The sequence below is a fragment of the Lycorma delicatula genome, chromosome 2 (genome assembly GCF_047948215.1).
Source record: "Lycorma delicatula isolate Av1 chromosome 2, ASM4794821v1, whole genome shotgun sequence".
Lineage (NCBI taxonomy): Eukaryota > Metazoa > Arthropoda > Insecta > Hemiptera > Fulgoridae > Lycorma > Lycorma delicatula.
In genome coordinates this window covers 101,412,226-101,484,314 of record NC_134456.1, presented here as the reverse complement: position 1 = coordinate 101,484,314, position 72,089 = coordinate 101,412,226, and the positions used below count along the sequence as shown (strand labels likewise).

The window sequence follows — 72,089 nt, the reverse complement described above, 5'->3', positions numbered from 1 at the left end:
ACTTTTCTGCAGCCATAAGTAGCGCCACATTCTTTTTTGCAATTGCAAAATCATTTGGAGCAGTTCTGGTGCAGGCATTTTCTGCATTTTAATCGGTAGTATGGAACCTTCATTATTCATCCGTCCCCAATGAGCTGCATGAATATTTTTGTTTCAAGCCACATCTGGGTTTGGAAATAGACTTTCTTAAAGTGCTCATTCAGAGCATCGACTGTAGGAACCAGGGAAGATAATTTAACAGCACTGTTTTTAGCAGTAGCTTTAACGAAGGACTCATAGCACATCTGCTCGATAATCGCTGAGAAGTCTTCGACATCGCTCAATTTATTTTATTGTATCTCTTTAGCAGCTTTGTACAGTAATATTTTGCAGTATCTCTCCGGCTTCTAACATTTCTTCCAGCTTTTAAGTACTACTATAAAATATCTCTACCTGATCTCTTAAATCGGGCCGTTTTTCTACAAGAATGTTTTTGCCTTTATTGTAGAACACTGACATTGTATCACACACAGTGAAATAATGCAAAAAAAGGATTAATTCTGCACCGTTTGGATAATCCACTTCAAAACTTTTCAGTGAATGTACTACCGTCATAGGAACATTTTGTTTTCCTAATTTCAGGAATTAAATTTCTTCATTGACCTTTTTCAACAATAACTCCTTCCTTAATTTTTAAGCTATCCAATTGCTCAAAAAACTATTTTGCATGAAATTTGAAGGGCTACAAGGCATGAAAAGTTCAGATTCTTTGAGCCCTTTGTAAAGGGCTTGGGGAAGGTGGGCCTTACACTCAAATGCAAACTTCTAACAGTGATATCTCAATCAAATTTTATTCTACATAAATAAAAAATAAAAGTTTTCAGTAAAAACTAAATTTTTGTACTGTAGCATTATTTACATACTTTCTTTAGTTTTTAAATTATTGTGAAAAAAAAGATATTTTAAGAAATTTCAAAATGTTTTTCGAATTTGAATCAACCTTTTTTCAAATCTAGGCATTCCAAACCGATCAAACTTCTAAAACATATTTTTAGTACTTAAATAAAATAAATTGTAAAAGGATCACGTTTAATTCCAATTCTTGCAGAAAAGCCATTTGTTTCATTGCTGATTTTTTTCTCTGAAAAAGCGAGACAACCATTTTATTTTCATCATAACTCTAATGACTTTTACCACAGCTAATTTTAAAGGTCGTTTCAAGAACTCTGAAACATATCGTATAAGTTTTGCTCAAAAAATTTTCCATTTTTCCATTATTTAACGTTGAAAGGTTCGACTTCAGTTTTCGGTGAGCAAACATTCAGTTTGCTCACTTACTGTTACTTGAAAGTAACGAGGCAATTTATGCGTCGTTACCTTCAACGAGGCATAACTTGGTTCGTATTGCATCTACAGAAAAAAAACCATTCTCTTGTGTTATTTCATAAGCTTCATTTTTGCTAATAATAATTTTTGTGATAAAAAATAAGGTTTTTGAGTTATTTGTGAAAAATTGTTTACGGTTGGATGAAAAAGCAAAATTTTCAATCACGAATAACTCAGAAAATATTGATCTAATAAAAATTTTATAGAATATCTTTTGCTTAGAATTTATTCCTCCATTGATTTCTGCGGTTATTTTGAATTTCCACCCCCAAGAAGGAGTGGCATCCACCTCCAGGGTAAAAGCACACATTGGCACTATCCAACTTTTGTTCCTTGAGCTATTCCTTAATTACTGTCCAAATTTCACGTCAATCGGTTTTGTCTGAAAAAATTCTGAGTGAAAAACTGTCAAACACTGTACCTGATATAATATTTTATAACTGATGATGAAAAATTGGATTAAAAAAGATTTTGTATAAATTGATAGTTTATACTAAGCTTTCTCTTTTGTATTGTTAATAATTGATAACTGCAACATATTAGACGTTATGTTTAATAAAATTATAATTAAAATTATGCATTTTTTTTAAATGCATTTTATTTTCATGTTATCTTTGTATTTGATACTAAATTGAAACAAAAGTCTTATTTCTTCAATTTCTATCCATTATCAAGTTAGTCTAGGATAATTTATATATGTTTTTCTATTTATACGGGGTTACCCATGACCAGCAATAAATAAAAATGATTTAATGCAGCGTTACTCAACCTTTTAGTATTTGTGACCCAACTTTCAGTCATAATTTATGCTGTGTCCCCCCCCTCTTATAAAGTAACAAAATATACAGTAATAATGTATTAGAGTATTTTGATGCTAAAGCTAACCTAGACATTAATTACAAACCTTACAAATTACCAAGAATAAGTAAATCTATTGATATTTGGATATTTGGCAACAATCATCTACTGCATTGGACAAAACCAGAATCAATGCCTCTGTTGCTCTCTGTCTTACGTCTACCATATTGGACATTCTCGCAGCTTCGTAAGAAGTTCCAATTTGTCTCGAACATTCTGGAACATCTGTGCAAACTTATATAAATGCTGCATCTTATTCAATTCAGTCAGTTTCAGTCAAATCGATCCTTCTATCACTATCGAATCTATTGCAAATATGTATGTTGTAATTTGCATGTTAATTGCAATTTACGGTATTAAATATTATGGTAGTAGATTTATAGAGAATCATGGATAAATTTTTAAGCGGGTGTAAGTGAACATTAGATGATAGTGATGCATTAACAAGTGCACAGACATTTCCAAAAATAAAATCAAGAAAATATTCTCAAAAATACTTAAATTTTGGGTTTACCAGTACTGAAAAAAATTAAGAAGAAAGGTTTCCCATGTGTTATCATTTGCTCAAAAATTTTAGCTGCAGACAGCATGAAACCTAATAAACTTAAACAGCATTTGAAAACTCTTCATAGTGAGTATGTTAACAAACCCCAAGAATTCTTCGAATTAAAATTAAGATCATATAAAAAGCAAACATCATTTTTAAAAAAAATTTTACTTGCCTCTTACAATGCCTCATATAAAATAGCCAGATGTAAAATCCTCACACCATTGGTGAAGAGCTTATTTTGCCAGCTGCAGTTGAGATTAATGAAACTATGTTTTAAGAGATAATTTTGCCAAACAATTGCAGTCCATACTCCTGTTGTCCATCGAATCTGTGATATAGCTGATGATTTATAGCATCGGCTTTTCAGGAGGTTGCATGACAGATTTTTTTCAATTCAGCTTGATGAGGCAACAGATAGCAATAAATATTCATATACTATTACCATTTTCAACATCCTACCTTTGCAAAACTGGATTTTCTGCAGTGGCTGCTTTGAAGACAAAATTTAGATCTCAGCTAAACATAGAAAAAGAACTCTATGTCTATTTCTAATATTAAACCACCTTTGAAAAACTTAACTTGTTTTTACTTTAGTATCAGTAAGTTAATTAAATACATTGTGCAGGAGTGATGCAATCCTATTTATAAGTATATTATATCAGTGTAAGTGTAATGCGCATTTTATTATTTATTTTGTCGGAATGTATTTTGTTTTGCTTTCCTTTCAGTAAATTAATAAATTTTTTTAATAACATTTTCTTTTCAATATGGTTGCACCTCCCATTTAGTGTGATCACGCCTCACAAGTTGAGAAACAATGGTTTAATGAATGAATTCTTCCAGACAGAAATTTGTAGATTTCTAATTTTAGCTAACTGCAGTCATTCACCAGAAGCTGCCCCTACTGATAAAAAATTAATTTTTGGCATTAACTTGCTCACAATGAACGTTACTATAAGAAATCTCAGTTTTATAAACGTAAATGAAAATGAAGCTTTGACATAGGAAAAAATATTATTATGTTTTATTATTTTAAACTACTTTTCATTGAACATTTAAAAATAAACTAAATTGTGGTTCCTTCTTCTTACTTAAGAATTTTTTTTTGATTACTTTATAGGAATATGTTTTTGTAAAAGATTTCAGAAAATAAGAATTAAGACAAATAAAATTTAAAATTATATTCGTATAAAAAATGTTTTGAACTTTGAATGAGGATAATAAATAAGGAAGGATTCGTACTAGGAGGGACACTGGGGCTTCAACGTGTTTTCTATGAGTTTATGTGGTTTTACTTATAATTTGACTATTCCAAAAAAAAATCTGAGTAAGATAAAGGAATCGGCAATAAATTACATCGAAAGAAAACCCATTCCATTATTGATAAACAAGTTGTTATTATATGAGTATCATCATATAAGATTATTAATTTATTGTTCTGAAAGTCATTAGGTAAAAGTTGGTAAATAGAAAAATTGCTATTTGTCTCCTGTAACTTTTGAAATTTATTATAAACAATTTCTTTAGTGAAAGAGTAGCTATTGAAATTATTGCAGTACTAGAGTTGGAGTTGTAAATTGAACTGCTACTGATGTTTTTCTGTGATAGAGAAAGTGGATGATAAACTGTCCAAATGATGATGAAGATATTATAGTTTTAGAAATAATGATAGAAATTATTTTCTTTTGCTTTAGGTCGGTCTTACACGAGTTTTGATACGTGCTGATTGTAATCCGTTGATGGTTCTTGGTTATGGATATAAACCATTGCTCATCTCTAATGCTGGTATTACACCTGTCACATTAAAACTGCATTGTGATAATGATTTATTTTCTACTGTTGGAGGACAGATGTTGTCATTAGAACCAGATAGAAATATAATTGGAACCTATCTTTCTAGCCTACTCCGTCTAGGCGGGCTTGCTCTTAGAAGATTAAAATTGCGTTGTCCTGAAGAAGAAACTTATAACTAAGGCACGGCGAGTTCAGTTATGGAGCCTGTAGGACCTTGTTAAATATACTTTTAACTTTCCGAAAAAGCGGTTGAACTCACCGGTTGCCCTTCTTCAAATTAAAATTGCTGAAATGTTTGTCACAGTGCAAGAGACAAAGAAAATATTCTTTGTCTTTGTTTAAATGATGATGGAAAAAAACACGCATAAAATAATTTAATTGAAAAATTTTTTAACAATAAATAAAATAAATAATTTATTGATATATACAAGAAAAACAAGTATTGTTATGTGCATTTTACTTGACAAAAAAAAAACAATTTATTCTAATTGAAGAACAATGATATAATTAATACTATTTATTCAATGAGGAAACAAATTGTTTTTATTGGAAAATAATTTAAAGTAGGTAGGAGGGTGTAACATACGATATTGACGGTCAGTGATCTGTTATTGTGTATGTGACCGGATGCACATAAACGTTGCTACCAGGCTTGTGGCTTAATGGTTTGGATGCAGTAATTTCCGTGCACGCGTACACAAATAACTGCCGTTATTACTATGCTTCTTTTGGCCAAGGCTTTTAACAATAAACCTTTATGTGTTGGTGGGGGGGGGGGAGAAGTTTCTTGTTTAAGCATGTTCAAGGTCGAGCGAGATGTTTCATGAGATGTAATCAAGAAGGTGTAGGATGTGTGAAGGTCACAGTTACAGTTAACTGATGTTCGAGGTCGCACACACGTATGATTAATAATATGATGCATCAAGAAGACGTAAGATGTGTTCGTGAGTTGTTCTTCAGTCGCGCATCAAACCTCATTCGGTAAACATCCCGCCGCTCCGCTGATCACACACCCGCACGTCTGTGCATGCACTGCCTCCTTGGTTTACCTTTTTCACTGGCGTATCGACTCCCGTTGCAACAATCTCAATGACCAGGATCATCCTCGAGGTACGTTCCTAGTTTATTTTTTACATATAAATTTATTAAATAATTAATATTTAAGCTTTCAAAAATAATTGTGTCGGGCACTGTGTAAAATGTATTTTTTTTAATTTGAATGTAATTGCAAAAAAATAATTAAGTTGGAAATCCTATGGAATTTCAAAACTTCCGGTCCACCAGGACTAGGTATAAGGGAAATTCCAAGGTGATGGAAAAAAATTAGGTTAGGTTAGACAGTGGTGATAGGGCGTAAGGAGGTGTGGTGGAACCTATCTGGTTGGTCTAGTGGTAAACGCATCTTCGCAAATCAGTTGATTTCGAAGTCGAGAGTTGCAACGTTCAAATCCTAGTAAAGGCAGTTACCTTTATACGGATTTGAATACTAGATCGTGAATACCGGTGTTCTTTGGCGGTTGGGTTTCAATTAATGACACATCTCAGAAATAGTCGACTTGAGACTGTACAAGACTGAACTTCACTTATACGCATACATATCATCCTCATTCATCCTCTGAAGTAATTCCTGACTGTGATTCCCGGATGCTAAACAGGAAAAAAGGGGGTGTGGAGGGATGATGTGGTGTGTGGGCAGGTTGGAAAAGGTAGTGGGGAAAGGAGCGGAAATTAGTAATTGTTCGGGTGTTTGGGGATGAAAAGCGTCGGAGCCTAGCAGTGTAGGAGATAGACCGGAAATGACGTCATCAAGATGGGGGATTCACTATTTTGGACCGGAAGTGCGGCATACCACTGTTTTCTCACTAGTAATACAATTATTTGTTTAAAAAGGATATTAGAATTAAATCAATCAGAGATTTTATTGGTTTGATAAGAATTTTTTTCTGTCTTCACTAAGCCGATAAAAGATCATAATTTTATATAAATAAAATTATGGATTTATGATGAATTCTGCATAAATTTACCATCTAAGAAAACATAGCGTTTTCATGTTGTATCATGACTAAAAACGGATCATATGTAATTATAAGAAACATTAATGGTGATATCTTAAAAAAATAATATATGAATCTTACAAAGAAAATATTTATTTTATATTTTGTTAAATTAGATCATATTTACGTATATCTTTTTTTTATACCAAATATCTACCACAATTACCACTGTTAGTATCAAATTTAAAAATATTATAGTTCAAAAATATTCTCTGCAAAACACATATGTAATACATTAACAATTATTTTTTGTTCTAATCTTTATAATATTAACAAAAGAGATTACGATTAATATTTTTTAGTAAAGTTAATGAGGTATATGAAAATCCAGTTTTCTTATAAAATAATGGAACACTGCTAGAATCGTAAATGACATTCCTACCGGCACTACTGAAGCCTTCATCCACATTTTTAAACTGCCGCATTAACAAAATTAAAAAAAAAATAAATAGATTAGTGTAAACTTATCCCGTATACAATGTTTATAATACATTATTTAAATTCTTAATTCTAAATCTAGAATTAGTTTTTCAGATAAAGTACAAGTTGTTATTAATTCTTATAAAACTCCATACACTTAAGGATTAAAAATGTTTTTCCATTTAATTATGGTAATGGTTCTTAATATAATGTGAACTCACTACTTCAGCACCTGGCAATCCAGTAAAAGAGAAACAAAATTCCCTATATGACTTCAAGGCACTTCCTCAGTAAATGCTGTATAAAACACAGTGTTAAATAGATGATAAAAAATATGAGAATACATACATTATCTTTTCTTAAATACATTTCTACCATAAAACTTGCATTCTCTATCGCTGTGATGAATCTTTAATTTATACTTTTTTAAAACTTTCCTTATTCTTAATCTCTTTCCTGCGTCTTCTACATATCACTCTTAAGGAAATATCTTTATATCTTATGTACCTTGCATGGTTTTTTACTCTTGTTGATCTTTGAAAGTCTTCTTCACAACGTCAAACAATTTCTAAAACTATTATTTTTTTATATTGTTCGCAGTTGCATTGTCATTTACAGAAGTTATGAATTCTATCCTTGTCATTCTCTTTAGTCTCATTACTTTATATAATTTCTTCTAACTTACCTCTAGGTAAACCTTTTTCCTGTATTTGCATTTTTCTTAATCGTCTTGTTTCTAGATATCTTAATTTCTTTACACTGCTCCTGCCTGCTACCCAATCTTTCGTCATTTGTTTTTCATTTTAAATTTCTCTTTCACAGTCTCGCTTCATCACGGTATTTCCATAAGCAACAACAATTTTGTTAAATCATCCACTCTCTTCTTGCTCGTGTATTTCACTCTTTGGAATATGCTTTTTATTTTGCTCCAGGTAAACTTTCTGTCCCTCCTTATCTTTTAATTTCTACCTTTTTTATTTTCAATTATTTTTCTTCCTCTAGTTTATCTAAACTTTACAACTTCTAATATGATCCTCTTAAAAAGCACCGTCAAATGTGAATGTTACATCCACATACTGTATGTCTCAATTTTTCAGCAAGAAAGTAGTCGATGAACATCTTTTTGCTTGAATGCCAGTATGATTGGTTCTTAAGTTAAAATTTTTCTAATTCAGTTGATTATTTCTACCGTTTTTTGGTTGTAATCTATTGAAAAAATTTGAGTCACAGTTGTGACTGTCAGTTGTTGTTGTGACTGGTGACAGTTGTGATTATCACAGTCATTAGACTGTGACAATACAGATGACAGGCGGGTACTAGCCACACAGTTAAAAAAAATCTTACATTTCTTATTACTTTTCCTTTTGTTAAAATAAAGAAATTAAATGTTAAAATAAAAAAAGTAATAAATAGAATGAAAAAGAGATAAGTAAATCGAATTTAAAAAAAAAAAGGTATAAACAAAAAATAAGTTTTTTTGATGTGAATAATAAAGGAACAGACACGTTCATTTTTTACAGCGCATTCACGTGCATGCGAGTTGCATGTGATTTTTTTATATTCCTTGTGTTTCCCAACCGATCCGACAAACCGTCTCCATTCTCCATGTTAAGTGAGCTTTCTGAACTTTGATGAGTAATACAAGCTGCTCTACCTAAGGACCAACTAAATTCCTTTTCTTATTTAGGAACTACAGAACAAGCCTAACAACTGCAGTATCTATTGATAAAGCCAAGCTCTAATCCTGCCAAAACATTTACGCGGCATTCCATCACACCATACACACTGTTGTATTTTGTATCTCGTGATCAATATTATGTTATTTTGTAATATATACCGTGTCATTAACTCTTGAACTGCGGTGTGCTCGTGCCGTTAAAACCCGTTTACAAAAACGGCAATAGTTTTGCGATTACTCTGTGAGAATTTCAAGTCCGGTTCTCATATATTACAATCACTCTGATCCATCAGCCTGCTTTCAAGACTTGGATTCAAAATTTTGAAGCTACTACATTAAAGAAAGTTTTTGTGCGTTACAGAAGAAAGGTGACTTCGTAGAAACAGTAAGTTTATCCAAAAATATAGTGACTATGAGAAAAACCATAAAACAGAGTTTATGTGCTCTGCATTACTCAAACTGTCTGAAGTCGGTGATTAGTTCATTTTACACAAAGATCCACTCCTAGAAAATTCAATTCGCTAATCCGCTACACGGACAGGGCTATAAAAATCGTACTACTTTTTGCCACAAGTTTATACGGTTTACAAAAACAAACAACTCGCTGATAAATGATGAAGCTAATTGTCATTTATCAGGTTTATTTAAACAAAACTTCAGAAACGGTTTGCCTAAAAAGTAGCGGTAATTCATTTTAGACCGCTTCAGAAGTCCAAAGTTACTGTTAGATGAATCTAGTTTATAAAGTAAAATATTCAAAGTATTGGAATCGACTAGAAATTGAATTGCCGTGGAGATGCTGCAAACAGTGATGAATGAACCGACTATTCAACAGAGATGATAATGCGTACAGCAGAAATCATCTAACAGATGTTATTTTTATGAAATTAGATGGCTAACATAATTTATAGATAATTTTTTTATATGTTTTCAAATTAAACGAAAGCATAAATATATCATTCGTTATTTGTTTGAAATCATTCGATTCATCGACCCGTCAGTGTTATGAATTATAAAATGTTTTAATAATAAAAAAGTCAGCAATTTTGAAAATTTAATTAGCCGGACATTTTTTATTCTTAGTACAAACGATATACAGAGATTAAAAATAAACTCGTTTTCATTATCCGATATTTTATCGAGTAAAGTTTCAGATTTTATATTAGTTAGTAATAAATATTTAAAAAAAACAATCTTCAAGATGGGGGCCTTCCTCCTCGAGTAGTCATGGTCATTCATGAACAACAACAAAAATCCCATCCCAGGATTTTTAAGAAAAATAAAGATTGAAAAATGATTCCTACTAATTTATTTGCTGAAATGAATATTTTGTTGCACACTAGTGTGCTTAGACTATCACAAAAAGAAGATATTCAGCTTTTAACCTTTGTATCTTAACATGTTCAACATAATAATAGAAGTAAACAAAACAACGAACATCCTTGACATTGCTGTAATAAAATGATAGTTCAAATTCATAAATAAATAGTACACCAAACAACACACCGGTGTTATTAAAATTCAGTATAGATAAGTTCATCGTGAATCAGTAAACTTTAAATAATACAATAATGTACATTGTTATTGTTTAATAAATTAAAATATTCGAATAAAAAACTGAAACGCTATTTAAAAATAAAAAGTAATCGTCAAATAAATTTTATACGTATTGATGTAATAATAAAAAAAAAAAAATAATTAAAAAGACTTATCACCATACTCAACAACATACCGACAAAAATACCCCCATCCATACTGACAAAAATGGTACGTGTTTTAGGAGGATAAACATAATAAAAGCATTTATTTAAATAAATGAAAAGTATTTACTACAAAAAAAATAAAAATAAATATAACATATAGTTCAAACAAATGATTATCAAAGCATAATTAATAAAAATCATAAATTTTAAAATAAATTCAAAACGTGCAATAGAATACTATAAAACATTTAATAGTCTACATAATAATATAAAACTTAAAAAAATATATATATTTACATTAACCTTTGTTAACAGTAATTACTAATAAAAAAGTAAGTATTCAAAAATTATTTTTTATTCGGTGTAGAAAAACAATTAATAACAATACGTGTAACAGTAAAAGTAATACATTTGGAAGTAAAAGTACATATAACATTAAATGAGGTAACAAAGACTAATAAAGTTTATATTACAGACAGAAAATTTATTACAAGATACAAAGAATGTAAAAGAATTAGGAGACTACATTTATTTTAATTAAGAAGTTATATAAAACAATGCAAGAAAAAATATGGAAATATGGAAAATTATATATATATAATTCAACTTAATCCATCCAAGTACAAATACAGGGTCATTCACGGGAACCGGATGTTTTTGAAGTGGGTTGTACTCGGGCGTTCGGGGTGGGAGGGGCACGTGGCTGGTGTCTGACGTTTCCTTTGTTCATAGCATTTACATTTTAGTCGTTGAGATGTAGCCGTGGACGCTAGACCAACGCCTGTACGCGTATGACAGTTTTGTGCGAAATGACGAATCCGTAACTGCTGTTCAGCGAGATTTCCGCCGTCAGTTTAATATCCATCGTAATGCAAGTGTCTCTTCTCGTAACACAATATTGCGATGGGTAAACACCCTTGAACAAGCGGTTCAATATTGAAGAAAATACCACCGGGTCCCCGACGAACTGCTAGCACTCCGGAGAACATCGAACGAGTAAGGGAAGCCATTGTCAGAAGCCCACGCCGCTCTATTCAGAGGCATTCAGCAGCGCTTAAAATGAGCACAAGTACGGTAAGACGAATTTTGCTTTTCCATCCTTACAAGATAGCCGTCGTGCAGCAGTTAAACGAGCAAGATTTCACGCAGCGATTACAATTTTGTCGACAAATGCTAACCATTTTCGAAGAAAATGAAAATTTGTTATTGTTAATGAATGACGAAGCCCATTTTCATCTGAATGGCTTCGTCAACAAACAGAATTGCCGGTATTGGGCAGAAAGAAACCCACATCAGCTTCACGAGAGACCACTTCATAGCCCAAAGGTGACTTGCACTGGTGTGCAATAGGAAAGGTCGGTGTTATTGGACCATATTTTTTTGAAGAAAGTGACGCTGCCGTAACTGTAACAGCTGATCGTTACATTGCGATGTTGAATACGTTTTTCATCCCTGAGTTACGAAACCGGGAAATCGATTTTCAAAATGTGTTATTCCAGCAGGATGGAGCTACAGCGCACACAGCGAGGGCAACGATGGCTGTTCTTCGTAACTTGTTTCCGGGACGGATCGTTTCCAGATTCGGCGACATTTATTGGCCCTCTCGGTCCCCCGACTTGAGTAGTTGTGATTTTTTTCTGTGGGGGTTTCTGAAATCGCGTGTGTACGGCAATAAACCGCGTACATTGGAGGACCTAAAGATCGCAATTCGTCATCACGTCACCCAGATTGATGTAGACATGCTGCAAAGAATTGAGGCCAGTTACCGTGAAAGGCTACAACAATGTATTGCCCAAATTGGACATCACCTGCCTGACATAATTTTTCGTTCATGAGTAAGTAACAAATGCTTTGATTTAACAAGTGTTTCATTACCAATAAAACTTTTTTAAAGTAAATATTCAATTTTTTATGATTATTTTAAAAACACCCGGTTCCCGAGAATGACCCTGTATAAGACAACTCTTACCTTATTTGTATATTTATATAAATTTTCACCGAAGTACTTTCGCGGAATCCCGCATCATCAGTCGCGTACGGTATTTATAAAATTACATATTAAACATAAAATTAAAGGATTAAAATTGCGATTACGTATACAAGAGTAAAAATTTATTAAATAAAATAGAATAAAAACAAACATTTGATAACAAATAAATGGCTAGCCAAATACTACAGTTCCGTCAAGTACTGAGTGTACTGGACAGTACTGTAGTATTTGGCTAGCCGTATGCTTGTTATTAAATGTTTGTTTTTATACTTTATTTAATGACTTCATATACTATTGTATACGTAATAGCAATTTTAATTTTAAGTTTAATATGTAATTTTATAAATACCGTACACTGATGATGCGGGATTCCGCGAAAGTACTTCGGTGAAAATGTATATAAATATACAAATAAGGTAAGAGTTGTTTTACATCTGTACTTGGGTGGATTAAGTAGAATTATATAGTTTGAATTTATATTGTCGGTAAAGAGGTGACACGCGTCTTGAAAGGATTGATTTAAAAAAATATATTTTTAGAAAAAAACTATATATAGAGCAAACCAAATTGAAAAATTGTTAACCTTTCATACAGAGATAATATTATAAAAGAAGAGATTCAGTTTAAAAAGCGTGAATTATTAAGATACGTTAGAAAAGTTCTCTATATATAAATATATACTTTTTTCTTTTCTATACCGGATGTTTTGTTAAAATTTTAATTACGACAAGCTCATTCAGAATATTCTATGAACAATTGATATAGGTGTTGGCTGGTTTTGTTAATTCTTGATGTATTCTAAAAAAGCTTTTCGGCTAAAATAAAGTTACAGGCTATCGTGTTAAAGAAATACAACACAGTGTTATTTAAAAATGATTTTATTTAATTAATGTTATTATAAAATTAATAATTCACTTTCAGAGTTCAAATATTTAAAATATTTTCTTTAAAAATGTAATAAAACTTATTTAACTTGAATATTTCATCAATCGTATTGTAAATAATGCAAATGAAGCTAATAAATAATTAAAACTTAAAATTCTTACAATTATCGTTTAAAAGAAATTGTATAACCGTCAAATTCTGTACGGTATTGAGCAATTTATCAACCTCTTTTAACTATATTTTATTATCCAACAAAGCGTTTTCAAAACAACTTAACTTCAATAGGAAATTCTATTGTAATCAATTTATACTTTATTTCTTCTATATGGACGCTAATAATTTAAAAAAATAATAAGATATTTAACAAACCTAAGAAAATTATTTATGCGTGCGTAATTTGCCTAATTTAATATAATTAACCGTGGAATTCTATAAGCCGATTTTAGGATTATCATAATGAAAACAATTTGTTAATTATATCACAATTTTAGTAACGTAATTGTAAAAATAAGAAGTGGCAGATGGATAAACGGTTCCGTACACCGGTCCGAACATTGCTTTCACCAATCCATAATAGGATTGTAAGGACATGTTATCAACACCTGCTAAATACATGGTCATTGAGTTATGGTATTTCTATGTTTTATTGTGTTGTTTGAATCTGTAATGTTCCAACAATTGCGATTATGCTCGACTTCTGATATTCGATAAAGTATTACGTTTCTAAAGTTAAATTACATGTTATTGTTGGACCTGTTAAATTAATTTAAGGAAAAATACCCTCGTAAAAACAATCCAGTAAAATCTTTTCAGAATTGTTATTAATTGATATATACTACAGATTTACCGATTAATAAAACACCACAATCCTTTTCTGCATCGTGGAAAAAGCCATCACCTACATTTTATTATGAATTACAAGATGTTCCCCGTAACTCATCTTGGCAATTAGCATAGTACTAAGACATCTTTTGAAGGAATAATACACGATTTGTAGTTGAATTCATGTGATGGCAATGTGATGCGAGGGATTAAAGTTAATCATATAGCAGATCATTTTTGGGTGGCTTTTAAATAGCAATACAACCGAACGATTTTTCATCTTCTTATCCGACTAAGCACGGTTCCATTATAGAGCATGTGAGTTAATAAAAAACCTAGCTTTGATTGTCAGATGATTTTAGAGTGATATCGTGATGTTAAGATTTGAATCTGGTGCTTGCTTCTGGAGATCTAGATGACTGGGTCTACGTTATTTGAAAAGAACGTGAATGGAATGAGTACAAGCCGTAGCCAGGATTTTCTCCAGGGGGGCCAAAAATAAGTTAATGTTTTTTGTTAAAAAGTGAGTTTTATTTGAAAACGCTAAAAGTAATCGGTCGCAATGCTATTCAGACCTATCTAAATCTTATTTCAGCACTAGCCTACGAGAATTCTGGTTAAATTTTGACAAAATGTTTTTCTCAAATTTATTTTTAGCTACCAGAAACCTCTTTTTATGCACACTCATCATACAAAGACTGACAAACAAATTTTCTGTCGTTGTTTACCGTAACCAAGTTTTTACCCTGCGTAAGGTGTTGAAGGATCTTTCGATAGTGCACACGTGCAAGGCTGTTTAAGTGAGATAAGTAGTGCCCGTTTTATGGATGCGTAGAAAAATTGGGTTTCTTTAACTAGTGCGGCTAGTTTTATCTCCTTCAGTTCGGCAGTTGTCACACATTTTCCTTCCCGTTGGTTGTACCAAAGTTCAGCTTCACCGAGGAATCGTTCAAGTTTTCGTAACTCCTTTAGTAACTTAAAAATTTTTTAAACTCGTATGTCATATCAAGCGTTACGTAAGGGTGTAACATAAATAATGAGAATACGGGCAAGTTCTCCTCAGAAAAACGCTGTTCCAGAGACATTATTAATGAATCTGTGTACGGAATAATTAGTGGTTTTCTCCAAAACTCGCTAGGAGTCTATGCTAGTGGATTCGCACGACGTTTCTGCTGATTTATGACTCACGACATGTTGAAATCTATTCCAAGATGCTCGGCGATTGTTTCAGTCTGTGTTGTAACACTTTCACTTTTAAGAACGCCATTTCCACGGTGTTTTCTCATGTCCGTGATTTTTTTTATGCGATTTGCACATTGAAGTAAGTGCACACTCGTTGATTGAAGAGCATTTACCGACGGTTGCACGAGTGCCGAATGTTTTTGCTGTGAGACAAACACTAATAATGAATTCTGATTTTGTAGCAGAGCAATGCATTTGCAAAGTAGCAATTCTCACTGCACGGTTACCGTCTGTTGATAGTTTTTCAAGTCCCGTAACGATTTGCACATAATGTTTCTTGAATACGGCGATAGTTTTATATTTTTGAGACCAACAGGTTTCACAGAGCATTGGTATATTCGGTATGTATTTTTGACGAAGGGCCGATTTTCGGAAGAATCTTATTATTTCTTTTATTGTGTAGACCGTATTTCGTTTAAATCGTTTACAACTTAGTTCATTTTGCGACTAACACAGTGAAACTATAACGCTCTTGTATACTTTTCTCGAATAATTTTCTGGACACCACCATCCTTTCATGCCATACTAAAACACCCATCGTATTCTTGTCCGATGCTCTTTTCTGGATCAAGGCCTACCTTTTCTACAAAGTTGTTAATTACAGATTCTACAGATTTTGCATCCATGTCAGTCAATTTTGAAAAACCTAGAAATTCTTCGTAAAACATCACCTTTTCTTTATCAAAAATCTAACCCCGATGGACAGTTGCTCTTTCCCTGATATGTCACTGCTCTCGTCTGTCAGGATACTGTAAGTACATGCCTTCTTTATATCAGTAATGATGTCGTCTCTAATGACGTTGCCACATATGCCCGATTATTTCATTTTGAATCCGTGGTAACAATAAGCAGAATTTTTCCCGTCGATTTCTATATGTTCTTTTAAACTATGGTCACCAGTGTCAATTTTGATTTTGATCAAGTCTTCAAAAACACCTTCATGATCTTCTTTGCCCCCTCAAACGTAGGTCATGTGTACCACAAAATATCACAGTCTAAATTATTGATGCAACAATTTTCTTGTTGGCTTCTGACAGAAATCACATTGATTGACAGAAATCAATGTGCAACAACCAATCAGTGTGCAGAAATCAATTAACATTGATTGACAGAAATCAGCTGTACATCAACGGGTATATTTTCAACAAAACATTTTGCTGCTGTGGCCGCCTATTTGTGCGACTGAGATTTCACGAGTTTGTGTATGTCTTTATAGCGAGTAAAGGGGCTCACTATGAAAGGACTCAAAGCACTGTGCACTTTAGTTTGCGGAAACAACACACAGTAAATGCACAACGCGCTCTTTAATTTCTTGGAATACGTCAGCCAAAAAGTATAATCCACCCACCCGCTGTATTTGAATTTTCTTTTTATTTGCACAGCATCATTAGCTAAGTCATAACTTTTGAGTTTGTGACCAACAGTTTTTTAAAACTTTCATTTTTTGAAATGAGGTCATACTAAACAAACGTCCAATCCAGCGAGTCACATTTTTATCAAAATAGTTTGATCCTGTACATCAAAACCAGGTGGTAGCAAAGATCCATTTCATTTTTCACCAACATTCTGCTTTGATTTCTCTTCTCCGCCGCAACCACTCTTGCAACTACTTTTGTCTGGTTGCTTCATGTTCAGTCTTTCTAAAAGAAAATACATAACTAAAATATATATCTACTACCCCAAAAAAATTAAAGCAACTAAGAATTTAAGATTCTGAACAGACTCTCTACTAGAAACTTCAAACTTAAAAATGTTTTTTATCGTCTCCATACAATAATTTTTCACAAAGTTGCAGCGTTTTGAAAATCAATGCAAACTTTTTTTGTTCGTGAAAAATGTTCTTAACCTAAATATGGGTTGATGAGTTTTAAAACCACGTAATTGTCATTGTTTTAAAGTTTACAAAAGTAAATTTTTTTCATTTCTACAAAAGTGTACTAGTGGAATAAGTACGAAAAAACACAAAGAAACTGGTGGAATGCTCAAATCTAACAGGCTGTGGCTGTGTGTAGAGATAAAATTAATATGAATCAACATGATTCAGATTGATTTGAGGTTAGAAATTTTTGTGTCAAGATTGTATTGTGTTTAATATAACAGCTTCTGTAGTAAATGGACTATTATGAATTTTGAACCATTCACTATTTATTAGCTATCAAACTTTTAATGATATTTTATTATTGAATGATGGCTAGCACAAGTAGCTAGTTGCAAAATCAACAATTTCAAAATTCAAACCCAAATGTTTATATTCTTTTCATCTAAACTGCTGTAATTTTTAATTACAATTTTCAATTGTTATTTAAAATTATTGGAGTGTGTTATAGTTATTATTTCCTTATTTATTATTGTATGATTTTTCTTAAAATTTCAATAATAAAGACAATATCAAATCACTATTATTACAAACAAAAAACAGTTTTCGCATTTCCTGAACATTTTAGGTTGCTTTAATTAGATGGTTTTGCAACTCATCGACTCAGATGAGAATAATATAGATACATTCCTTTCATGCTAAAAAGGTTTTTAATATCCATTTTAGATTGCTATTGTTACGGGAATGCGGTCTGAACTAGCTCAAATGCATCAACTCACTCAAATGAGTCACTCATACTGATTGTAGCGCTTAAATAGAGAACAGAAGGTACTAGAACTTTCCCCCTAAATCCAACCTCGAACGTTCTATAATCTTCGAGTTTTATCACAGACCATCCAGACCTTAAACTGCCAATTCCCCACTCATACATCAGAGAGCGCTCCCGTCATGATTCAAACATGCTTTCTTGCCGCGCAATACTATTATAACCTGTTGACATTCACCTATAATTTTTCGTTTGACTAAATGAGTAGGAGGGGGCAAGCACCCCACCCTGCCCTACCGTGGTTACGCCTATGAAAAAAACCTTAAAAGGTTATTCTTATAATTTAAAAAAAACATGTGTACAATTTGCAACACATCCGTGGCAACACACTTGCTTGAGTTCACAGTTGTTTACAATGAGTAGAAGTTTGTGACTGGTCCATTCTCCAAACACAGTGTAATTTTTATCTCTGGAGAGCTCATGTAAGAAAAAGTATTCTAAACAACCCACATACCTTCAAAGAAATTAAAAATTCATGTAAAAATAAAAAACTAGCATCTTAGATAATCGACAAAAGATCGTTTTTCTCAACATGCTATGACATGTTGAACTGTGCACTGCTAATTTTATAAATTTTGGTGATAAGTAAAAGTATTTATTTTCAATAATTTAAAAATTTACATTAAAATTTTTACAATTATATAAAACTGAAACTTTTACAGTGATAAATTTTGTAAGCCCACTGATGGTATTCCACTAAATAGAAGCTTGACAATAACTCTAAAAAGATCTTCTGGATTTTCTGAAAGAACATTTATATGAATAAAAAAATCAGTAGTTTTTAGTTTTCTTCTTATAGTTAAATTACTTTTTTTGATCATGATTGATAAAAAAATTTTACAAAATGAATAAAGAAATTTAAAACTAGAGATTGTTTTTGAAAAAAAAAATACATGATATTTTAAGTGGGATAGATCGTAAAAACTGTAAAAAGTCACAATAATAAAATAATTGGATCTATCATTCAAGTGCCGCTCTGTGCAATGTAACTTCACAATCTATAAAAATCTTACCACTCTATGAAAAATGTTGGTGCGTGGGTCTGTTTCTTTGTTTGTCGTATGTGCTCATATTTTTATTTTAGCAACTACTGGCGCAGAGCGGACCACGTTGTGCCAGTGCTTTCCAGTGGACAGCTGCACGTGTGCACTAACGATTCATTCGTTCGAACGATTTATACTTCTCGAACGATTCATTCGTTTGAACGATTGATACTTCTTTATAAGAATGATTTATCTTAAATTATATTTGTGTTTTGGACATAAAAAAGAAAGACATCGTAGTTAGAGCTATGTTAAAAAATCACTACTCAAGAAATAACTAAATTTATTCAGGATTTTGAAGCTTTTTGTTGTAAAAGTTTTTGTTTTTAGTACGCTAAATTCATGAACGTTATCTAATTACAGCCAGCAAAAACATTTAACAAAAACGTGTAATGAAAAATAAACCGGTTAATTTGCCGCAAAACGTTTTTGTTTAAACTTTTTCTTTAAACGTTTAGTTAAAAGCCTTTTTTCTAGTACTATGTATCAAATGTTATAAAACTGGAATTTGTTGTCTTAAAATATTTTATTACTTTTAACTAGAAATATGAAAAAAACATTTACTTAAAAGGTATAATGATAAATTATTAAGGTATGTGGTATTAAGGTAAATAAGCTACTCTGTCTTTAGTACTGGGCTTCTCAAAAAAAAACAAAAAAAAAACACGTGTGTACATCATGTGAAAAGTTTATTGATTATAATTTATTAAAAAATTACTTATTAAAAACTAGATTTATTTAAAAAAATACTCATATACATGCATACTTAAGTCTTAAGCTCTTCTGAAAATTACATAATAAATATTTGATCTACAGCAGAGGTAATTTCTATCATGGTGTTGAAGCAGTGAATATAAAAAAGAAATAAACAGGAAAATTTTTAGAATTGTAATATGTTATTATTACTCATATGTACTGTCAGTGATACTGAATGGTTCAGGTGTTGGAATACTGCCACTTTCCTTGATTAGAATTGGTTTTACTGGTCGATCATCATTATTTGTCTTGCTTTGTTCTATTTTGTGTACAACATCCTGTCCACTTATAACCTAAACATTAAAAACAAATTTAATAAGTAAATTTTTAAAAATAAAATTATTTCTATATATCATCTTACTGGGCAGTTACTAATTTATTTTTTTGGCATGGATTTTAGGCAAAAAAATTGAATTGAGATTTATATATTCCAGTTGTTTTTTCTTCAATTAAAGAAATTGCTACTTTCAATCAATAAAACATTCAATGAATTGTAGAAATAAAGGTCTCATGACCTCTACTGACACAACAAATTGTTGATGTGATGAAATGCTTTATACCAAGTACAGATCATTCAGTGACACAATTATATTTCAAATAAGAATATATTCAAGAGAAGGGAATTATCTACATTTCTTTATTAAATTTTTAAAAAATGTAATTTTAATTATTCAAGTGCCTATAACTAATTATTTAACATTAATTAAATTATTAACTATAATTAAAATACCTTTAATTATTCAAGCAATAACTTAACTTTTTTGTATATGATTATTAAAGAAGTTTATGTGATTTTCACAATTAACGCTGGTTAACATAAAATTTGGAACTGAAAAGGGAGTAGATGTTCTATATAGTATTTTATATGCTGAATCTGAATATATATTTGAAACAACCCATCACGTAACGTTCTTAAGTTATAACCTCTTAAATTTATTTGTTCCATCATTCGTGAAACAAACAATACAAATAAGTTAACACGTATGTATGTTTGCTTATTAACATCTGATTTATATTGTGATGCATGCTGTAGACCTATATTTGATGTACAACAGGTGAATGATGTCGTTTCACATCAAGCCAGACATGTAGACATGTCAGTGAGTCAAGTAATGAGTAATTCAACGTGATGAAATTTTCTTCAGTATGAGTACAGCTGTTGGTATGACTTGCTGCGTTCTTTAGTTGTGGTAGTGGTTTTATCATACACATATTATAAAGATTGTTTCATGATTAATGCCATAAATTTAGTGAAAGATTTTTATGACTGAACAACTTTTGGTATTTATTTTATTGAACATCAAGATTTTTTAAGTTGTGTGTGTGTGTGTGTGTGTTTTACTCTGTGTTTTATTGCATTCCATGGTGAAACAATTTTGTGAAGTATTTTAAGTAATTAAGTATTTATAAATTACAACTTAATTATTTTTATAATTATGTAAATATTTCTGTAATATTTCAGTTTACTTTCAGTCATTAAAACATTTTGAATTTTACAATAAATAAAAATTGGGCTTGTAAAAATTCTCCCAGTATTTTTTGTTATGTTTGTAGAGAATTCACCATGAAAAGTCAATGAAAACCAGTATAGAGTCTGCTGAAAACTGCTTACAAACATTATTTTTAGACCCTTGGGAGACCAAGATAAATTCTGGGGTGCACATCTGGTATATATCAAGTGCTACGTTTAACCCTCTTGTTAAAAGGAAAAAAGAGCATTTGTCTTTTGGCATACCTATGATTTGCCGAGAGCCTACTAACCATTATGATGACTGCTATTTTTTCTTAATAAATGTTACTGGTTACAGTTTAAACAATAAAAGCAGAATTTCATACCCAAATGTTTGTTCAGCTATAAGACCAGTACTTCATAGTGTTGATTTACCAATTCCAATTGCCCCAATTTCTTGGAAAGAAATTTCTGAATCCCCAGACGCTTCAATCGATGAATCCCTAACTTCAATAGAAATTAATTATATTCTAGAAGAATCAAATACTGAATCTCACCTCATCACACAAGCAGAAATGAGCAAACCTAATTCGTGACTTGTGTTTGTCGAAACAACATGCAGAACTCATAGGTTCACATCTTAAAGAATGGAATTTATTTAACAAGGATTAAAAATTTCAGTATATAGAAATCAAAATTAAAATTTACTGAAATACTTTAGAAGAGATGGTTTAATTTATTCTTGCCATAATGTTAAGGGTCTAATGTCGGAACTGAACATTGGATATGTTTTTCATGATTGGCATTTATTTAGTCTCATCTAATAAAAGCTTAAAGGCAGAGTGAGTGTTATTGCATAACTTGAATAAATTTCCTTCTCTACTGGTAGTACATACTGTAGGAATGAAAGAAACATATGAAAGTACGTCAAAAATTTTAAAAGCTATTAAGTAAGATGATCACTCATGGCGAATCACTGCTGACCTGAAAGCAATATGGCTTCTTTTTGGTCTCTAGAGTAGCTTTACAAAATATATGTGTTTGTGGTATAGTCGGGCTACAAATAAACACTATGCAGTTAAAGACTGGCCAAAAAGAAATCAGTTTATCCCAGGAAAGGAAAATGTTATCAATATTTCCCTTGTCGAAGCAGATTGTATTATTTTACCACCTCTACACATAAAACTAACTCCAATGAAGAATTTTATAAAAGCATTAGATAAAGATGGAGACGGCTTTAGATATTTAGCTGAGGTTTTTTCACAATTAAGTGAAGCCAAATTAAAAGAGGAAATATTCATTGGACTACAAATAAGAAAATTAATTCATAAAAATACCATACATTTGACAGCAAACTGAATCATAAAGAACTAGTAGCATGGAAGTCATTCAAAGATGTTGTTACTGGTTTTCTTGGAAACAAAAAAAGCTGAAAACCATGATCAGCTTATAAATGAACTCTTAGTGAAGTACAAAAATTTAGGCTGCAGAATGTCATTAAAAATTCATTTTTTACATTCTCATTTGGATTTCACCTTCTTTTATCTCAGTTCAAAAATATATATATTTTTTTTGTTGACCTGTGTAATTAGACAACAGTGTCTAGTTTTTGTTGTTGTTGTTGTTGGGTCAGTATTAGTTATTAATTGTGTATAAGTTGGTTACTGACAAGCTGGGTAGCTTCTAAGGTTCTTGACTTTATATGTTTATCCCACAGGTGGTGATGGAAAAAGGTAACTAATAGGGAGGGGTCCAAATAGCCTAAAAATGTATTGTATGCCTGTACAATAAGTAATATTCACCTGATTGACAGATTGCTAAATTAGAAAGTTTTTTTTGTCGTGTTTCAAATTCTTATACTTGAATAGCCTTAGCAACAAAACCATTCTTCATGTGTCAAAACATTTTTAGTCTATTTGATATGATAATATTAAATTTAATAATTTTAGTTCACATAATTTTAATAAATAATAGAACATTTAATTTCAGATAGGGAATTCATATTTCCTCCATTTTTTTTATTAAACTTAATTTTTTTGGTATGGACTTTGAACAGAATTTATAGATTCACTTTCAATGTGCTCAAACATTATTTGGTTCTAACATTGATATTGTGAACCAAAATGTATGTGCTTTGGTGTGTATATGTTGTTTTTTAGTTTTCTTTTATTAACCTGTGTTATTTTTTAAATAGTTAGCTAAATAGTGTATAGTGAATCAGCTTCTGAAAAGTAAGTATATAAGCTTTTAAGTAATCAAACGTTTTATCAACAATAATATTTACTTATTTATAGAACAAAACAAAAAACAAATTATAAGTTAGTTTCTTATCATTTGTTTTAACAAAAATATTCATAATATGCTAAATACAAGTACATAAGTAAGAAATTTATTTTTTTTAAATTATTTTTTAATTTTTGTATCTATGATGTAAGCAGTTTTTAAAAATATTCAGCTCACTATTCTGTGCATTACAGTACTTTCTTTGAAAGTCTCTGGAGAAACATCAGTACTCAAACTTAGACTCAGGTAAACTTGTATAATGTTTACCTTGGATAAAAGTGCACTAGTTATAGACTTAATTCCATTACTTTGAAAAAAAAACCTTGTGGCTGCTGATATTTGTATTTATTGATATAGATTTCCCAATTTCAATGCTATATTTTATTGAAATCAATTTCTGGCAAATCTCCAGAAAAGTGCATTAATTTAAAGCAATTTTGCATTAATTTCCAATTCGCTTCATTCATTCATTTTTTCTGAAAATAAAACCAACCTGGCTTCTTTTGAATATTCTGCTATGAATTTAATTATTACATCTTAAGTATACATGTATAAAATTCAGTTCTTATACATCTCTAAACTGTTTCAATTTGTAAGAAGAATGATATTGTTTTTTTTAATAATATAAAAAGTAATAAAGTAATAATGTATTTTATTAACTTGTTTTTAATAAACTCAAATTTCTTAATATCTTCTTCATATTCAGGTTACATTATTACACAGAATTTCATAATATTAAATTCTCTACTAATTTTGTTTCCAAATTCTCTTTCTTTATCTGCAATTTAATAAAGTTGTATGGTAAACCTAAAAAATTGTGTTTTACGATACCACCAGTTTTTTGTTTTGATTACTTTTTTCTATGATTTACTAGAGATATGGTTCTGAAACCTGTTTTATTCAGTTTTTTAGGCCAAAATGCATAAAATGATCAAATTTAGTCCTTAATTTAAACTCCAAGAATTTTAGTATAACTTCATTTTATCATAGGAGCAGAAGTCAAGGTAAAATTTTTCAAAATCTATGACTCAAATACAAAGTGTTTTTGGATGCATATTTAATACGAACTTTTTTTTAAATTCCATTTGTAGAACATGTCTTAAAATTCTATTTCTTTGTTAATCTGTATTTTTGGATTAATATTTATTATTTTCTGATTTCGCCTATTAACAGCTTAGAAATAATGAATTTTCTTTTTGTTAAAGCAGACTGCAAAAATCAATTGCGTATGCTAATAATATGCAAGGGAAATTGCGCTTATTATTTTTTTTCATTGAATCAGCAAATGGTTCATTAAATATTGATTCTAACTTTATAATTTTTGTATGTGAATCTCCGGTATATTCCTGAACTTCTAGTGTACCTGATGCTAAGTAACAATTCAGCTAGTAAGAATGATCCAGTGCTAATCTTTCATAATCATTCTCATGAAGCCAAGATTCAGGAAATAAATAAAATCAAAGCTCTTTCTTACATAGACCTAACAATTAATTCTATATAATAATTTCAAATAAAACTGTATATTATCAGATTGTATAATGAGTTCATGATAAGTTTCAAGCATGTAATCTCAATTCTGGAATATTTTTTATCAGTCTTTTAATTTTCTCTGTATTCTGGTATTAAATTTTATCAACATTTAGTGTTAATATATTAATTAAACATGGTTTAAGTAAACTGTAAAGTACCTAATGTAATACCTCTTGTTTAATTTAGAGATTTTGTTTAAATTTATTGATAGGGAAAACAATGAATTTATAATATTTATCAATAACAGCTATCAAATGAACTTGGAAAATATTAAAATTAAAAAAGTTAAATGAAATTGTTATGTTATCAGAGAAAAACTACATTTAAAAAAAATATCTGGGTCTCAGGTATATATTCATAACAACTCTTTTGTAACTATTTAATAAAATTAATTAGTAATATTAATATTTTTATGCTGAAATATGAATAAATTATATATTTACTTTTCCAAATACAACATGACGTCCATCCAGCCATGGAGTTGCAATTGTTGTTATGAAAAATTGACATCCGTTTGTATCTTTTCCTGGAAATTAGAAAAGCACAAGATTAACAGAATTACTCTAATAATTTCTAGAGCAGATATCTCTTTAAGTATCAATAGTTGTTGGCTAAGCAACAATGTAATGAAATTTTATGATTAATTTTAATATTTTAACGTAAAGATAAATTACAGTGGAGTTAGATTGTGAACACGTAATTTTTCAGGAAATAAAACTAAATTTTACAGTAAATCTCCTCCAATCATGAATTTATTTAGAATTTAGAATTATTCAGAAAATATAATTGTAAAAAGAGAAAGCAAAAAACATTTTCAATCACATTTCAAATTAAATTGAAATTAAATAAAATGATATAAAAGTGCTTAAAAATGTTCAACTTCTTATTAGATGCAACAAGTAAACAGTTGTACATGTGATAAGAATCATGTTATTCCCAGAAATTGAATAGACATCCTTAAGACTAACTAGCATCCTGTGTAGAATTTGGTGAATGTCATCTGCATTTCCAGATGACCTTTCAACATTTCAAGTGACAGCACTCTATACCATATGAGCTGAATTTATATTGTAAATCATTATTTTAAGAAAAAGCAGTTGTGATTGGTGTCTGTTATACCTCAAATACTTTGAAATAATCATAGGCATAATAAAGTTTAAAAACAGTAACAAATTTTTGTTTTTGGAGTAACAACAAAATATTTGATTTTTGAAAACTTTTTATGATCTTTTTAACAATAATGTGTCTGCTTGTTTTTTGTTTCATAATTAATGGACAGCTATCACAAGAAAAGGATCTAAAAGCATATTTCCAGTATGTAAACTAATTTAACACTGTATTAAAACTGAAATTTGAACGCTGTAAGGAACGAATATTAATATTTTTATTCTTGCTTTTCTCACTGCAGTAATAAGCCCTCATTGAGAGCTTTGCAATGATATATCATAAGTGGTATTTATTGTTGAGACAGCTCCTGACAGTTCACTCGGCTCAGTCTGTACTATATAAGCCACTCCACATTGGTATCATGTAGTCTTGCAGTCTTATCTTGTTATATCACTTGAAAAACTCACATTGTCTTGTTATAACTCATCATTCATCATTGATATATTTGTGAATTACATAAACGAAAACTATAATAGATACAATTTCTATTCATAATTAATTTAAGGCTTTTTATTTAAATAACTGAACCAGCACCTGATCAATTATATGTATAATTCAGCCTAACTGAGATACTTCACCAAGGCAGCAGTTAGTCAACACTTATTTTCATTGGTTCCAGAGTTACAGTCAAATGAAATTTTAATTAATGAAATATTTAGATCTTACTAAGGAAAGGCACATTGGTTCAAATTAGACTTCATCTCCTTTTTTTAACTTTTTTTTAAATTTAAATATACTGCTTTATTAATAAATATTAACCTCTGATTGTAAAAAAAAAATTTGCAATAAATAATGATTCAATAATAAGAATAAAAAAATAACTGATGTGGACACTACATGATTTCCTTTTAAATCTATTAAATTACATATACACATGTTTTTAAAATGAAAAATACATAAAATTTTATTTCATTAATAACTTCTGATATTTTTTCATATTTAAAGAAAAAATTTTTTATTGTTATTATTGAATTATTAATTTTTCAAACACGGTACCACTGATATGTTAAATAAATAGATTAACAATTAATATTATCCACCTAATCAGCAATTTGATATTCTCTAGATCTTTCGGCTTATTTGGAAGCCATCATCAGGAGTTAAAATTAATGCATAAAGTCAAAATTTAAAAAAATCATAGTTAAAATTTAAAAATAGTAATTCCTGTTCGGTCCTAGTAGTAATACTATATTGATACTAATAGGACTGGACAGTCATTACTGCTTTTAAATTTTAACTATGATTTTTTAAACTTTTGACTTTATGCATTAATTTTAACTCCTGATGATGGCTTCCAAGTAAGCCGAAAGATCTAAAGAACATAACACCGTTCTGGTGGGGTGGATTATATTAATTGTTAATCTGTTTATTGAATTATTATTTATCGTAAAACAGTTGTACAATCAGATGTTAATAATTATTAATAAATCAATTTATTTAAATTAAAAAAAGGAGATTAAGTCTGATTCGAACCGATGTGCCTTGCCTTGTAAGATCCTAATATTCCATTAATTAAAATTTTATTTGGCTATAACTCTGGAACCAATAAAAATAAGTACCACTTATGGCATATCGTTGAAAGTCTCTCAATGAGCGGGCTTATTACTGCAGTTTAAAAAAAATCCAAAATACAATTTTTTTTGAATTTTGGGCTTTTTTGGACACTTTTGGTTCAGTCCATTGCAATAAAAAGAGGTGCACAACTAGTTGTTAGAACAGTCTTAAATTCAAAATTTCAACATCCTGCAGCTAATCGTTATTGAGTTATGCAAGGTGCATATGTACGTACAGACGTCATGCTGAAAACTAGTCAGAGATGGTTAAAACGGATACTTCCGTTGAAATCTGCAAATCGGAATTTTCACGATCAAAATACTTGCTTTATTTCATATAAGGAAGTAAAAATATGAAAAAAAATCACAAGTTATTATTGAAATAATATTTTATGTACTTTTAACTGAAATTCAAAACTATTTTAGAGGTTAGTAATAATTATTAATAAATCAATATATTTAAATTAACAAAAAAAAAGTTAAAAAAAAGGATATGTGTATGAAGTTGGATTCGAACCCATGTGTCCATGGTTATGGATCTGACACGTTCTCACTTACACCGCATAACTACTTGACCAATGTGAAACGAAATTAATAAATTAACTAATATAAAATGCTGATATGGACACCAAAAATAAATGTGGTGCAATGTGGTGTCCACCACAATGCAATTGTGTAACTGTCCACTTAATTAAAAAATTGGAAGATTGTATCTCACTTTCAGAAGAAATAAGTTTAAATGAAACGCAGAAAAAAAATGTAATTCAAAATAGGTGTACAAAGAAGTTGTGTTGTGTCCACATCAGATTTTTTCAAAATCAAAATGTACTAAGGTATCAAAATGCATAAGGTACAAAATGTACCTTAAATATCCTTTAACTTGTGTGAGAATGTAGAATGATTAATTTAGTTCAAGTTAATTATTGTAGGTGAAGGTTAACAAAAAGTCTTACAATATGCGCTAAAAAAATGTTTTATATTTTACCAGAGTTGGCCATGCTTAAAAATCCAGGGCTAACATGTTTCAGGTCAAAATTCTCATCTGCAAATGATCCACCGTAAATACTTGCTGAACCAGTACCATCTCCATTAATTATATCACCTCCTAAAATCAAGATAAGTTTTAAAATATAAATAAACATTAAGTTTTGAAACATGTGACTTTTGAAAATTTTTCTTTGTAGTATTACGATTTGCATCACCTTCATATTTCATATTTCAGATTGTTACACCAAAATTTTATATTTTTGTGTAAGTAAATACATATGTGTTTATGAACACATAGACATGCACATGCTTACATGCATGACTTTACGTGTGCACGTATTTCTTTTGTACGAATATTGTGAGCTGTAACAAAATGGTTGTAGCAACCTGACAAGAAACATTATTCGATCTTGAAAATGAATTAGCTATCCTCAGGAATTACAAGCATCCTATGCCAGGGTTACTCAGAAAATAAAGGTATAAAGTGGTTTCAATTTAAAATAAAAATTTTTGTAATGACAAATTGAACCAGATTGTGTAATAAAATGTTTTTAAAAAACCTACTTTAAAATGTTTTCGGTAATATTAGCAACTATTTACAGCGATTGGTGCTGATACTCTTATGCTGGTGTCATCTGATGTAACTGCTAGCAGTTTTATAATCAGGCAGACATATATTATTATGAATGTTGCTGAAATATTGTAATACTATGACATATGATTCATATTATGTCTGTTCGTTTAGTAAATTTTAATGTGTTTTTTATGTTTATACATGTTATAATGTTCGGATGTGTTTTTTTTTTGTATAATGTTGAATATTAAGGTTGATGCCAATTATGGTGTATTTGTGGTTTGTGTTGATTGCATAGTTATCAAATGAGGCTACATGTGGCTGTATCGAGTTTCTAAGTATTCCTTAAATCTTTATTTAAAACTGCATCCTATTCAATGTGCATATTGCGCAATCAAAACAGTATAGTTTACACATTGTATGGACATTGTGTTTATCAGATATTTGGTGTAGTAATTTTGTTTTGTTCTAAAGTCTAAGTTGTTTCTAATTTGGTGTTATTTCCTCTAAGTCTGTATTGTGTGTTCATGTGATGTACAGTTTGTTTTGTGGATCTCTGTTTTTATTTCTATTTATTTATGAAGGATGCTGTTATATTCATTTTGTTTTCCTGTTTATGTCTGTAAAATGGTAACCTCTTTTCCTCTTCATTGAACTGAATATGCTTGTATATGTCAGTATACACAGCCCTCTGAAATGCAGGTGATGTTTAGCACTACAAGTCATACCTTTACTGTGTTTACTGCAGCAGTGACTGGTTGAACAATAATATCATTATTCATGGAAAAAGCAATTCTGACGTGCCACTTTTAATGTATATGCGTAACATGCGCACTACTGTCAAATACTGGGGGAAGTGCATTTACCAAAATGTAGCAAGATTTCGCACACTTTTTGCGGTTACACTATTTTATATGCACTGTATTCTCTCTCAGGGGAAGTTTATTTTTGAATACCTTGCAACTAAGAACTGAAAAATTCTCCTTAAAGTGTACCAGAAATTTTCAAAGAGCATTTTAGATATACCATGATTCTATATTTTAAAGGTAGTGAGCATTAAGAAAAATAAATTACTTTAATTTTTTGACAGTTTAAATACATATTTTACTGTTATTTTTCTTTCTGTAGATTCAGTGCAATGTAAAAGAAGACTCCAGGATAGTACTTTTGAAGTGCCATAACTGCTTTGGTCAATAGCCTTAATAATAAAAGAATATCCTATCCTTATACTAATTTATTCGTTGATTAAAATGTAACCAAGTATAAAAACTTCTAAAATAAGTCTCTGAAGACCACTCTAGTGTTTAAAATTACTGATTTTTTATTTAATTAGTTCATCTAGTTTTTCCACTGTCATATTCATTCTGTTTAAATAATGATCACATATCAATATAGTAAAGCTCTACAGCTTGTAAATGTACCATGTATGTAGATGATCTTGTTATTTTACATTAACCCTAAATCACTAACCTTCACATTTAATCCATTTTCTACTTACGTAAAATCTCACAAATATTTTACGCAAAGTTATTAAATTGTTTATTTATTATTATTTTTTTTATTAGTTTATCTATGATAATCTTTATCGCTTAAATATAAGAGCAACTAAGACAGTTATTGTTTTAAATTAATTTTTTACCTGTATTTTATAAAAATAACTGAAATGTGTTCAGCTAGGCTACAATGTTTACCTTAAATAAATTTCTTTCAATCAGTATGTTGAGATTATAAATAAAGTGGGCATTGAGGTCATTCATCAAAATTGAATTGTCTAATTATGTATTTTACATCGCTTTCTGTAAATATGAGAATATTCATATTTTAGTACTTATACCGTCCGTGATTTCATATTAAAAAAAAATTATTTATATCCAACCAGTTCTTTGTTGTTTTGAACTTTGTCACTCGGTCTAGAATGACTGGAATATCAAGAATGAATGGTGAGATTGGAAGCAAGTGAGCATCATATTTAGCTGATACTCAGTTTTCCATGATTTTTTTTACTACAACCTCAGCAGTATCTGCAAATAAAGTAATCATGCTTTCATTCCAATCACTTTTCTTCTGATTTTTAATGCTTCAGCTTCACCTTTATTTTTTATTTCTTTCAGGTTTTGAAGTTACATTGTTTTTACTTTGTTCCTATGCTCTCAGTTCTACAGTAACATGAGTTTATCATTATTGGTTTCATTGTCTTGCAGTTCTTGCTATTCTAACTAATTTAACTCATTGTCATCATCAGACACATTGGCATCTCCCTTCAAAAACTCTCCTAATATATAAGCTTTTAAGTTTGCTCAATCTCAATTCTAAAAATAGATTAAAAATATTCCTTTTATATAAAAATATAGTAGTGCACTGCAACAGTTAAACACTATAGAAACACTGGCTATGCAAATGTATTATGCACAGAAAGTATTGAAATATGTAGTATTTTCTCACTAAATACTAACATATGTAAATTTTACGTAGTATGGATCAGCAAATCCGTACTACGAGAGTTTAATAAAAATTAAACTTCTCAATGATAATTAAATGCTGAAAGTACAACTTAACCACAAAGTGGTTACAAACTTATTATGAATTAATAGGAAAATACTACAGTACGCAAAAAGTATTAGATTAGTTATTAAAAGATAATTTTTTTTTGTTTTTTAATGATAGAATTGCAGAAGTGAATAGGTTATTTAATTTAACTTGTTTAGTAGGTAGATAACAAATTAATAGTTAAAACAAAATAGAAATGGTTTAAAGTAAGATTAATTTATTTATTTTATTTGTCATACGAACAGATTATAAATTTTTACTAAAAATTATATAAACTGAAAGCTGTATTAAAGAACAGATGAATTTAAATAATTTAAGAGTAAAATAGTTTAGCAAAATATGCTTCCTTGTTATGCTAAAAAAAAAGCTATTATAAAACTAAATTGCCAAAGCTATTACTGGTGAAAGTGTATGAGATATATTATATAACAGGTTACAGAGTAATGTATTGATTAAAAACAGCTATATCATATGCCATGCTGTCTTAGCAATATAACAAAAACCACTAAACAGAGAAGTGTTTAACTAAAAACTCAGTAACATTTTCGCTTTACAAAATAACAGTTTGATCTCCGTTCAAACATAAATCTGTCTGAAATGATTATTTATTTAGTCTGACGTGTAGTATGTTAAATCTATTGTAAATATTTTTGTGTGGCTAATGTTCATATCACAATGCATGTTTCTGAGGGAGGTGAATATTTATATTTTACAAATTATATTTTGATACATTATCTTCTGTACTTACACTTTACCTATTTAATATATCAATTATTATCAAATTATACGTCCTTAGAAGAAAACGAAGAAGCTCTATTCCACATCCTTAGGAGAAAAGAAAAGCTCTATTCCACAAAACTTGATATTTTTCTACAGTTCTGTCAAGGCTTTTAATAAATATTTAATAAAATTGATAAAAATCAACCAGTTTTGGGCAGTGAACATTTGCATATTCAGTAATAAATTGGCAATTCAGTTTTTATTAGATTTTAGATTTAATAGACCAAATGAAACTACAAGAAAAAATTATTCTAAATTATATGCCAAAAATTTTAGTTACCTTGTATCATAAACTTCTTAATGACACGGTGAAATGGAGAGCCAGTATATGTTTTACCATTTACTCCAGTTGTTGCTATTGTATAAAAATTTTTAACAGTTTTTGGTACTTTATCTCCAAAAAGACCTATTACTATTCTTCCTGCATCCTCTCCACCAATTGTAACATCAAAATATACTTGTTGCGTAACTTTATATTCAGCACTCTAAAAAAGAAAAACATTAAATTGTTGAATTACAAACCATCATCTTACAGTTAGTACATGAAGAAAAATTTAAAAGATTAACTTTCTAATTTTAACATGTCTTAAACCGTTTAATATTGTACCTTTAAATATAACAGTACCACTAACTACTATTGATTAATTAATTTTTATCAAAATTTCTAAAAACAATGACTGCTCATTTGTTTAGGATGTGGGTTACTAATCTACATAAGATCTAATTTTTTGGAGCAAATTTTAATAATTTAATTCATTGCATATGGAATTTTCTGTTTGAAAGTGCAAGAATTCTAAAACTGTAGAGATAAATTTTTCTGGAATCAAGATTGGATTTGGAATTCAAAAACAGCATGTATACTGGAATAATCCTTCAGCCTTTATGCTAGTAAAGCCTTGTAAATAATTATGACCTTTAGTAAAATTACTTGTGAAATTGTGTAAACATTACACATTTATTTATGTAGAGTATGCCACCAAGACACAACACCAGTTATGGTAAAAAATTACAAACAATCTAACAAATTAATATAAGCTACTGATTCTGAAGTCGCCATCAGGAAATCTTCAGGAGTCCCTTCATAAGCCATCCTAACAAAATTCTGTGATGTGTTTAACAGTTTGATTTTCACCACACTCACAAAGGGACGTCGGTGTTTTACCCCGTTTATACAGGAAATAGGTGCACCTACTACAGAGTAGCTCATATTCTGTTTAACGTTGACCATATCCTACGTGGCAAGTCAAAATCTGGCAGCTTTTGAGTAATACATGGAATTTGGTTGTTCTGCATTGTGGTCCATTCTTGATGCCAGGCGTCAGTCAGGTTGAATTTTTCCTCTGTGGCAGCAATTGCTGTTTTGATAGGTGGCTTTCTAGTTCAAAGGCGACCACAATTGGCATTCTCAATGTCCTCATGTATTAGTAGGTTTTGATTGTCCATAGTCTTCTTGTACTCTCTTATAAGAGCATTCATACGGTGGAGATTTGGGGGTGGTATGTGGCTCAATACTGGGAGCCATTCCACAGAAGTAGACCTGATAACCCCAGCAATCATTCTCATAGTGTTTAAGTTTAGCATCAGTTCTATGAACATAAGGGCTGTTAAGCCACACTGGCCCACAATATTCCGCAGCCACGAAGACGAGGTTCAGAGTCGACATGTGTAAAGTGGAAGCCGATGCTCCCCATGTTGTTCCACAGAGCTTATATTAATCTTTTTCTCGTTTTCAATTTCTTTGCAGTTTTCATTAGGTGCTCCTTAAATGAAAGCATTCTATCAAATGTCATGCTTAGGTATTTTGTTGTCTTATTGTGAAAGAGCCTTGTATTCTCGAATAGAATTTTAAGCTCCTTATTAGTGAAATTGTTATTTAGATGGAAGCATGACACCTGACCCTCTGTTCTCTTGAAGTATGACCCTCTGTTTTACTAGCATTTGGTTGAAAATGCCATTTTCGGAAGTATCTTCCCAGTTTCTCCAGGTCGGACATCAGGACCTCTTCCGACTCTTCAAATGATCTATATTTTGTTGTTAGCACCCAGTCATCGGCATAGCCATACTTTTTAGATATTGTCTCTGGCATGTCTGCAACATAGAGGCTGAAAATGAGAGGCACAAGTACCGACCCTTGTGGCAGGCCATTCTTGAGTTTCCTTCATGAGCTTATATTGGATCCCATGATAACTTGGAACATTCTGTTGTTCAGCATGTTATTAAGCAGGCAAGCTGTTAATTTACATGGGATTACATGGAGGACCTTACAAATCATGCCTTCTCTCCAGACAGTGTTGTAAGCGGCTGATAAATCAATGAATGCAACAGTGGTTTTAAGATTTCTTTGGAACCTTGCTTCAATGTACATTGTGAGCGAGAAAACTCGGTCGGTGTGACTTTGTTTTGGCCTAAAGCCTGCTTGTTCAGTCGGTATAATATCAAATATTCTCTGACAGATTCTGTTGTAGATAAGCCTTTCTAGTAATTTATATGTCACTGATAGCAATGCTATAGGCCTGTAGCTCCTAGGTAAGTTTGCTAGTTTCCCTGGTTTTAAGATGGCTACTACCTTCAACTGTTTGAACTCTCTGAGTATGCTACCGGTCTGCATTATGTCAGTGAAGAATCTGGCCAGCCAAAGTTTTGCGTATAAAAACATTACGCAGATAAAAAGTAATGCATTGATGTCACAGAGATAAAGAGATGTATTTTTGTGAGTGTTTAGTTGATCCAAGCAGTAATCCTACTGAACCAGTACTATGAATAAATGAATTTAAAATATGAAATTTTAACATTTTTATCAGTGCGATGATCACTAAAGCTGATGGTACTTTGTATATGGCTAATGACCCACACCTGATCAAACATTTTATATTTCCTTCTCTATCCCAGCTTTTGAAAAATCTAAGTTATCCTAGGAAAAATAGGATAATACAAGTGTTTCACAAATATTCTGGTTGTTTCATTAGATTGTTTTGTTAATGATTGATTTGTTCTGATATTTTAATTATTTCTGGGATAAGTTGCATCTGGTCTTATCTGGTTAATTATCTTTGAGATCTATCTTGCATTTTTAATTTTAGAACTACTTTTTTCAAATTGTCTAGTATCATTAATATGATTTTTTTTTTTTGTTCAACTGCTTCCAATTTTAATATAAAGTATGAGTGTGTAACAGTCATTGTGTTATATATTGATAACACAATGAGTGTTTGGTTATGTACATTTGTATACGATAAGTATTTATAGATTTGATTTTTTCAAGAGATCTGCTACATTGTTATGAGCAGTCTATAAACCTTGGTACTAAATTTTGTATATTTAAGTTAGGTTGAATATTGAGAAAATGAAAACCCTTCTGTGACCTAATGGAAAACCCTTCATAATAAAACCATTTTACATGCATTTACATCTAACCAGTTTGTGGGAAGTGGTATATAGATAACAGACTCATTGAAATCATGTAAATATACATTGTAACCTACATATAAAAGAAACGAAAACTTGTGTAAAATTAAAATAAATAAAAGAACTGTAACATCATGTTTCTCAACTCAACAGCTGTATACTTTGACAAAAATCTTTAAATAATATTCTAAGATCAGAAATAATCTCAATTGTTGAAAACTGAGCCAATAACATAACAAAAATACTAGAACATTTATTAAAAAAAAATCATGACATTATTATAGAACAGCACCACAATAATTCTTATACAAATTCAATATTCTTATGGTGTTTATAAAGGGTTCCCTATTTTTGCCATCGTAGCAAAATGTTTTTGACAGTACACCTCACATACTTATACACTTGTAAACAAGTAGTATGAAATAATACTGTCAGAGGTAAATAGATCAGTGTTTCTGAATTTGTTTAAACAAGACTGGAACAGGGTTTTACATCACACTGAGTGATATGAATAAGATAAAGTAAATACTAAGTTTTGAGAGAATAAAATACCTACTCTGAAAATAAAATACTACTCTGAGAATAAAATAGACTTACTCTGCCTAATATTTAGTCAGGTTATCCAGAATTACGAGTAACTACTTGGATTGTGTGAAAATAAAGACGAGTAATTTTGAAAAGCTTAGTAGTTATATATTTTTTTAAGAATATAAGATAGCATGACTGTGTTATATTTACTTATGTAACAAAGGATATTTGTATGCAATTTTCTGAGAGGAATGCTATAAAGAAGACCACAAATAGACAAGTCAAGGAATTATTGTGTTTTGCGAGTGAAAATGTTGATTTCTTAACGGGGGAGTTTTCAGCAGAAAAAATATGAACAAGAGGAGGGCGATTGTTATTAAGCAAAATATGGTTTAATTCTTTTAACCCACGGGTTGGTCTAGTGGTGAACTCTTCATTGCAAATCAGCTGATTTCAAACTCGAGAGTTCTAAGGTTCAAATCCTATTAAAGGCAGTTGTTACTTTTATACAGATTTTAATATTCGATCATGGATACTGGTGTTCTTTGGTGGTTGGGTTTCAATTAACCACACATTTCAGGAACGGTCATCCTGAGACTGTACAAGACTACGCCTCATTTACATTCATATATATCATCTTCATTCATCCACTGAAGTAATACCTTACGGTGGTTCCAGAGGCTAAACAGAAAAAGAGAGAGAGAGATTTAATTCTCTTCTATCTAAAATGTTTACATAAAAGACTTGTTTTCAAAATCAAATGTTTAATGAAGTCTGAGGATATTGAAGTAGTTCAAGAACTACAAAGCTCCCAGCACACAATTCTGGAATTTCATAATTCCATTTTTTGGCATTGCATTGATTATATATTTTAATTATGTTACCTATTTAAATATCATTCAGGTTATCAAAATTTGATTTAAAATCTCAAATATTTCTTGAAGGTTGAACTCAATTTTGAGCCGGCATCATTAATTACATTATAGTAGTAATATGTTATTTATATATAAATAAATGGTATTCAAAGTTACTGATTTAAATAAAAATTATAATTAGAGAAACTTTTCTGTTTTGAATAAAAAATAAAAAAAATTAAATTTCACCATTAATTTACTACATTATCTATTTTTTTCAATTTTTGTTTTTCCCTTTGTAAAAGAAAAGATCTTCTGTCCAATGTCCAACATAAACAGTAAATATTATATGTTTTGTTTTTGTTGTTTTGATTCATTTTTAAATGTAGTCTGAATGACTGAAATTTAAAAAATCCGGTGAATGCGTTCCTATACTTTAAAATCAAAATGTGTATAAACACACACACACACACGCGCGCGCGCGCGCGCACACACATTTAGATTAAGATTAATTTAATTTGTAATTGTAAGTTTAAGTAAAACTGGTTCCACTGTTTTGCATAATGAACAACGTATCAACTGACAATAAAATAAAATCCAAAAAAAAGTAAATGCCGCTAAAAAAAATTAGTAAAAAGTAAAATCAAGTTTTACAATACTGCTTTAAATTATAAATTTTTGAAGTTCGAGCTAAAATACACAAATACGAGTGAGTAGAACTATCTAAAATTTAATAATTTTTTAGGCCCTAAAATAAAAAAAAAAAAAAAACTGAAATTGACAAATTGCGTGGAACAGATACCACCAACAATGTCTTGAAATTATTTGCAGGGACTACGTTAATAATACCGCAGTTTAATATTTAAACTCTAAATGTAAGTTACAAAAATTTACACAGTAAAACCGGTTTTGCGGGAACATAGCTGTTGTTAACCGTTCTCCAAGGATAAACTACAAAACCTAATGTGAGGTCTCTCCCTCTCAATAGTCCCGTTCTTTACATTCAGACAACGGTCGAACGATATCCTTTTTGCATTTTTTGCAATTTTTTACAAAAATAATAATTCAATAATAACAATAAAAAAAAGAATATGAAAAAAATATCAGAAGTTATTAATGAAATAAAATTTTACGCTCTTTTCATTTTAAATAATGTATATATGTAATTAAATAGGCTTACATGGAAGTCATGTGACCACATCAGATTTTTTCTAATAACAGTTGCATAATTTTAGTTCGCAGTATTTTCACATTGGAGCAGCATACTACAAATTCATTTATAGTTATAGAAATATACATGAAGACAACTTTGTTGGTGTATATGTTTATAAGACGATATAATAATTGAATTTATAAATTTGTAAATAATTTTATAGACAATATGTTGGAACGGAGAACTTACAATTTACAGTTTTGTTATCGATAAAAAACTGATTACTTAATATAATTAATCTGAACAAAAATAACACTGATTACTACTTATATGGCAGTAATCACATTATTCTTAGTACAGGGTTAATAATAATATAATTTGAACGAATTGGAAATAAAAAAAATCAAATTAAATAAAGAATATCACATTATCGATCTTCATTTAACATTGTTTACAGACTATGATTATAATAAATATATACAATTTTACTGTGGTTTTATTATCTTATTACCTTACGACGTTTATTTGAAAACGTACCGATAAAAAAGCAATAAGTAAATAATTACATTTTAATCTTTTTTTGCCGTCGTTAAAATTTCAGCTATTTTTCTTGTTTTTTTTTTTTTTTGTAGTAGATGTAAACAGAACAATCTGTTATTTATTTATATATTTTGTTAGCCATACATATTCCTTCCTTGTACGCCTATTAAATTACGTATACACATTTTTTGCTGCACTTCATTTTAACTTATTTCATTTAAAAATGAGATACGATCCTCCACTTCTTTAATATAGTGAACAGTTACACGACTGCTGAAATATTAGTTTTTATTAACGTCAAATATTTATACGATTATTAATTCAATAATCTTACATGAAATATTAGGTTAGAGTAAACGTCCCTTTATTACTTGTATTACTTACTAGATAAGTATTATTCGAATCTTCGAGAGTTGCCGATTAACAAAAGTTTCAGATATCTGGTGCGTCGTATAAATAAAAGTTAATAATAATTAAATTCTTCCGTTTAGTGAACTCCTGCCCGATTACAAATGTTAATATTGACCTTACGGTGTAAAATATTCAGTTTTTATTATCGGGGTTTTCGGTGAATAATCAAAAATGAAAATGAAAAATTATACAAGAAAAAGAAAATTAACGTGAAGATATGCATCTCAAAAAACGACAAGAAGATGAATATGAAAAGGAAGAAAATGCTAAGAACAAAGGAAGAATAAAAAGGTTAAGGGAAGAAGATAAATATAAAGAGGAAGAAAACTAAGACCAAGGAAAAAATAAAAAGATTAAGAGAGGATGATGAATATAAAGAGAGAAAAAATTTGAAAACTAAAGAACGTGTAAACAAATTAAGATCAGAATAATTATACCAAACCAAAAAGCGATTAAATGAATGGTAACAAAAAAACAAACGAAATGATGATCAATTCCATCTTAGGGAGAATATTGTCCGACAATATCAGAAGAGTAATGAATTAAAAGATAAGAATTTTTTGCAATTTATTAAAGATCGGGCATGTATGCCTTAGTGTATATGTTTTTCTTGTGAATGTCTATTTTTCAGTCGTTCTGTAGTTAACTTTAATGTAGATAAAATTAAAAAGAAATTAAACTAGAAAATCCAAAAATTCTAAATTATTAATATTTAGAGATAGATAGAGAATATTCTTCGAGATTCACTACGAAGAACCATCCACCCATCGGCACGGTAGTTTCCGCGTTGGGTTACGGTTGCGTTTCGTAAGTTGTCGAATTTATGTATAAAAAAAAAACAATCTGAGGTGTTGCGTTGTTGTGTAAGGGTGGTGTTGTATGTTGTAATTTGTGTAGTGTTTGTTGTATGATGTTAAAAGGTTCAGCATCTCGGTGTGTAGTGAGGGAAAAAAGCTACATAGTCTAAGGCCGTGAAGATGTGAACCCTCAAAGTCTTTAAGTCTTATTCCCTTACTACCCTGCTAAAGATTAAGAATAAAAGTAATTTTCAATTTTATCACCGAGAGGAGCCAAATTTTAATCCCCTAAAAAACTGCGAGTAAAGTTATTAACATTGTTTAAAGAATGTTTTATTTAGAAAATCACACAGAGTAATTTAGGACAAAAGGGAAATAAATTTGGAAATGACTCTAACGCTTGAAATAAGGAGAAAAAGTAAACTTATGATTTCTTAAGTTTTTTGACCTGGTAATCGAATAAAACAGATTTCTGAAATCTCTCCTGCAGTTTTCATGAAATCCAACGTAAAACAGAAAAATTCGTTAACGAGAAACACGTTTTTTGGGTTTGAAGTATGTTAACTTTGTAAATAACTAATAAACGCGTAAATTTTAATATCAAAACTTGTAGAGAATTTAATTCTGAGAAGTTTTATATAATAAAGTTCTTGAAAAATAAAAAAAATCAACTTTTACTATTAAAAACAAAACTCAGAAAAATTAGAAAAACTTAGAAAAATATTATGAATTTATAAAAAAAAAAACAGCTGTTTTTGGTACAATAAATTTAGAGATTTGAAAAATTAAAATACTCGTACTTTTTATAATTTATTAAAAAGAATTGAAAAAATACTGTTTGTGGTTTACAAAAAATGAATTTACAATAAACGTTCGAAAATTCCACCGTTGATATCAATGCACTTTACAACTTGTTTCCTTATATTTTCTGTTACCAAACTAATAATATTCTGGTGTTCCTTGACCGAGGGCAACAGCATTGAGAATGCGAGCGTTCGGTTCATCACAGGGCCGCCTACTTTTTTTTTGTGGGTACCTCGCATTTCATCCATCACAAAAATAGTAATCTTAAGGGAGTAAGGTCCAGTGATGTGCAGTAAGGTCCAGGCTCTCTAAAGTGCAATACATTTACCGATAAAATTTTCGTTTAGGAATTATCTTATTTCATTTATGAAAAGCGTTTGTGTTCGACCAAGGTGATAGTACATTTCAATTCGTTTCGCCAATGAGAAATTTTCAATAGCTGTAAGAAATTTATCGTTTAAAATTTTCAGATAATTTCTTCTTGTTACACATTATTCTAGTATGAAAGTGCCTATTAATCGGTTGTCGATCATGCCCCCAAATTTTCAACAAAAATCGTTGCTAGAAATTTGATTCGACTACACGGGTTTTCTTCGGACCACAGATGAGAATTCCTTCTGCTGTTTATGCCATTACTGGTAAAAGTAGCTTCGTCCGAAAATAGTTTGAACGGAATTAAGTGGTAATTATTTACCCGTTAGCCATAGGGTACAACATTATTACCTTTTGACAAAAAGTGCAGTCGTCTAGCACAGTCACAAGCTGCAGATGTTGAACATGAACATGATAAGGACGCAGTCCGTGAGTCCGTGAATCTCCTCCTACTGTACTTTGTGGAATGTTGAGTCGTGTAGAAATCTTCTATTCGTTGTAGGACTAAGCTGTACCGGCTGAAGAATGTTTTCCATTTCATCACCAGGTACGGTTGATGTTCAGATGAAACATGAGCGCTGGGAAGTGAAATTCTTACGAAGCTTATTAAATATTCTACAAAATAGTTTACGGTTTGGAATTACTCCTCCAGGATACCTTTGTTTCTTTCTTTTCTGTTTAGCCTCCGTGGAACCACCTTATGGTATTACTTCAGAGGATGAATGAGGATGGTATGTATGAATGTAAATGAAGTGTAGACTTATACAGTCACCGGTCGACAATTCCTGAGATATGTGGTTAATTTCTGTATACCTATACATCGGTATTCCTCCACCGCAGGTGGAGCACTTCTATCAAAGAGCCGTACACAAAAAAATCATATCGGCATATTCTACATGACTGAAGAAACGCGGCATTTTTCAAACCAAAGGATTCAAAACGAAATTTCACTTTTTTAAATTCAGATTCAATTGGAAAAATGTAGGTGCAGTTTAAAATACACCAAACACAAAAACACTGCCCGACTTGATTTTAAAAAAAATATTTAAACAAAATCAAAATTACGTCAAAAACACTAAACCGCTTAAAGTTTATTATTAACACGTAACCACAATTTTGTGTCAAAAATAAGTAATATTTAAATTAATCTTGAAGCATACAGTTGGTGTTGCTAACATAATTTTTCGAAGTCCTAAATTTAAAGTACTAAAAACGGCTGTTTTTAATTTTTACAAATTCGTAACATTTTTGTATTAAGTTTTGATTTTAATAATAAAAGTTGATTTTTTTTTATTACATCAATTTTTTCAAAATTAAATTCTCTACAAATTTAATAATAAAATTTACGCATTTATTAATCATTTAACTAAGTTATTGTACTTTAAATCTAAAAAACGTGTCACCGAATTTTTCTGTTTTACGTTGGATATCATGAACATCACGGGAGAAAAAGTTCTTGATCCTTTTTTACTCGATTTTCAGGTAAAAAACATAAGAAACTACCAAGTTAATCTGGGAACTTATGTTAGCGCGTGAAATAAAAAAAAAATCATACATAACATACGTTCAATAATGCTTTGTTATCGAGTTATGGCTAGCGAAAATTTTACGCCCAGATTTCAGTTCCCCCGGTGAAATGAGGTCATATAAAAATTGTTAAGGCGTTATATAAGTGGTAAACTTGGTAGCCATAAACTTAGGTAAACTTGGTAAATTTTCGCTAGCCATAACTCGATAACAAAGCATTATTGAACGTATGTTATGTATGATTTTTTTTTTATTTCACGCGCTAACATAAGTTCCCAGATTATTTTCCTTTCCTCTTCAATCACTCTGTATTTAATTACTAAGAAAACCCCAAATCCTTCGCTTTCAAAATGGATATAATTATTTTAATTTTAAAAAAAATTTAAGGATTCGTTAGAATGCCTTCAGATGAAGAATCACAGGACGGGGGAAAAATTGGTCAGTCAGTATTAAAATGTATAACTTGAATAACGTTTAAATAAAGAATTATATTTTTAAAAAAACTGCGAGTAGAAAGTAATAATTTGGAGCCGGTATGATACTCCTAGTAGTATGAGAAAAATAGTATGCATTGCTAACTATAAAGAAAATAACAAATGGGTTGACCAGGAGTTTGAAATAAGAATAGTGATTTTACAGGTGCTGCTCATCATCAGTCTTTTGACTCGATAATATATATCTACCTGATTAACAAAGAACAAAATTCGAACTTAATTGTCGTCTCTAAACTTGATTTGTTGACTTTAAAAGGATTTGACTCGATCTTTTATGGAATAACAGTACAACTTTATTCCTTAATCTGCCTTTCTGTATACATGGAATTGCGTTTAAAGTAGATCTAATTGTAGATATTATGCAGCTTCTTCGACTGTAGTGTTGCATATCGCCCTTTATTGATGTTCCCATATTAAAAAGATAAGAAAACAAACTGTTTTAGTACGGAATTAGTCATTTGACTGGTTTGATGCAGCTCTCCAAGATTCCCTATCTAGTGCTAGTCGTTTCATTTCAGTATACCCTCTACGGAATTAGTAAAATAAAACAACTTGCCCCTTGCTGTTATGCTCTCTGTTGTAACTACCTCGAGTCAAATATGCTTTACTCAAAGTAAAAGTCAATTATGGCATTTTTCAAAACCTACGTTTTTTATATTTCTTATTGATAATTTTTCTTTTATGAATGTGGCTTGTGTGCAATCTGCATTTTGTAATAATATTAAGCTTTTACGAAAATAAACTTAATTGCGTTTGGAGAGTGTTTTTTTTAACTGTTTAATATCCAGTAAATTTATTACATTTTCTTATCCCGTGTGAATTTGATTAGTTTTATAATTAATCATTTAATTTCTTCTATTCTCTAAGGAAATACTTTATTTATATTTTTACTTCATTCTTACTACCAGAATTCAGGAAATAATAAAACTCCATTTCCAAAATTTACCTTGGAAAAAAATTATAAAACGTAACAACTTCATTTATTAAATTAAAACTATCAGTATTAAAAAAAAAGCTGACAACACAGTTATAGGACTTTCCTGTCACGCGTTCCGGGAAAGTCCTACAATTGTGTGTTGTTTCTGACACGCAGCTTACACGCGCAACTTAATTAAAAATATTTATCATTTTGTTTAAATATAATATTTTTTTGTTTATTTCATTCAATGATTCTAAGAGAAGCGCTCGCGCATATCGTATTTAATTCACGCGGGTTTGACGGTACTAGCGGCGACGGTCGGCACTAACTAAACTAAGTAATTTCACAACTTACATAGAACAGATTTTGATTGTACGGTTGGCAGACGGGTCGAGCCGCGAGGCTTAACGTACCAGATACCGAGTCAACCGGGCGATCGAGTTAGAGACCCAGCCAGATCGAGTTACGTTTTTACACTTTACATATTATTCATTTATTCAATTCTACCGCTCACCAGTGACGTCAAAAAATAGCAGACGATGAAGAAGGCGTTAGGTGTTAGAGGCCAACACCGAACGTATACGATTACATTCAAATATTAACATCCGGAAAATTTCAGTCAGGTCTTTTGTTTATTTGGGTTCCTTAGCTGTGAAAACGTCAAGATCCGGTGAAAACCGCGTACCCCGAATTAGACCAAATCGGACCCGTGTCCCAAACCGGACCGATTACAATACTTACCTTCTAGAGCTATAGCTCTTCTACAGCGCTATCTAGACGGGAAAATAAAAAAAGTTACGTTATCCGCTTCTTTGTTTCTCTTAAAAACTCGAGAAATGTTAATAGAACGCTAATTTAAGATATCTATTTTAGAAATTAAAATAAATATAGATTTTCATTAAGTTCTTACTAGATATGACCTAGCTTTCAGAATATTTTTTTCCGGTTAGTTTATTAACTAAACGGTTATCACTCTGAAGAACATACTCGTACTGATTATTTTTTTAGGAAAATAAATTATTTCTCAACGGTTAATTAAAAGCCGATTCTAGAATTTTAATCAAATTAAGTGGAATCTTAACTAACAAACTTATTAAATATAAAAATTTTAATAAAAATACTTCCTACGTTTAAAAAATTTTAATTAGAATAGATTTGTTACTACTGGTCTTTAAGAAATATATTTTTATCTTTAATGGATTATAGATTGCGAATAGAATCTTTTAAACGTTTTACGGACATAAAAAAGCGGATATTCCAAAGTTAAAACTGTAATATGCCATCTGTACGTGAAGATTATAAGATACGAGAGGAAAAGTTATTTTTTATTTATTATTCTGTTAAGCGTTTATTAAAAAAAATTAAATCGACCTTTGAACATTAATCTTAACGCTAACCTAAAGAAATGAATATCAGATTTGTCGAAATAAAAATTATTAATATTAAATGTAGGTCATATTAAACCGGTTTGGTTCCTCCCCTTCATTATAACTGATAAACTACGCATTTTGTTAAGATAATACACCGAGTACTAGAACAAAAAGAGGATGTGCAGATAATTGTTGAACTCAAAATAAATTGCAACATGAAAGTAAATAATTATTAATTATTATTACATCTGATGTTGACTTATTAATAGGACCATTACATTAAATATTATAAAAAAATGATTGAAATTAAAGATCTACACACACTTATTATGTGTATACACTAAAATGATCTCCCAGTTAAAACAGGTTGTATTTCAGAAATTTGTGCATTTTATTAAAAAAAAATAGTGTCTTAATTCTGTCTTTAAAAAAAAAAACATTATTTTATTGCAGTGAAATTTCAATTCTGCTCCATAAAAAAAGTAATAAGGTTTTAATAGTAGCAATTGAGATAACGGTGAGATATTATAGCCAAATAAAATTATAAGTTTATATTAAACCACTTGCTTTCAAACATAACATTTTGTGAAAGGAATCGCTGCTACTAATGATGAACTTAACATGGTATTTCAGGTAAGTTTGAAATATATCTTTGCTTTTTGTTAGAACAGATGAAAAAATGATCGATATGAATTTATCGATGGTTTTCCATTATTTAAGCCTTTGTTTGCTATCGTCAAAATTCAAGTAAGCGGGTTTGTCAAGCGACAAAAAGATAATCGCACGAAGATATGTAATAAAGTCTGAAAAACATACACAGAAGAAAGTCTAAGGAACAACATACAAATCGTTGTTTCAATTGTGCAGCTTCTTTTTCTGAAGATGATCAAAGAAAAATATTTGAATCTTTATTTTTTGCAAGCTTGTGAATATCGATGATCAAAGAGATTTAATCTCAAAGTCCATAGTCCCTTTACAGGCTAAAACAAAAGTCATCGGTAATAAAAGGAAAACTATTTTTCATATCGGTTAAAAATCAATTGAAGTACATCAAGGATCTGTTACGTTTATTTATTTAATTACTTATTTAGATAAATATTAGGGATATACGAGTATCTAAACACCTGACTAAATCTGAAGCGTATTAATACATAAGTTGAAATAAAAGGAATGAGTCTGACTTATAGAAAATTATTATTCTGATAACATGGAAGCTACAAAAAAATTGAAAAATTAATCTGATATGACATAAGAAATATAAAGTACGATTGATTTTCATTATTTATTAACTCAAATTGACGAAAAATATTTGACTAACAATTTTTGAGATATACTGATTCTAAGCAACAATGTGTAGGAAAAATGGTGGAAAATTATACTTTTATGAAAAAAAAGTTCAACACTCAATTTAATTTACGATTCTTTATATATATATAAAAAAAACAAAAACAAAAGAAAAGTAAAAAGTGGAAGGATTTAAAACATACAAGATCTGATAACAAAACAAAAGAAGAGAAAATCTTTAGTGTCACTTTTTCATTACAGGAAAAGGTAGCAGATATTAAGAAATCAAATTAATCATACAGTACTGTTAAGGTTTATGTATTTTATTCACAGGATTCTTATCTATTTCTGCTGAAGAGGTATCCAGTTTCTGTTATAAGAAGAAGCTTTCAATGTACAATTCTTAAGCACATATCTTAAGCGTAGGCCGCCCAGATAAGCATGTCAAAAGAACGAGGAGACAGATTATTACACGACTGGGTTACCGTAAAATCTGTTTGCGGCCGGTGTTTCCACGCAAACTCACAGAAAAGAACAACCACGAAAGGAATGTTGAGAACATCTGAATCGTTATCGTAAGGAGGACCTTTCCTTTTCAGCATTGCAATGGGAGACGAAACTGGGGCGCATCGTTACAATACAGAAGAAACTGGGGCAGAACATGAAAAAAAAACACAATAAACAAATACAACAAAGTAATTAAATCACAAAAAAAGCATTAAGATGCAAGACCAATGAAGATGAAACCAATCCCTGCATTCCAACTTAATTTATTAATTTAATAAAAAAGAAATAAATAAAACAGAAAGGAACTTTATGTTCTAAGAAAATTGATATTACTTGCAAAATTTTAAGAAAAATTGGAAATCATATAGAGATTGAGATGATTTATAAAAACTTATTTTATTTAATTACTAAATGTTTCTCTTTTTTCGCGTTTAGCGCTTTTGTAAAGATCCCTGATTCATCGGTATGTATAAAATTATATATATTAGATTAAGAATACATGTTAGATAATATTGGTAAGTATTTATTTTATAAAGTTATCGTTATTAATAAATAATAATGAACGAAAAAATAAATACCTACTTAAAGTAACAAACATAAAGCTTGCTTTTCGTTATATACTAACAACATCAATCTAAATAACAATATGATATTGTAATTTTAAAATTGGGCTTAAACTATAAATTATTATCCCAATAATTACAGAAAAGATCTCAAAATAAACATCGCAGATGTTGACAATTTACAAAATTTCCCCTAAAAGAAACGAAATTTGATAAAACGAAATGTTGCTTCAGAAATAAAAAAAAATATCATGTAAACAAATAAAAAACGATAAAAATAGTTTTTATAAAAAAAAATAAATATTTAAACAAAAAAAATGATATGAATAATACAATCTAAAGTAAATAAACTAGACGTTCAGATGATTATTATATTCAAAGATAAAATATATAGGTTAAATTAATTCATTTTTAAATAATAAGACTTACAGAAAGTTTAAAACTGATTTGACAAATCATATTTTACTTAGAACCTATTAAAACTATAAATAATAATAATGTTAATTTTTATTTATTTGTTTATTCAGTACAACGGAACAGCCACTTGATCCTTTTCATATTGTACATTGAACACAAAAAACTAATAATGTACATATAACGTTTATATATACTTAAGTAATGAATCTATGCGTAATATGATAGTAATAATAATATTCCAAAACATAACAAATATAATTTTCATATTATTATATGATGTTCAAAATATTGATAATAACATGAATTAAACAATTTCTGACAATAATTTGAAAACCAAAAAATATAATCGTTAACTAAACACATTCCATCAGAAAAAAAACAGGACATATATGATACATGATACAAGTATAATGAGTACTGATACAAGTACATAACCTTAGGAATTTTGTTTATTTTTATGATGAACCTCCACTAACCCTCGTGCAACCTCAGCACAAAACAACACAAATCAAATACAAATGTCATGTCATTCAAATAGTTCCTTAAGGCTTTCAACGAATAATCTTCCATTCGACATAAAGAAGACAATCCTCTCATTATAGTCATTAGTAACATCCGTACACCTTGCATTCAGAGACAAATCAGATTTCCGCTCGGTCTTAAAAAGTTTGAAGTCTCTTATTCTCAAACAAGGGACGCGTAGCCCGAAGCCAGAGTAGTTATCAAATTGATAAACGATAAACGATGGAAGTGCAAGTCAAAAATTTTCTTCTGTTACTTAAGCAAGAAAGGCCAAGTTGTTTGCGAACTTCAACCGATGTAAAATCGATAGGAAAACGGAATTTGCGCAGGAGCCATGAGATAAATTTCCCTTGGACATCCTCCATCATTGCAGATGTAAAATCCCTGTCCCGGTTCCACACAACCGTAAGGTACTCTAGCTGACAACGTACCAGGGATGTATACAGAATGAGACAGGTGAACAACACATCTCTAAAATTCCTCGCCAACCATCAAACTACACCAAGATTCCGCCTTGCCTTGCCGACTATCTCCTCAACATGCCTAACCGTAGAAAGTTTTTGGTCAAAAAGTACGCCAAAATCCCTAATTTCCTCAACTCTCTCAACTGGAACTCCATTAATGATTTATCGGAAATATGAGGAAACTGTACGTCGTGAGAACGACAAGACTCTTTCTTGTCTTGTCAGTATTAAGAGGCATCAAGTTGGAGGAGCGTGTCGATACAATCCTTCGTTAGAACCACGATCTACGTTTTGCTGAGGGCTCGAGACAAATATTTGGTCTTTCTGATGTCCAGATAATTCTGCGGCTTGATTGCTTTTAGTGTTTTGGCTTTCGGTCGTGTGTGTACCTTCCGATAATTTCAAGACGAGCTGATTGCATTCTGCGGCTGCTGTGTAGCATCGATAATGTTAGACCCTACATTTTCTCCACGTTTGCAGTGTATAAGGCACAGGTTTATGCGAAACGTATCCGCCTCACCGCGGCGAAGATGTGGCAACGACTTCTGGTCGTAAGTCCCAGTTACAAGTAAGAGAATACTCCCTAGTCCTACTTGCGTTCTTTTCAGAATGAGAGCAGTAATCCGTGGTTGTACTCTTATAACCGATCCAGAAGCGGCTAAGAGATACGAAGAGTGATAGGGGAATATAGAAGGTCCCCGGCTGTCCATGACTCGCTGCGGATAGTAGTTACATTTGTGGGCTTGCCCAAACCTTTGTAGTAGGAGGAAGACAGCGAGTATGTACAAATCTCAAGGTCGTGAGGCTAGGGTAACTCTGGCCATGCTAGAGGACCAGCTGTTAGTTAGGCCTAGGCAGAACAGGAGAGCGGAGATTTCCCCGTTCTCCTCGAGTTCAGAGGGCGAAGGCTCGGATATGGATGTAGGGACAACGGGAAGTTAGAGGCAACCCATTGGTTGAAGAATTCAAGGCAGCGCTGGGCAGACCTGGCAGTTCTGTCGCGATGTTGGCTGCGACGCAGCAAAGCATCGACAATCTTCTAGATTTCATTGAGAGTTCCCGAAGCGTCAGTGCAGGAGCGAGGAGAAGAATTTTGCCACGGCTAACCCATAGTCATTCCGAGCAATCCTCCTAAGTTTGTGTACAACTGAGACGGCGTCCGCTACTACTTGCCTATTGTGGTTGCTAAAGAGTAACTTTTCATAATAAAAAAAAACACCTAGGTACTTATGAGATCTAAGTCGGCTGATTGATTACATAGCCTTTATATTTAGTATACGGGTTATGACTGTACGATAATTTGTCTGCACCCTTGAGAAGCAAAAACTTTGTCTTGGGCACAGAAATCATTAAATTTTAAATGTCCATCCAGCCCTCTGCGGTTGAAAAGGCCGCCTGCGCCCGGTATTCTAGCTGTGGTCGTGAATTACCACGAACTAAAAGGAGACAGTCATCGGCAAAAGCTTGGACCGTGACCCCTTCTGGAAATAAACCCCTTCCCAGAAATCCGTCGAATACCAGGTTCCACAGCAGGGGACCGAGACGGATCACTGCTGGCTTCCAAACCCGCAGGGTTCCGTCAACTGATGGCAGGGAGCCATCAATTCCAGCTCCTCCCTGTGCTTCATGCGCCATTCCAACCCCTACAAGGCAGCTGCCCACTCACGCTGCAGCCTGTCCTGATCCAGGGCCATAGCGACCCAATCTGGAGCTCTTAGACCGCCTCTGTAAACGATCTTATAGGTTATAAGCCTATGATCGCTCACTCTGGCCTCGGGCCAGACAGTTCAACTACTTGTACTTCGTAGCAGGTCGCCCATTACCAAAGTGACGTCGATGTAACTTTCCCCCAGTTCGGAAGAGAAAGTCGGCGGTTGTTCTACGTTGTTAATCAAATAGAGCTTCCTGGCTTCAACGAATATGCCAAGTGAACAGTCAAATGAACACCTGATGTTTGACTGCCCTGCTCTTGGCGGCGGGGGGGGGGGGGGCAGAGACCGGGCAACATTGGAACTTAGAGGTCAAGGGAAAAATTGGCCACTCAAAAGCGGAGAATCAATATGGCAAGAGCCACATTGTCGGACCGTGTGGAAGTTCCTTGATGCGGATCAACCGACATTAGTAGTTTACCTAAAGGAAAAGACTCCTACTGCACTTCTGAGTGAAGCTAACCTACAGATATATATGGCTGACCACCTGCCAATTAAGGCTGCAAGCACTTTAATATGGTTGACAAGTACTTGCCGGCATTCAGCAACCTAGGCTTGGCAGCGAATTGCTCTCTAGACGAAATAAATTTTAATTTATGGATGTCATATATATTTTTAGGAGTTGACGGGGTGCGCCTATCTATTTTAATAAATATATGACAAGTGAGCGGTTGGAATTCGTAAGCCGGTGGTGTATGGCACCGCGCTTAGTCCGCTCACATTGTTAGGTAAGCTATAGGAGCTATTTAGGACACTGGTCGCTAAACTGTTTCGAGGTTCAGTAGCCGTTTGTGGCACTGACATTCGGTCTCATGCTTTAGGGCGACCGAATGGGATGGTGGCGGGAGAAATGCCAAGCAAACCAAGAGTACGTCAAGGCATATTAGGAGTGTTCTTTCTGCTCTGGCAGATATTTTTGAGAAGTTGGCTTCCAAGCCCAAGATCAAGGTAGTTCAGGTTCCGACGCCTGCTCCCAAACAGCCGAAGCGTTACGCTGACGTTGTGCGGGGCAAGCGCAAGGCTAGTCAAACCTCGAAGCAGCCCGAGGTGCTTTTTATTAATAAGACTGAGGGGTCTATTAAGACTAGTAGGCAACCCAAGGAGGATTTTCAGGTTGCCCTTCGCGGCAACCGGAAAACCCATAAAGATCAAGTAAATAAGATAGACCAGCAAGGGTCTAGTAGTGGTTGCAAACGATAAGGAGACAGTCCAAGTCAACCCCTATAATCAGCCAAAATCTGAGTTTATAAATCACTGATGTAAATGTCTAATGAGGCATTTACATCAGTGGCATCCCAACGAAGCCTGGCTTATTACTATGAAATGTAAAAAGTTAGAGGGCGGAAGATGACTCTCGTTAAAGCCCATCAGGGCTAGGAATGGGAGGGAGTGGTGTGGCGACCGGAGGCGTCATAAGGCGGGTGTCTTTCCCTACAGGGTTGGGACGTTAAAGAATCTCTAATAATCAGTGTCGGAGTTTGATAATCATCATTGTAATCTTAGTTTTAGAAGCTGCTGCTTAGAACAGGTCACTTAATGAATATCCAAACCACTTTCCCACATTACTCCTTCTTCTTCTTCTTCATACACTTCTTTTTTTTGATATTTCTCTGCATTATCATTTGTAGAATAGTAATATATTTTACCCCACACAGTAAATGACTAAGATATGATATATTCCTGCTCTTAACTGGTTCCGAAATTTCTGCTCGCTTCTCCAGTCTTCTGAAAATTTCAACGTTCACAAACCGATCTGTCAAACATCTTAAAATTTAAGATATACATTTCAAATGCCTAAATCTTTCTTAGAATTGCTGACTATAGAATCCATGCTTCCGCTCCGTATTGAAGAACAATAATAATATAGCGTTTCACCAGAACAAACTTCCAAATTCAACCTCAAATTCCTGCCAAATATTATCTTCTAATTGAAATTTTACTCGCACTTTATGAATGTTTTTTACTTTCAGTGGTGTAGTTGTTAACAGAATTGTTAACTGTATCAAAAAATTTTAATGTTTTAACATGTTCAGCAATATTTTCATTTCAGCTCCCTGTTGGGGAGCTGCGTCAGTCCAACCTTATTTTCATTCATAACTAATCCATATTCATCACTACTCTGAAAATTACGTATATAAATCTTGAAGTTCCTGAAAACATGCTGCCAAAATCACAGTAAGATCATCAAAGAGAGTTGGCAATAATATACACCCTTGTCTTACTTCTTTACTGATTTCTGTCTTCTTCGATAATTGTTTGTCAAAGCGTACCGTCACATTTTGGTTCAAAGTATTCTAGATATTTCATTTTAAGATCAGCTATTAATTTGTCAAGACGTATGAAATTAATTTGACATTATACAATATTATTTTGTCAAATTATTCTAAGCCCACCGAAACGGTCTAGTTGTTAATTCGTCGTAAATCAGTTGTTTAACAGCGGATTTTTGAAATCGAAAGTTCTTACGTTTAAATCCCAGTAAAATATGTTCTAGTTGCTTTTATATGGATTTGAATGCTAGACAGTGGATAAAAGTGTACTTGGTAGTCGGGGTTCAATTAACCACAGTCTAAAACCAAACTTTATTTACATGTCACATATACCATCGTCATGTGATTGGGCCGTGGGGTGGGCTGCTTATCGCTCACTAGTTGAACAGATTGTAACGTTCATATAGGAAAATAAAAGGTTTATTCCTATTATAATAGGTAAAACATTAGTATAATGTGATTAAAATGTAGTTGAAAGTATGTTACCATAACTTAAAAGTTGATCCAACGTAGATGTCTCAGTTAATGACACCAGCCTTAACGGTATCTAATAATTTATTTGAAGACCTGAGGTGATATAAACATTTAGTATTTCAAAAATGTAAACCGCCTATTATATTTTTTGATTCATACTTTTGAATCAATTTGAAATATTAATAATTGGCAGTTGCAATTCGAATTAATGTTTATTTTTCCTAAAGATGAGGTAGAATTTGATTGCATAAACCAGTTAATTAATGGGTAGAACATTAGGAAAATATTATTTTAAACAAAATTTCTAATTTTATTTCTACATTAGAAAACATAAGTTCAAGCCATGACTTCTTGTTAAGAATTATAAAAATTGATAAATTTACAATTTGTGTTATTTTGATACCCAGTAGTTAAAGATCGCGAGATCAAAATTAAAACCATTAAAAAGAAAAATTGCTTAAATATGCGGATATTAAGTGGTTTTAACAATGCCAGCCAATTAATTTGAAATTAAATGATACCATTCTGAGAAGGGATAATTAAAGGTCATTCCCTGCGGGATCAGACGCAAAGACTAAATATTAGATAAATAAGTAAGAATAACAGACTATACTTAAAAAAAACTGTTCTTCTGATGTCAACTTGTCAGAACCAAAAACTGTCACTGAAACAAAAACTGTTGATGAAAAATAAATTATATGAAGGTATTTCTATTACAGTAAATAAGTAAACCGAACTCTTGAACAGTTTTAGAGCTTCAAATAAAAATTGCTATTCAAGGCTAAACAGGAAAACTATTCACAGAAAAGAAAGACCAGCTACTAGATCCAACTGAACTAACCTAAGATGAGGTAAAAATGTGTATAAGTAGTATAACCCGAACTGGCACAGGTCCACACGTACAAGTATGTACAGAATATATACAAATTCCTTGTTATTCTTTCGATAACACACAAGTTCTACTCATCTACTCATTTCTTTCAACATAAAATACAAGTCGTATACACTTCTGTTTTATATTTATTTATAATAACTCATTATTATCATTAATTTTGTACGACAGATTAGTCATAACAACTATTACAGTAAAAACTACCTGAATAAAGTGTGAAATTATGCATGACGCACCGGCTAGGTTAGCAAACGGTTATCTGTCCTTACATGGTTAGAGGAACGAGCGGAGTGTATCAACACATCTCCACGTATCTGTTCGGCTTGTTTGTACAAGGTGTACTGTACCTAGATATGTATATAAACCCAAAAAGATTTGAAATTTACCCATCACCTACTGAAAACTACTTAGTATTATTATTACTTAGTGCCATTCGTTTACAGCACCAGCCCATTTACCGCAATCCCAAAATGCCATTTTCCTCTGCTAAACATTCACTAGGCTTCTCCTATCCATGGCGCCACAATTCATTTTTTCATTTTGGAATCAATGATCAGACTTTCCAAGGTATTCTACTTTCCTAATTCGTCTCATATGACATTACCAGGTGAATTATCGATTTTCTGTTAACAAAACTGCCCTTCCCATCCTCCTCAAGGTTTCATCATTTCAAACTCGATCCTGAATAGACAACTCCTACAAAAACTCATCTCCGCTGCCGTCACTCCACTTTTCAGTCTGGACTGGAGAGTCCAAAATTCTGCTCCGTAAGTAGATGTGCTTTCAACAAAGGAACTGAATGTTCTCTTCTTGGTGTTTTTTGATACTTGTTCATTCCACAAAAACTAGGTGAAAAACTTTAGTAATCGATCTACCTTTACCAACCTTTTCCAAGATATAATTATCTGGTCTTCCATCAGATGTTAAAATAGTATCATAAAAGTATCAAAATAGTATATTCTTGAACCATCTTTGTCACCCTTTCTCGGCACTAATTTCCTTTTCCTCACCATCAGGTACCGTATATTTTGTTTTTGACTTTTGACTTAATATTAATTTACTACAAATTAGGATTATCTATGTATGCCTAAAACTGATAGTATGTATTAAGTTGATAACTTCTGCAGGACTCTGAGGAAAAGTTCAACAAGAAAGCAAAAAGGATTTTAAAAAATAAAAAAAAATGTGCCAATGTTTCAAGATAAATAAAACCTAAATTCCAGGAACAACAAACATCACACTAATATTACAAGGAGAATTCAAGATCAGAATGAATGCTCCTATTTGCTTCCAGAACTTCAGAGAATCAAGAGTTAAGATACAAAATAACATTCAAAAGTTTTTCTCTCCCGTATTTCCTTTCAAACAAGCTCTGAGTCAGCGTGGTTCTGAAGACTTTTAATTATAGATATCGATGATGAATCAATCTTGGTTGGTCATGGTCGACCTTACCACAACATTGCGAGGGATTAGCGAATCAACCTGTTCCGTATTTAATGGGTTTCTGCAAAAGCAAAGGATTTTTGTTGAGGATGAATTTTCTCCGGGGGTCCATCATATATTTCGAGCACCCTCACCCCCGACAGGGTGCGGTCATCCAGCTCTAGCTAACTAATCCCAGCAATAAAAAAACTCCGCTAAAGAGCGACTGATCCATAACTAAGACTAATCTCTAAGCGGGATGGGAGTTCAAGTCTGACCTCTAAATATGAATAGTAAAGGCTACCTACAGCAAGTGAAGCTGAGATGCGAGTCGACCGAGGAAAAATAGTGATCTAACCAGATTTGAAAGCATACCTTTCAGATCTGTCAATCTAGCCTCAGACCTAAATCGTCCTGGGACAGAATAACGATAGCTTAGAAATTAAGCCATCGAGTAAAATGTAAATAATACATCTTTTCTTGGGTTTGAACGTGGATACTGCAGCATCACAAACAGCTTATTAGCATCAATGTCAACCGCAATAGAGTGATTAATTTCAGTAGATTCTTCACGCCTTGATTTCTTCTAAAACATTTCTTTCCCAATAATCAATCTCTTCAGATGCTAAAGAGGAAGAAATGTAATTAAAGAAATTAAGCAATAAACTAACGACTGATTTTGCTTGTAAAACAATTGAAAATTTTGAGGCATTATTACGTTGCTGATAAAAATTATTTTTCTTCTGTATATCTGCACATTTTTCAAAATTAAGCATTTTTTCTTAATTAAGCCTATTTTTCATATTACTTCATAATTAAGCCTTTTAAAAAGCTGAGAAAATATAACAATAGCCGTGACTTAGTCAACGGGTTTATTTAACAGTTATAATAATACTGTTTTATCTTACAATGACGAATTAGTAATAGGATTTCTACTTGCTTCATATTTGTTTTGTTCTTTCCAAAGAATGTTTAAAACCATTTCTTGTTTCCATCGTAGACTGTTGTGAGACCAAAAACTAACATTTTCTTTGGACACAAGAGTATCTGAGTTAGTTTAATATTCACTTTTATCTCCAAAGAGCAGATTTATTTTACGAGGCCATGGATTTTATTATCTTTCATAACAGATTCTTTAATTTTTTCACACGTGTTTATTTTCTACACTTTAATTCTGACATAAATTACAAATGTCCTACTTTACGGCAGATTTTCTACATAATCAAGGCTTTTTTGACAGCGCTAACAATTTATTTGTTTAATAAATCATATGAGCACTGTTAAAGTTCGAATTTTTCGATTTTATATGAGACATCACTTTCTTACATTTCTTTAAACTTTTTACTTTTATTCTAAGAGCCGTTATAAAATACTGAATGAACAGTTTTTTGGAGAAAAACTAGATAAAAGCACCTTAAATTTAGGAAAATTAATTTTATCATCTACCGGTTCCGAACAATTTTAAAAAACAATAACGACGTACTTTCTGCTTCCAGAAGATTTTTTTCAGAACTAATTATGCAATTAAACAGTGGAGTCACTAGTGTTATTACTGCTAACGTTATCCGTCTTACGATACTTAGTCCTTTATTAGTGGTCGAGTAAGGTTTTTATTTTTTTTTTTGCATTTTTATTTTTAATATGTATTTTTTGACTACTTAAGTACGTTTTATAATTTAATACTGTTCGAACATGTTTATATCTTGGTTTTTTTGTGGAGTAAATAAAATTTGTATGCTTTGGTTAATATTTTTTGTATGTGTGTTTTAATGAGAAGATTAGGAATGATTAATAATTTTATTGTATATGGAGCGAATGTTCATTGTGTCTGTGGTGAATGTACCTCCATCCTTTGATATAATGAACTTATACAAGCTCATCTCACAACAATAGAATCAACCTTTGTTAATCTCCTCATACTTACAAAAATATTAATTACAACACATAGATTTTAAACAAAGCGTATGAAAATATGAAAAGATTTTGGAAACATAAAATCTATGTTATCAGAAAGTTAGTTACAATTTATTTTTTATTTTTTTTTTTGAAAGGTTATCTTGTTTTATCGTTGTTGACCCATGAATTTCAAAGTAAATAAAAATTTTTTAAATGTCATTATTTAAATGCAAGGATTCGTCTTTAAATAATCTTTTATAAACTCTATTCGATCAGCAATTTTAATCGGCTTACACTGTGCCGTAGTGGCATAGTAGTTAAATGATTATTTCTCATGTGGAAAATGGACAGATCGAGGCCTAGTCACACCGATTGAATTTTATGGCTAGCAGATACTTAGTTTTGTTTCCTAACACATCTTGGATTGAGAAATCAGATGGATATGGCAGCAAATATAGGATAGACTGCCATTTCACGAAGAAGGAACGCAGTCATTTACTGGTCTAGACTAAATAAAGCTGCGTCACATATTCCGGGTATTTCCATAATTTCATTCAATATAATAAACAATATCAACTCACAAAAATAAAAAAATTAATTAATAAACATAAGCATATATAATTACACATTGTATACTCTACAAAACACGAATGTAATTGAAATGGTTATTATAATAAAATATTTTGTATAAATTACTTGGAAAGTAATTTTTACTTTTAATAAATTACTTGGAAAGTAATTTATACAAAATGGTGTGATGAAAATCAAACTGTTAAAACACATCACAGAAGTTTGCCCTAGGACAGCTTATGAAGGGACTCCTGAATATTTTCTGGTGGCGACTCCAGAATCAGTAGCTTATATTAATTTGTTAAATGTTTGTAATTTTTGACTGTAATTGGTGTTGTGTTTTGGTGCCGTGAGCTAAAAAAATAAACTTGGGAAGTTTATCTAATCTTGCTGGTCGCAAATATGTACAACCGGGTTTCATAAGAATGATGAAACGTACAAGTGAAATATGTTTTTTTTAATCAGTACGCTTGCGTAATTAAGTTTAAAAACATTAGTCTACGGAATAGATAGAATAATAATACAATAATCGATAAGAAACGCCCGTTTGTTATCATTATACTTATTTATTACAAAGATTATGCAGGCTATTAAAATGCGTACTCAGATAAAAAACTTTTCTTCTGTAAAATAAATTCAAAAAATAAACTATAACAGATTTCTAAGAAATCTTCTTCAATACAAGCAATCCTAGTTATTTTCTGTAGTATAGACTATACTATAGTGGAAACTTCTATAATAATTTGATATAATTTTTAATTGATATTACGTCTGTAAATAATGCTATATTGACAGTTATAATTTAACAGAACATCTTTTCAGTAATATTATTACTTACCAAATAAATATAATTATAAACGAATCGTCGATTGACTTACCAATATTGTAGCCACTATAAAAGAAATAAAAAATAAAGCTGATTGTTTAAACATTTTTGTAAAATATAAGGAGGTTTTGACCTCCACTACCACAAATAATACCGAAAACTATGCGCAACTACCACCGCTTTCTACCAAGAGTATTGTAAATACTGATCGTTGGCCGTTTAGCTGCTTTGTAAACGATACGAAATGCCCCTCCATCGAGGATTGTCTGTTAACCCCACTACACAACTACAGTTACAGGAAGTCACGAGACTAACGTCGTACGCTAATCTAATTTATTAGGTCTCTAGGATCAATTTTTTACTAGGTGCACTTTTTATTATAATACTGTTCCCACGTATCTTTTATTTCATTTAATCGTTGCCCTAAACATCGATGAATAATTTTTGCTACATTCTAACTCTATAAATAAACAAAGAATAAAATAAATCTTCCCTTTCTTCAACGGTAATCAAGTTCATTAACAGGCAATATATTTTAATCTGCAGATTAAAGATGCTATTTTCATCAATTAATAAAAAATATAATATTGTAAGAAAAACTGTTTGATTTATAAGTATTTATTTATTTTTTATTTATAAATAAAATACTGCGACTCATTTCCTCCTTTTATATTAATAGAGATACTGATTTTTTTTATATTTGGATATAAATGAGAGTACATTGCGTTTAACTGTCCGTGGATCCCAATGGAGGATAATATCAACATCAGGCCGTGATATATCATTTAGAATTTGATTGACATTAAGATTCCGTGTGGCATCTCATTTTGCGTGTTTTTCTTTGTAAAAGTGTTTGCCAAGTTCTAACTTACAAATTGATATACTTAGCGCCGTATTACATTTATTTTTGATGGAGTAAATAATTTTTCGAAATTAAATATCGTGTTTTAATGCTTAAATTTAAGTTTTTATTATTTATTAATAAAAAGTTAAAAGAGTTATATAAACTTAAAAAAAAAATCGATGTACACATGATAAACAATATTTCCACCAAATTTGGAAGAAAGTAAGTATGCTTAGTGGCATTCTAAGAGTTCTTATTTAATGATATATGTACAACTTTCTACTGTCAAAACTATCTTTTTTTATACGGAACTCAAAGTAAAAAATATATTTTTTTCTTTCAATTTATTTAATAACCTTTCTCAATACTTAAAAAAAATTTTTACATATCTTAATTTTCTTTAATATTTTTGATGAACAATTAATTTAATAAAAAAAATGATATATTTTGATATATATTTTTTTCTCTAAATAATTGTTAGTCGATCAATAGTTGTGTTTTTATTTCTAAAAATTGAGTAGTTACGTATTTCATCTAGTAAGAATCAGAACAAACATAAATAAAAATCAATCCCGTTGGAACCAACCACCAAGAGTCTCATTGAAAAGGGTAAATTGTAACCGATTTTAAATAAGAAACCGTATAATCAAGTTTAAGTGCTAATTATACACTATTTAGAAACAGGTATTACATTAACTACGTTTTAGAATAGATAGTTCCATATTAATAAATAATGATAATTATTATTAGAATTGGCCATAATAGTAATGCTGACTAAAAACAGAATCCAGCGTACATTCACTATCTCTTCCTTCTGAAATATGTCTAAAGGAAATTCAAACAATATTTATGACATATTTAAGGTACATTTTGAATACAATATGGCTACAACAATTTACAAGTTCAGTTGTATTATAGCAGGACCTGTTTAACGGATTTCTTTCTATTAAGAAGGAAGAAAGAGAAAATAATAACGAAAGAAGAATCCAGAAGGAATTAAAAGAAATTCTTTTCTCAGTTACAAGTCCGTTTCTAAACCGTTACAGTTTTTTCTTTGTAATACAGATAATTGCACTTATAAAAGCTGTTGTCTTACCAGAAAGGTTACCGGATCGGAATAAGAACGTATAGAAAAACGTAAGGGCGGGGACAATGAAAATTATTACGCTTCAACAGTTAAAGGGATGAGGCGGGTATTGGTTCTGCAGACCAGCGGATATAAATACTGCCAGGGACCAGTGGAAACTGTCAGTAGTTCTGCGAGGCCGTGTTCTACACCATCTTAATAACATGGCACTGAAAAAGGCACCGGGGGTTGACCAACTTGACCCGGATATATTTTACCATCTGGTGCCTGTCATAAGAGAGCCGCTTGGCAGGCTGTTCACGGGCTGCCTTAGCTAGGGCTGCTTCCCAACTTGTTAAAAAGTGGCTTTGGTGAGGGTGCTCTTAAAACTAGGAAAAGATACTAGTGACGTCGACAGTTATCGGCCCATCAGCCTCTTGACGGTAATCGGCAAGTTGCTTGAAAGGCTGGTTTTGGAACTGCACTGGGAAAGTATCGAGGTGAACTGTGTTTTCTAAATTGAGGCCAGTATGGGTTCACGAAAGGGGTTGACACTGAGGATTGGATCTTAAATGCTCTTGCCGAGATGGAAAGCGCCGACTGTAAATGTGTTTTGGCAATCTTTATACACATAGAGGCAGTATTTCCTTCATTGTGTTGCAGTTCTGTCCTCTATGAGTTAGAACGCCGCAGTGTTTCCGTAGCCCTGCAGGCCGTAGTATGTGACTATTTGTCTAATCGTACGGCTCTGTTTAAAGAAGCGCACCTAGTTGTAGAAAACTCCGTCACCAGGGGAAGCATGCAGGGTTCCGTTCTCGGTCCCCTGCTGTGGAACCTGGTATTTAACGGGTTTCTGGGATTGACATTCCCAGAATGGGTCACGGCTCAGGCTTTCGTCGATGACTGTCTCCTTTTAGTTCGTAATAATTCACGACCGCAGCTGGAAGATCGAGCTCAAGCGGCCTTGTCGACCGCGGAGGGCTCAATGGACATTCAAAATTTAAAGATTTCTGTGCCCAAGACGAAGTTTATGCTTCTCAAGGGTGCAGACAAATTATCGTACGGCCGAAACCGCCACATTAAGTGTAAAGGCTGTGTATTCAGCCGAGTGAGAGTTCATAAGTACCTAGGCGTTTTGTTTGATGAGAAGTTGTTGTTTAGCAACCACATTAGGCAATTAGCGACGGACGCCGTCTCAGTGATGAACAAACTTCGTAGGATTGCTCGGAATGGAATGGAATGGAATGCAAAGTTGGCAGGAGTCTATTACTCCCTACTTTATCGCAGAACCTGGACAGAGTCCCTTGCTGCTGGATCTTTCTAATCGGGCTTGTTTTTAAAAGGGTTATTTTTTTAATCTCGGATCTAATTTTTCAAGTTTTGTCTATTATTATTTTAGTGAATTTAAGACGGATTTAATTGCATTCCAATCCGTTGTTAAACCAGCGTTATCGAACCCATTTCATGGGCCGACCGCGGAAGGCTAGGCTTATAAAGCCTGTCCTCCCGACGTAATTCCCCTTCAGACCGTCCACTGAAGTCCTTTCGGTGCTAACTCTTTAATAGGCTAGCAGGACTCTTTAATAGGCCACAACGGGGCACTAGCTATAAGGAGGGAGCAATGTGTCCCCTTTTCCGGAGGAGTCGCAATTGCTGGGTTATTTTATCTTACTGTAAGTTTAACTTACAGATGGTGATACCTATTCGCGATCGCGGTTTTGGGGCGGCGATTTTCTGGAAAGAAGTAAACAGTAATTACTCTTTCCACGTAATTTATTAACCTTCAGACACGCGTGTGTCTGAGAAGGGGTTGGGGGGACCGCGTGGCTGCAGTGAAGAAACCATTTGTTTTTGTGGTGGCTGTTGGCATCTGCAACAAAAGAAGCAGAACACCTACACGAGAAAAAAAAAAAAAAAAAAAAAAAAAAAAAAAAAAAAAAAATTAATTTTTACTTTCCTTTCGACTGGCAGGATGAGACGGCACGACGCGTCGTTCCACATCCACGTTTCTCCCGTTTCTGAAACTAGAGAAACAGAACAAAACACACGCGAGAAAAAGAAAAAAAAAAAAAAAAAAAAAAAAAAAAAAAAAAACCGCGTTTTTCCCCTTTTTTGACTTACCCGCGACTTACCGTATTTGAAGTCTTCAAACTATATAACTCGCGAAAAAAAAAACTATTCACTCGCGACCCCGGAAACGCGTCTGACGCACTATTCCGTTTATGGCTCATGCGATATGGAGGCCCCTAAGCCTGGTTTGTCGATTTTCGGCTACCGCACCGCACCATCACGGTGGTTCGTCCAGTACGGCGTGAGGCCGCTTCCTTACAACTGTCGGAGTTGGGTCCTCTCTGCAGATGTCCCGAAGATGACTGTGTTCGGACACAGCCGCTCTCCCGAACAGTCTGCGCGCCTGCGCCACCCCCACCTCGGACACGGATTGAAATCTCGCATCAGATCGGAGAGTGGCGTTCCTGACGAACCACGGAGCTCCAAAGATCGTCCGCAACGCGATGTTTTGGACGGCCTCGATCTTCTTTTGAAGCGAGGAGCTCAACATTGCCCCCCATGCCGGGTAAGCATATGTTAGAATCGGCAGTACGTACAGCCGAAAAATGAGAAGCTTAGTTGCCAGTGGGTATGGGCTGGCACTGTTCAGCACTGGGTATAGTGAGGCTCTGGCGGCCTTAGCCCTCCGGGTCGCATAATTTACATGTTCGCCGAAGGTAAGCCGCCTGTCCAACACCACCCCCAGGTACTTAACTGTTTTCTCAAAAGGGATTTTCTCCCCTGAGATTTCCAGCTCTCTGGTCGGTTTTCGTGTCTTGCATGTGAACATCACGGCCACCGATTTTTCACCGTTGACCCTGATTCTCCACATGTCGAGCCACGGTTCCACTAAGTCCAGCTGCCTTTGGAGCCTCCGGACCGCGTAATCCACATTTGCGGATTCGTAGAAATATGCCGTGTCGTCTGCGTAAAGGGCCGTTTTGACCCCTTCCGACAGCGGCATATCGTTCACGTACAAAGTGTACAAGAACGGGGAAAGTACTGCTCCTTGGGGAACCCCAGCGGCTATTTCTCTGGTGGAGGAAATCGTTTCCCCTACGCGCACGACAAAATGTCGGTCTAGCAGATATGACCGCATCAGTCTGACATAGCGGTAGGGGATCGCCGATCGCGCTAGCTTATAAAGCAGCCCGCTATGCCAAACTTTGTCAAAGGCCTTGGCCACATCCAGAAAAACGGCTGCAGTCACCCGTTTCCTGTTCAGGCCTCCGACAAGGTCGTCTATTATTTTTACCTGTTGGAGGGTGGTTGAGTGACCCTCCCTGAACCCAAATTGCTCGGGCCGCACTTCTCCCTCCATGTATCGCCTCAGTTTTTCAAGAAAAATCCTCTCGAACAACTTAGACAATACCGGTAACAGGGAGATTGGCCTATAATTCCGTGGGAAAAGTAAACTTTTCCCCGGTTTGGGTAAACATACGACTTTGGCCGTTTTCCAACAATTCGGGAAATATCCAACGTACAAAATGGACGTGAATATCACCGAAATTGCTGTAATCACGGAGGCCGGTATGTTCCGGAATGCACGGGCGCTGATCCCGTCGACACCCGGGGCCTTGTCGGGGCTTGTGGCCTTAATGGCTGCGGAAACTTCCGCTTCAGTGACTTGGTCAATCTCTAGAGGGGCATCCTCCACCTGTGAGAAATAATCTACAAGAAAGGATTCCACCTCGGTTGTGTGCTCGTCGTTCGGGGAGGGAGGGGGGTTTGGAGTGAACTGCTCCTCCAAGGTATCGGCGAATACCTCGGCCCTCTCCGCCTCCGAGTATGCAAGAAAACCTCGCTGCCCCACAACCGGATGGCGAGGCTTCTTCCCTTCTCGCAGTCTCCTGTTCAACCTGAACACCGAGGAGATGTCGTCAGAGACCGAGGCGAGGTATTCGTTCCACGAATCCTCTCGATGGCTTGTCAGCAGTTGTTTTACCCTGTCCGTTTGATTATAAAAGGCCCGCTTATCAGCGGGGGACAGGGTGATTCGATATCTCCTCCTCAGTCGTCGTTTCTCCGTTATGGCTTCGGAGATATGAGGAGGGAGGTCGTTTCGAACAACTGCTCGAGTTTTGGCCGATGAGCTGCCTGCCAGGGCCTCAGTCATTGACGACGTGACGCGCCCGACAGTGTCGTCGATTTCCTCCGGGGTGTTCAGGAGCTCAGGATTTACCGGCCTGTACTCCCGCTGGAGGGTCTCGTAGAACCTTTTCCAGTTGACTGACCTTCGGGGTATAGGCGGGGGATCTCGGCCACCCCCTGCCTGACCTAGTTCCAACAGGACAGGGGAATGGTCCGAGCTGAGGTCTTCTATCGTTTCAATCATGAATGGGAGGGTACCCCCCTTCATGACTGCGATATCCAGCACGTCAGGCCTAGATCTGCCTGAGCGATGCACGAACGTGGGCACCTCAGGGCCTACGACGACCAAGCGGCGGGCTCTCGCCCTTTCGTACAGCAATCTGCCATTCGGATTTGTCAGAATGCTGTTCCATGACACGTGTTTGGCATTGAGGTCGCCCATGAGTATCATGGGCCCATCCCAATTTTCCAGCACGGCATCCAGATCTGCGCCGGTTACCGCGTCGTTCGGCTTGCTATAAGCCGAAACCAGCCGATACACCGTGCCCAGATGCTCCACATGCACACACGTTTGCTCCATCACGTTTGTATGAAGAACAACGCGCGTATGCATGTGGCGTCTGTGGACTAAAACCGCAGTTCCACCAGAGGTGCGAGATCCGGGTCGAACTGGCCTATCCGTCCTATATGTAAAATAGTTCCGAAGGGTCAGTTGCTTGGTTGGGTTCAACCACGTCTCAGACAACAGTATCACGTCTATCAGTAGATCCTCGGCCAGACGGCATAGTTCCTCCGTCCGGCCTACTACTGAGTTGGCGTTCCACTGCAAGAGTCTGAGGGTGGGCCTAACCATACCTGGACAGTACAGCCATGAGGCACTCTATTAAGGACTGAATACAGTCCTTGAGAGATTTTGCCTGGAGCAGGCGTGGCAAAACCATCATGATATGTGGCAGGATATCCTTCACTGTCATCTGCGACAGGAAGTCCATGCCAGTGGTCTCCAACGGGGTAGCCGGTTTCGGATTGCCGCTGGAGGTGCCTTTTGGCGCGGCCGCCCTTTTGGTGGGGCGCGGGGTCACAGGGGCCGCGGTGTTTTTAACAGCCTGCTTGGCCTTCCCAGCCGGAGCAGGCTTTGCCTTTCCCGTCGAGGAAGGCTTGGCCTTTCCCGTCGAGGAAGGCTTGGCCTTCTTCGCCGGGGCCGGCTTTGACGCCGCCTTTTGTTTCACCACCTTCTTGGTGGTCGCCGCCGGTTTTGGCTTGGCGGGTGTTGGGGAGGGTACCTCCCCTTTTTTCACTACCGCCTTGGCCACAGGTGCCGGCACCTCCGGTTTGGGGGCTGATTTTCCCCCACCGGCAACACGGGCCCAGCTGCGGCCGTCAACAGTCGCGGGCTTTTTAATGCCCTTGACCTTATTGACTTGCTCCTTATAATAGGGGCAACCCCGGTAATTAGCCGGATGAGGCCCCTTGCAGTTAACGCATGAGGGTGGTTCCTCACGCGGCTTAACGCATGTGGCAGTGTCGTGGTCCCCACCACACTTGACACATTGCTGGGCCCTCTGGCAGTAATTGGACGAGTGTCCAAATTTCTGGCATCTGTGGCACTGGGGTGGCCCCCCTCGTGACACAAACGCAGTCACTGCGACCTTGCAGTAAAAAATACTGCCAAGGTCATAAATGGTCCGGGCCGAAGGGGTCCTCTTAAGGGCCACTAGGCAGGTCGGGGTTTCCCGACCGTCCCTTGTGAGGAGCTTCTTAACCGAAACCACCTCATAGCCAAGGGAGGTCAGTTCCTCCCTTACTTCCTCCGGGGCAGCCCCATAGGGGATTCCCCGTATAACCACCTTTAGCTCCCTGTCCTTCGGGAGCTGAAAGGAGTGAAAGGCGATTCCCTTCGAGTGCAGAAAACTCTGCACCGCCCGGTAATCCGCCTCGCTGCCCAGCTGCAGCCTTATCGAGAGCCCGGTGCTTTTAGCCACCAGGCGCCCCCCGATCCGCGACTTAATGTCGCGCGCTAATGCTGGCCACTCCTTCGGGCAGTCCAGCATTATTGGCGGGATTTTCTCCCGCCTGACGGTAGCAGGCTGTGATGGGGCCCCATCATCAGCCTGCGGGTTGGCGGCTGCTGCAGCCTTGCTGCAGCCCGCTACGGGCTCCGTCTCCATAGGTGGCGCGGAGTCCCGGCGTTTCTGGCGCTTCCTAGCGCCAGACCCGCTTTCCTCTCCACCGACGGACAGTTCCGGGGTGGGAGAACGGGGCGGGGCAGGCCTTACTTTTCCTTCCATTGAGGAAAAATAAAGAATAAGATTTAAAAATTAAAATTAAACTTAATTAAACACTTCTTAATGTACACTTGCTGCAAAATAAAACCACTGACAAGAAAAATCAAAACAAGATATAACCTGTAGACCTAAATAGGTACAGATTATATCAAACAATTTAAAATAAAATTATTTTAAAATCAGCACAATAGTCCTATAATAATAGGCTATTAACTTAATGTGTTCGTAATGACTACAAGAGTTCACTTTACATTATTATAGAAATTTGAATAGAATAGAAATAAAATTAAGAAAAGGATTATCCTTTTCTTAATGTAACTGGCCTGTAATCCAGGTAGCTGGCCGCCCGGCTGATGTCCTAGCAGACCCTTCTCACATTGTCTGGCGACGCAGGTAGAAGAACTGTTGAACACCTGGCTGGACTGGTTACAACTCACAATCACAGAGCACAATAAGACACAACCTTTCACTACAAGAGCCAAGGATGGAATCATTGCTCGGAAGGACTATGGGTTGTCTGGCCGTCAAATATACATGGTGTACCGAGGTGTCTTCGAAAGCATGATCTCTTACGTCGGCGCCCTTTTCCCAAACAAAAAAAAAAAAAAAACACTAAAAATTCTGTCACACCTTAACATTAGACTGAAAACTATTTAAATCAGTCTTGATTAGAAACTCAAAAGTTACAAACACTAAATCTTAATTCCTGAACTTATCACTTTTTTTTACCGCTTAGGCTTTCCTTTCAGAAATCCCCTGATGGCCTCAACCTCTGATGACAAGGTGCCTGAAGCTTTGGATATGATATCTTCTTCCTTTTTGGATACCAGTGATGTTCAGCGGCTGGCATCAGATGATACCAATCTAGATGGTACGCTTAACGCAGTTATTAATGAGTTCAAACTTGATTTTTTTTCAATGGTATATTTGGGGCGGCTGAAGTACTCACCCTCTCCTTAGGTGTCCTCTGAGCTTTTGGAGGTTCCATAGTTTAGTACTGTACAGTCTCTGTATCAGATGTTTTCTCTATTGTTACTTGAACTTGCATCGAACCAAACTCAGACGTTTTCTGCACACTTGCCACAACTTCCTTTGCCTTATGGCGGTTGAAGGAGTGATATTTTTGGATTTTTAGATGTCTCCTTACCCTTACGCACAACATCCATAGGTGGTTGCATCTTCACAGGTTTTACTGGTTCTTTTCGTTGAATAGATTCGATCCTAATGTTTATGATTTTCACAGTTACGATAACAAGACTCGGTGCATAAGCAGAAAGTATTTTCTCTATGTTAAATTTGGATGAAGAAGGGGCAGCAGCTACTTCTGCAAAAGTCATTGTCGGTCGACTGCTGACAATTTTCCTCGTTTCAGGATAACTTATTCTTTGCAGCGTTTTGACTTCTTGAATCGCCGTTTTCAATTTGTATACCGGACAGTTTCTTGAATGGCAGTTGTGGTGCCCTTGGCAGTTAATGGAATCTGAAGGATCGTTACACGGATCGCCTTTATGACTTTCACTCCACACAAGCAGTTTTTTTGCCTTTCACAACTGACGTAGTATGTACGAAATGTTGATACTTAAAACATCACCATAGGTTGTGGAATAAATGGGCGTATATCTAGACGATATATGCCAGCACGTACATCTTCAGGCAACTGCAGATCTTAGGTCTACTGAACGTAAAAACATGCGACTCAGAAGAGTGAACCCTACCCTGCCTAGGCTACACCCCACTCTACTAATTACATTAAGGTTAGTACTAGTTACACCAACGTAGTACGTTAATTCTAGTACCAACAGCAACTAGTTAGGGCAATGAGGACAGAGGAGCTCGAAATCCTCAAGGCGATACACAGCCAAAATCCAGCGTTGGCTATAGCTGTCGAGGACTTTCTCAAGGGGGCCAGGGTGGTCGGACATTTGGAGAGGAAAGAAGCCTCAAAGAGCCACTGGGTGATTGAGACTTTGCCTAAGATCTTGCAGGTCTTGGTGGACAGTGGTCGGCTGTTCCTTAGGTGGACTTCGTGCAGGGTCGTTGACCATACAGAAGTACTCCTGTGCTTCAAATGTCAAGGTTTAGGTCACACCTCTCTCCGCTGTAGAGCACAGTCGAAGATGTGTGGTCATTGTGCGCTTGCAGGGAACAGGGTAGTTAATTACCCTAGTAAAACCGCGCCTGCAAAGTTCGCTCCTTGTGCCTTGGAGAAAGGCTTTGATGCTGGACACCGGGTCGGGGGCAAACAATGCAGGTTGCACGACATATCTCGGGCAAAGATCGTGCATAATACGGCGTATGGCGACGCCTGAGTTGGGGGAAGCTTTCGAGAACGGTCGTCACCATATTGAACGCTTGCGCCAAGACCAGTTAAACCTGCACCGTTTCCGGGCGACCACCAGTGAAACCATGAGAATCCTTGAGGAGAACGACCTCGAGGTCCTCTTGGTCCAGAAGTCGTATACGGTCGGGGATAGGGTGGTCGACTTCCACGGGGTTGATGTTATTTATTCTCGTAGGAACGGCCGCTCTCTGCGATCGTGGTCAGCTCGGTCTGGTTGGGTGTCTTCTGGATGTCTCAGTTTTCTGACGAGCAGTTCACCGTCGTGCGAGTCACGAGGATACGCTCGATGTTGTACTGGTGTCGGGATACTTCAAGCTTGAACGGAGTATCGATGACTTGTTGGCGAAGTTGGGGCGGATTCTGGACGGTCTCCCGGGCATCAGAGTGCTGGATGCTCTGGACGCTTACGCCAAGTCTTCCGCCTGGGGTTTACCACTCACTGACCACAGAGGCGCTGGTATCCCTCAGTTCGTTGAAGCCAGGAACTTCTACATGCTTAACGAGGCAGAAAAACCGCCGATTTTCTCTTCCGAACTGGGGGAAAGTTACATCGACGTCACCTTGGTGAAGGGCGATCTGCTTACGTATACAAGTAGTTGGACAGTCTGGCCCGAGGCCAGTGTGAGTGATCATTGGCTTAAAACCTATGAGATTACTTACAGTTCTAGCTAACGGTTCAAGATCGCTTAGGCGATCTAAGATTTCCAGTTTCGGCGCTATAACCTAAGGGGTCTGGATCAGCACTGATTGCGGTGCGAGTGTGCGGCTGCCTTACAGGGATTGGAATGGCGCATGGAGCACAGAGAGGAGGTGGAATAGATGGCTGAACAATTCGGCCGCGCCATCAAGACTGGCTGCGATAAGGTCCTACGGCGGCCTCAGCCAACAGATGGACCCTTAGGTAGTAGCCAGTCCGCTGATCTGAGAGTGCCTGGAGTTGTCATGACCACTGCATCCGGGGAGCCGTCTGTTAAACGCAGGCGGAAACCTGGGAAAACGTGGTGGTCTTCTGACATTAGCGTGCTGCGTGCAAGAGTTAGGTCGGCTAGGAAGATACCAGCGTCACCCCCTAACAGGGATTATCATTGATGACGTGCGTGCTGAGGATCTGCGGATCTACCGGCGCGGCCGTAATGAGTACATTCATGCCATCAAGGAACCCAAATTCAAGTTTTGGCAAGACTCCACGTGCGAGTTGGAAGGCAACCCCTGGCAGCTCGCGAAGTCATGTTACCGGCCAAAGCCATTGCACTTGCTGTCCAGTGTTCGATGCGGGTTTGGTGGTTATGACCACACTTTAACACCTGTGGCGGCTTACCAGGCGTTCCTAGATACTCTATTTCCAGACGGTCCGGAGGGTGAAACAGAAGTCGGCGTTAGGGCAGGTGAGATACCATTCCCTGACGTACGGGCTGTGAATTCCATAGATACACACCGACTGGTTTCTCGAATGCACTAAGAAAGACATCCCAACCCTGTAGAGGGAAGACACTCACTTTGTGACGTTACCTGTTGCCACACCACCCTCCATTCCAAGTCCTGAGGGGCTTTACCGGAGGTCGTCTTTAGACCCTCTAACGGATTACATCTCACAGTCATCAGCCAGGCCTCGGTCGAAATGCCACTAATGTAAATCCCTCGACAGACATTTGCATCAGTAAAATACAAATCAAATTTAGCCTTCAGGTAGGCCTCAAACGGAGATCTTCACATCCAACCTAATATGATTCCTTCAGACTAACTGACCGAA

General features: G+C 33.8%; 1 protein-coding gene across 1 annotated transcript; it reads right to left on the bottom strand.

Moving 5' to 3' along the window:
• Window positions 1-19,718: 19,718 nt before the first annotated feature.
• Window positions 19,719-59,900, bottom strand: LOC142319049 (peptidyl-prolyl cis-trans isomerase B-like). The gene is made up of 5 exons (XM_075355898.1): window positions 59,716-59,900; window positions 32,954-33,158; window positions 28,771-28,890; window positions 25,509-25,591; window positions 19,719-20,095 (listed from the first exon to the last, which is right to left on the bottom strand). The coding sequence occupies exons 1-5, from the start codon at window positions 59,767-59,769 to the stop codon at window positions 19,949-19,951; spliced, it is 609 nt and encodes a 202-aa protein (XP_075212013.1). The 5' UTR covers window positions 59,770-59,900; the 3' UTR covers window positions 19,719-19,948.
• Between the last annotated feature and the right edge of the window lie 12,189 nt (window positions 59,901-72,089).

What these genes read in the sequence shown, in the direction of transcription:
- LOC142319049 (XM_075355898.1), bottom strand. Translation starts at nt 59,769, where the DNA reads ATGTTTAAACAATCAGCTTTATTTTTTATTTCTTTTATAGTGGCTACA. An exon ending in TAAGAAGTTTATGATACAAG is followed by an intron (nt 28,891 to 32,953) that starts GTAACTAAAATT and finishes TCTTGATTTTAG; the next exon opens with GAGGTGATATAATTAATGGA. An exon ending in GTCATGTTGTATTTGGAAAA is followed by an intron (nt 20,096 to 25,508) that starts GTAAATATATAA and finishes TTTAATGTTTAG; the next exon opens with GTTATAAGTGGACAGGATGT.